This window comes from Lucilia sericata, unplaced genomic scaffold (assembly GCF_015586225.1).
Source record: "Lucilia sericata isolate MDLA Ls3-8-SP2 unplaced genomic scaffold, ASM1558622v1 Contig000486F_arrow, whole genome shotgun sequence".
Taxonomy (NCBI): Eukaryota; Metazoa; Arthropoda; class Insecta; order Diptera; family Calliphoridae; genus Lucilia; species Lucilia sericata.
The window spans coordinates 224,505-296,593 of NW_023994500.1; the positions used below are offsets into that span (position 1 = coordinate 224,505).

Genomic DNA, 72,089 nt, shown 5'->3' on the forward strand with positions numbered 1-72,089 from the left:
GGACAAGCATCGAGAATCTTTGTCGTGGGAGACCAAATACAAACTTATAGAGGAAACTTTACGTTGGCGCAAGGAAGAAAGCTCTCTGGACAGTGAACTCGGTACAATGCGCACCGAAATACATCGCATGCAAATACGACACCAACAACTAAAACGAGCCCAGGAGAAGCTAATCGGAGATCTCGATCATTGTGTTATGCATCGTGAACAGATATTTGTATCAGCCGCAATAAAACAAAACATAGACTCAAAGCCCACCAGAGTTAAACAGTCCAGTAATACTACACAATATAAAATCAATGATTTGCGCAATAAACTTAAGCAGATACAAAATGACATAACCACACTTTCCGATCAGCAGATTATTCAGGCCAAAAGAGAATACCAACAGATTCAAGACGAAATAAAAGATCTACGCTATGAAGTCGAGCAAGAAGAGTCTCAGGATAATTTGATACGTACCGAAATCGAACAGGCTCTTTTATTAAAATATCAAAATCTTGAAAATATTGTTCGTAAACAAAATCGTGCAAAGTCCTATCGACGTCTTAATGCTACAACTCAACCCTTGAAATTACCACGCAATGAATCGGCTATACAAGCTCAGATGCAAAAACAAAGTGAAATGAATGACCAGTTGTTGGATATTGTTCAGACACTATCTACTGAACATCCTGAGAAGCAAGCATTCTTTGCAAGACTTTTGCAAGTTTTGAAAGATTAAATAAAATAAATATGTATGTGTGTGTATTTTTTAAATATTTTTTACAAATAAATATATAATGCAAACAAAAAATTGGTCAGTAACTTTTTAATTTCGGGTCAAAGAAAAGTTTTCAAATATGTATGTACTTGACTTTTCCACTTACAGAAAAGAATGCTTGTGTTAGTCCTGGTCAGAAGTACATGACAAGTGGCTAGATACTTAGTAAAAAGAAGAATTTAATGATGTTACACTTCCAGGACAAGACATATTCAATCGAATTTTCGAATAGGGAGGTTAGAGTTGAATTCCATATACTGGAACCAGTGTTTATATCATCATAGACGAATGTAGTGACTTCTAAACTAAAATCTTAGTGATTTGGAAAGTAACGGAAATAATATTGGATCACACCGCATCGAGATCTGGGAGGTTACTCCGTATTTCGATTCGAAAATGATTTCTAAATACAATTTATTTAAGATTCAAATTCGAACATTTTTGTTATCGAATTGAGTTACAGAGTACCCTCAAAATTTAACCCAATACCTGCTCTAGAATACATCTTACTTTGATATTATTAGCCAAGTTCACGTTTTTTTTTAACTTGGCTGTAGTTTAGAATTCCATAGTCAATTCAGCTGTCAAATTTCGCCGTCAACATCACATCAGAGCCACTCTCGTTCAAGTCTCAACTCCCAAATATCTCCGTTAAACATTCAACTTATAAATAGATTGAGGTATTGGTAACAGTCTTATTCCGAATTACACAACATATCGAAAATATATTTGTGTTCTCCTTTAGAGGAAGTAGGCCTTTTATTTGACCCTGAACGGACTGACTCACACCTAGGATGGCATAAAATACTGCATTATAAGACAAGGTTTGTAGTTAGATCTAATTAAAAGAGACATGGCGGTAAGACCATCAATATATTAGGATGATTTTTGATCGATTTTGCAACACTAATCAACAACTAATCCTAGAACAGTAGGATTGATTACAAGATTAGATGTCTTCTCAATTAAGCTGCCCCAGTGATAGCCTTAGTGCTACCCAATGGCGAGGTATACCAACGGCCCAGAATAATGCACACCGAATCCCAACCAAATGCGTCAAGAGAACGAGGTTACTGTCCGTCAAACAGCATTTGTTGTTAAACATACAGTTCCTGTTGGCGCGCCATCTGCCGAGTCACCTCAACCATGAAGGATCCCCCTCCCAAACACATTGGGATGGACTTCTGACACTTTCTCTATTGCTCCCGTGAACGAATCGTTCTGGCACCTTAAATCGTTGCCCCGCTTGTCATAAAAGTCCTCACGACACGTTATATTTATTCAATTGTGCGGCTAAGTCTACAAAATATATAGAACTATGGTTAAGAAAGACAGAGGTAACGCAGTTTCTCTCACCCACAGACAGTAATACAAATAATTAAGTTCTACTTATTTTAATTTCCGGAAAGAACAATCGATCACAGTCAAATTGTTACAACAACATGATGTCTATGAAATTATGACAAAGACTTGATGCAAAGCAAGCCTTAGGATTCGAAATGAAGTATTAACTGGTCATTGCATAACTACCTAAATACAAAACCGAACTTTTCCTGATTATGTGAGGACGCAGAATACAAAAGCAACTTAGCAAGATATTAAGAGTGGTAATGTTTGTAATTTGTTACGCTTTATCAGGGTAGTTTGACTTATTGACTTTACTAGGGGTAGCATTGGATATTATTCTAAATCTGCTCTCCATTGAGAAATAAGTTGATAGTGTAACTGTTTGAAACAGCTGTAGTAAGACCAAAGCGGACAGCCACACAAGAATAATGTACGAGGTAGATCTAATAGGAATTGAAGGAAGTACGAAGGGTATTTCTAATCATTTGGTTACGACCTTGGACTTCGGATTGACGCCTTCATTAGTGTTTCCTAGTAGGGACGAGTGTTCTGAGTCCGAAGTATTGTTTGAGGGTTGTGCAGTCTTCATTGATGGACCCAAGACGTAATCTGGACCAGGTGCAGGAGTTTATTTGGTTAATAGCAACATTAAAGTATCCTATAGACTTACAAACGAATGAAGCATCTTTCAGACAGATATATTAACAAACTGGAAATCAGCGGATATTATTAAGACATACATTACTAGGTGGCCAGAAATAATTATGTTGATAATCAGGCAACTCTTAAAGCTTTGAAATGTAACACGTTACATTCTAGTTAACAAGGTCCCTAGAAATGTAAGGCTGATGTCAGAGCTTTGCTCTACAAACCATTCCTTCTGTTTTCCTATGTGTCATGTCAGGCTGAAAGCGAAGCTTGATGCGAGAAAACACAAACAAAAGTTTGTAGAGCAAAGCTTCGCATCTGACATCAGCCTTAGTCAGGTTATACGCAGTAAGGCAGTGTTAGATACCGGGACACTGTGATATACAGGGTAACAAGATCACAGATGAATTGGCCAAACAGTGTTAGGATCTGTTATTACTTTAGACTAATCATTGAAAAATTCAAAGACTGGACCTACCGACCCAGGCATAGTAGGCTGGATTGCAGGGTTTCTAAGGGTCTAGGTCCGAAGTTAAATGCAAAAGCAACCAGAATACTATTAGGGCTGGTAAAGTAATTGTAGTAATAGGGTCGGTAATGCGCAGGTTGTGTGAAAAGGAAGAGGAACTATAAACAGTAGTGCCTAGAGTACAGAGTCTGACACTGAAATGGCTAGGAAAAATATTCCACGGTGAACTGAGAAATGTAGCAGAGAGTGACTTAGACGACATTCTAGTTTTCATCAGAGGAATAGTTTAGTTATTCAGATAACGGACAATAAAGATTTCCCTTCCATTTCCATTTATTTCAACATATTTGGGGGATTTTCACTCTTCTCATATTTCTCTTCTTCTATACATTCTAGAGCGACTTAGGCGACATTCTAGGTTTCATCAGGGAAATAGTTTGGTTATTCAGGTAACGGACAATAAAGATTTCCCTTCCATTTCTACTTTCTTCGACCTATTGGGGGGGATTTTCATTTTTCTCATATTTCATTTCTTCTATACATCAGAGTGGATGTATCTTTATCCTTTTTACTTGAAAAGTTTTTTAAAGATGTGTACTCTTTAAAGTGTCCAACACGTTTACCACCTGAATTAGAACAAAACTATATAGATTTTTTTAAAAACATAATAATTTTTACAAAATTTGAAATTAATATAATAAATTCAAGAACTTCTCTTAATGAATTTTCAACATTTCAGTTGCCCATCAATCTAAAATCTTTTAACTGGAAAATCACTAGGACTTCTAAACTTCAAAAAGAAAACAATTGATAAAAAAGTGAAATTTTAAGTACATATAATATACATAAGTATATAATATATTTTTTATAGTTTTAATAGCATTTAATAATACATGGTTTTGTTTTTATTATTTTATAAATTTTATTTATTTCGTTTTTATTCTTTTTTTGTTGGTTTTTCTTTTATTATATAACATAATTTTGCATTTTGTTGTTGTTGTTTGTTTTGTAATTTACTCGAAAGAATTTTGCATAAAATTGTGGTATTTTTGTTTTGTTGACCACAAAATAAAATATAAACAAAATAATATTTATGTGGGTGTGTGTGTGTGGGTTTTGTTTAAAAAAATATATATAATATAAAAAAAACTAAAAAGAAATTAATTAAAATAAAATTAAGTATAAAATTTGTGATTTATTTTCATACTTTTTTTATGAGCAATGTGACGACGACGACGATAGTTTAAAATTAAAAATACATTTAAACAATAATTACAATTAAAATAATATTAAAAAAAATTAATACATTTATAAAAAAATGGTTGAATTTTTGTTAAACAATACTTAGGTAAAGTTACAAAAATAATTATATAAAAATTGTATTGAAATTAAAACAAAATTCAAGCTAAAAACGAAGATGATGGATTTCTAATGAAAATAGAACAAATGAATTTGTTTAAAAGTTATCAAGTTGCCTTTTTTTAACAAAGAAATTAAGTAAAATTAAATTAAATAAAAATAATTATAATAATTATATAATGCCACATTGAATTTGAAATTTTGCTATAATACAGGTTTTTATTTTGGTATTTTTCAAATGGTTTTAAGAACAAATTAAATAAATAAATAAATAAAACCCTTAATTGGTTTTAGATATTTAAATTTTGTTATAGATTTTATTGTTTAAAAAATTTTTGGTCTAAACTACATACAAATTTTAAATGAAAATTCCAGGTAAAGCGTTGTATTTTTCTTTTTTGTTTATTTATAAACTAAATGTTTTTATATTTATAAATTTGTGTATTTTATACATTACCATAAAGTGTAAAGATTTCTTAGCATTTTGTCTTTTTTTAGAGAAATTAAATTAAAATTTTTGCAAAATAGGTAACAACAAAAGTTATAATAGAATCCCTTTAATAAGTAGTTGCTTAAAATATAAAAGAAAGACAATAAAAAGCCTTTTTTTAAGAAAGCTTAATATTGCACTTTTCTTTTTGTGTAACAAAAAGGGATTTTATTAAAAATTCTGTTAGAATTTTGTTTAAATTTAATTAAAGAAGTGATCTTTTGTTAAATTTTGTAATAAATTTTAACCAAAAAGCTCTTCAATTTTATTGGAAATAAAGAAAACTGTAAGGATTATATTTTTGAGCATTTTTCTTATATTTTGTTGTATGGCAATACTTGGAATTTTCTATATATACAATCAAATCCCCGTAGAAGGCAGGGAGTGATTGTTGTGGCTTTAAAGGGCTTAAAAACTAATATCTCGTCTTAAATAACTATCTCTTTTTGGGGGTTGTTTATTTTGTTGTTTTTTTTTTTTTTTTGTTTTTATTATTATTTTAATTAAATATACATTATAATGTACTATATATATGTATTTCTTTTGTATGTATATATAAACTATATTTTAAATATTTATTTATTTATTATTTATATTGTATGTATAATATTTAACTTATTTTCATTATTTTGTGTTTTTCTCATTTGTGTATATATTTATGATATAATTTTTTATATAATATTTTTGTGTGTGTGTGTGTTGGGGTTTTCATTTATAGTTTTTCTTGCAAAGGACCTTAAATTTATAAATATAACAAACAATTCCTTTTTTAAAATTAATACATATATATGGCCCTTTTTCTGTTATTTTGAGAAAAATGTTACAATTTAATCTCATTTTAATTACTTAACTGGCGTTGACGTTATTATAAAGAGTATAAACATGTAACGTCTTTAAATTGTCTATATTACGATTGGCATCTTTTAATATGACGAGTTTATTTTATTTGTAATTATTGTAAAGAAGTGAAAACAAAAAGAAACTAAAAAATATATAAAGTAATAGTTAATTAAGTGCTTAAAGTTCTAAGTTTGACCATTAAAAATATTAAAAGATTTATAATACACTGCTATGACAGCTGAGCTTAAAAATATTTTGTAAATTTCTCTAGCACAGCAGTTATTTGTTTATAATAAATAAATCTCATATAAATAGTTTTCTTGTCAATTGTTACTTAAAACACTTAAGCACTTAAATAAATTCACTTTATAATAATATGTAAACAAGTGCCAAAAAGAAAACAAATTACCAAAAAATTAATAATTTTATAAAAATATATAATTTTTCCCTGGCAAAAAAAAAAAAAAAAAAAAAAAAACAAAATGTTTAAAATTTTTGTTACTGTATCTCTCTCTTTGTATTAAACTATTTTATATTGAGCCTAAAAGTATACTATATATATATTTAAATATGAAATACATGACAATTGAAATGGAAAAATATTACAAAAACAAATAAGTCTAAACAATGATGTTGGTAATACAAAGGTAGTATTGTAAAAACAATATGAAAAACCAAGAAATGAAATAAAATATGCACAGATATGTTTGATATTGTTTGTAAAAATAAAAAAATATTATAAAAGGTCCTAAAATAACAAATTAAAACTGAGAAATAAGTTTACCTACTCTTAAACACAGAGAAAAATACCTACACATACAAATATAAATTTTGTTTCTTTAAGAAATTTTTAAGTAAATAATTGAATATTTTAAGAAATATTTGAAAATAGAAAAAAATATATATATGGCTGTTGTATGATCAGCATTTACAATTACAACTACTAAAAATAAAAATTAGCAAATCAGATTACAAAAGAGAGCATACTACAATATAAATCAAGCTATAAAAAATAAAACATCTAACATACGAGTATGTAGTTTTAAAATATTTATGAAAAAAAATCCTATATTTATAATACAATTAAAAATAATAAAATGAAACTAAAATATTATTAAAAAAAATGGTAAAAGAATTAAAAAAACAAAAAATAAACACCTGTATGGTGGTTGAACCTTGTCTATTGGTAAAATAAGTAGAAAATAAAAAAAATTAAAAAAAAAAGATTGAATATCGAAAATAGAGCAGGACAAAAAAAAAAACAAAATAAAATAAAAAATTACAATTAAAATCTTACTCAAATCACTTGATATTTAATATTTACAATTACTGTTGTATGACGACAAACAGACACCATTCATCTTCATCATTATCAGATAAGATGCAAGTAAAAGAAGACATCCAACGGGACGACAGCAGCAACAATATTCAACTAAACTGGAGTAGGAAAAGGAAGGAGGAAAACACTTGGTTTGTATGCCTACAACTGGTGCTGATGATGTATATGATGTGGATGAGGAGGGAGCTGTTGGGGCAGCGTAGTCGACATGGATCCAGACTGCGCACTAGGATGACGACGCCGAAACAGGCTCAGATTATTTAACAGATGCTGTTCCAAATCAGATCCGGAGTTCTGAAGTTGTGGTGGTTGTTGCAGGTGCTGCTGGCTGGCCTGATGAGCGACGGCGGCGATATCTGTTGGCAGATGGGAAGTGGGCGGATCATTGTGGCTGCTTGGCGCCTGCTATTGTGCATGTGGCGCCTGATTTTGTGGCTGTAGGTGTGGCGGCAGTTGTACACCTGGTTGTTGGGCTTGTAGTGGTGGTTGTCCTCCAGGTGGTACGCCACTTTGAGCTGTCGGTGGTAGATGTGGAGGTTGGCCATACATTCCCGGTGGAGGTTGCGGCAGCATGTGATGTTGTGCTGCAAGTTTGGGTCCATCTTCTGCCTTTTCCTCTTCCCTCCTCTTAAGACAAGCTGCCTTTGGATTTAAATTTCGTTCTCTCACCTGCTGCTCTAACGTCATTATCACTTCTACTGCCATGTTCAGTATTCCCAATTTTGTTTGTGGCTTATCCGATTTTAGGTGTGTCATGCACATCCGTCCCAGTTCTTTTAGTGCTTCATTTATATCGCGAATGCGTATGCGTTCACGAGCATTATTGGCCTGGCGTCTTTCTTTTTCACGAATTGCCTTCACAGCGGGTTCGGCATCATCGTCATCATCCGCTGAAGAACAATAACGACGTGGTCGCTTCGCCCCTTTTCCAGATGGCGGCCCTTGTCCAAGTTGTTGTGAACTTTCCATTGAACTACTGGGCTTTGTATCGGTGGCATCGATCATGCTATTTAATGTGGACGTTGAAGGACCGTTACCGGCGCTACCTACACCAATGCCAACCGCGCTACTGATTGCAGTCGCCGCTGCATTTGCGTTGGGATCTTTTCGTTTCTTTCCCTTCGTGGGGCCAGTTGTTGTTGTCGATGTTGTACCAGATACCGCCGTTGAAGTGCGTTCCATTTTTATTTGCGGCGCAAGGCCACCCACCACGCCTCCCACACCTTGCACGGACGACGGACCCGCCGACATTACGTCGTGTGTTGTGTTGAGCACTGATGGGCCGGCACCACTCGCCACCATACCGTGTCCGGACGGGGAGGTTGGCACGAATGAGGACAGTCCATCGATGTTGTCCATGGCAGAGAGTGCTGCACCTACGCCGCCCAGCAGCTCGGGTTCACAATGATTGCGCAGCACATTGAGTGCATCGTCGAGACGCTCTTCCATGCGAGCACCTTGAAACACCGCCGCCATTGAATGAAGACCGGATGGCACCATTTCGGGCGCATAACTACCGCTAGCACCGCCTGCTACAGAACTACTGCTGCTGCTAGGTCCAGCACCGTTGAGAACCGAGTGACCCCAACCAGAACCAGATGGACCGGGACCGCCTTTGTCTACTAACATAGAAGGTCCCACAAGACCGCTTTGCGTGAGTGGGGGTGGAGAATTCACAGGAGTCGAGGGATTTGAACTAAAACTGCTGATGGACTGGTCTGCGGTAGATGATGCCATATACATGTGCTGACGCAAAGCACTGTTTGGTCCACTTGGTCCAGGAACTCCAACTACAGCTGAAGTGTTTGTTGCCTTTGGACCTATATTAACACCCACTCCACCAGGAACACCTACGCCGCCAACGCCGAATGCGTCGTTTTGTATAGCAGGACTATGCTGTGACGCATGGTGGCTGGCCAAAGGATGATGACCGGGATGACCGGGTCCTGAATTGGTCATTGGACCATGTGTTGCGTTGTGCGGTTGTGGAGAGTTGTATAGAGCGGGAGAATGGGCAGCTGGATTTCCGCCAATCTGTTGAATGGTGTTTGTGGGATTGCCACGAAATGAACTCATTGGAGGGAGTGAAGTTGTTGCTGGACTGTGCATATTGACATGACCCGGATCCATTTGCAAGCCCATACTTGAATTTGGACCCATATGATGACCGTCTGGGTCGTGATGTTGTGGTGGTCCTCCTAAATGATGAGAACTCATAGGAGCACTATTTTGATAAGCCGCCTGCCCACCATAACCTCCGCCTCCCGGGACTGGTGAACCATACCAACCGCCACTGCTACTGGGACCACCTCCATTGCCAATGCCCGTATCAAAATATTGATCGACAGGAGCACCACCTGAAAAACGTACCCCTCCAGCCGACGCTCCATCATGCATTGGATTAAAGTCATCGCCGCCGTACATGCCATTTTCCATGCCACCGAGTCCACCATAAGGAGACTGATAGCCACCATTGCGATCTGCAGGACCACCTGCATTAGCACCACCTCCTGTCGGTTGTTTGTTGGCTATTTTATTGAAACAATTTTGAAATACTTCATACAAATGCATAGGCTCATCATCGCTAGTTGCCATATTGCTTTCAAATGTTGTTACTGATAGTTGTTATTTGTATATAAAAATTCGCCTATAATTTCACACACACAAATGTCCGCTGCAGCAGTTATTTGGGGCGCTACTTCTATTTTAAAATCGTCTGTAAAAGAAAAAAAATTAATTAATATAGTAAATCTTTTTTAATAAAACTAATAAAAAATAATAACAAAGAATTGTACTTATGTTAAGGATGCATAAATATGTATATGCAGCCATATACATACATATTAAGATATTTACAATATGTTAATGCAACAACTTTTCATACTATTCCTTTTTATTAATAATAAAATTAAGAAAAAAATAATTTCAATAAGAATGTAGTTTTTAAATTACATAAAATTAAAAATAATAAGGAAATCTATAACTAAATGCAGAAATTGCACAAAAATGTAGTATAAACATAGTTATGTACTTAAATATGCCCTTTCTTTATGAGCATATTTTTTGCATGTTTTGTCTTCATAATGCTTTGAATATACATATTAAGAATTTTAAAATCACCAAATTGTGAGGAAAATGAATGGGAACCGTACTCTAATGTGAACGTCCTACTGATTTCTGACTAAACTTCATACCAGGATTGGTGCATTCTGCTTGCAGCTAAGATTTCGGGTTGCTCCGTTTGTTGCTCTCAACAATTACATTAAATGCCTCTGATCTCTCACGTGAAGCATGATATCTACACAATATCAGAAAGTATAGTAATACTCTTGTTCAACGACTTGAATGAAAGATGTCTAGAATGAATAATATAACGAATGTTTGAAAAGTCGAATAGTTTAGTGAACTTTTTAATGCCAAATGACACATGAATAGGACACTCTTAGCAAGCCTTAAGGCCCTTTATTAAAACCTACCAATAATTTAAGTTATGATTTTATAGTTTAAATAATTTGAAAGAAAGCGTTTCGGTAATCTAATAGTATTATGGGCAGTCGTTTCGTAAATGTAAAAAATATATGAGGCCACACTAAAAGATTCCTTTCTCTTGCAAAAAAGTGCAATTCCTCACTAACTAAATGAGGTCAAAATCTGATGGTGATGTGAATGTAAGAACTATACATCCTGTTTTTCTAAAACTAAGGAAAATCCCGAAAACGCTAACATGAAAATATTTTAGCCTTTATTAAGATTACTCTAATTGACTTATTATTTCCACGGTCTCCGCAAAAATGAACATCAATTGAAGCGATTACACAGTCGAAAGGGAGGCATTATTTTGTAAGGAGCCATTCTTTTTATGCAGTTACAATTTTCATCGACAACAATTAATGCAAACTGTTACAAAGGTTTATGTACTTCAACAGGTGTTTTCTCACTGGAACAATATATCATGATGCTTGATTGGAACCCAAAAACTCTGATCATAATATCTTGTTCTTCGATTTCACTCGATAATATTAAAATGTTGTAGGTATATGAATCTATTCCTGCCGGATCTACAAAGTTATTTTGGAAAAAAAAAATAGAAAATCTAATTCTAGGATCAGAGAGTAAATTAGATAACAAATTAGATAGATAACTCTTGCTTAGTTCTAACAATTAAATCCGCTCTATAACTGTTACAAAAAGCTAATTTATTACTATGTCTTAATGAAAATCATTCCAAGAGGCCTACTTATACCCCTCAAAGCATTTTTCCGATGTAGATGGGAGTACCTTCGAGGTATCACCTGCAAAATGTGTATATTAGATGTGAAGGACAGAAGATATTTGAAAACACACAACCTGAAACTTAACCATTTAGTAAAAAGGAGTGATAAAGTAGTATAGTATAGCGAAGACTTCACATCAATTTTTGTTGTTGTAACAGTTCGACTGTGGCCGATAGTTCTCTCCTGGAGAAAAAACTTTCGGTTGATACAGCTGTCGCTGGGTTGACAATCTTTAGCCGAGTATGACTCCGGTCGTTCCGGAGCGAAGATCCAATTGTCGTGGGAACGACAATATCAGTTCTTCACCGTGCTTAATCTGCAACTATGAACAGCGAAGTGGCAAGCAACATTCTTACCCACCTGGAGAAAGAAGTAAATTTAATCCTAAGCGTCTTCAAGCTTGATCAAGCTCAATTTCGTACCCTTCACCACCCAAAATTTTGGGGGTTACATTTAATAATCTATTTAACAACTCAGCTCATGCCACTTCAATCAAACGCAAATTGCGAAGCTGAAACAAGGTCTCCACTTGGGTTAAGGATAAAAAGCTTATTTTCCACATAAAAACGATCGGTTGTTAATTATGATGCTCCAGTGTTGTTAATCTCAGTCAGTGATACCCAATGAAGAAACATTTAGAACTCCCATAATGATGGCCTAATGACTGCTTTAGGCTGCTTACACCCTACTTTGGAACATCATCTACACGAGGAAAGGAAGGTTCTCCCAGTCAAGGAACACGATATCATGTTGACTAAATACCTATTTCTTCCTGAAATGTCATCAAAACTTTAACATCAAACAGTTGGATGCTCCTCCGATGCATGTCAAGAAGCATCATCGCATGAACAAATACACGAGGAGACCAAATGCAGTTATGTGCAGGATCCAATATATCGAATGTGGCAGTTTCGAATGACATTAATGGAAATGCCATCAATTCCGCTGTTGCAGGATACTGCATATAGGTATTTCGTACTTGTAGGTCGCAACTAAGATCAGGATAGAACATATTTAATACCTACTGGTCATGATAAACCGACCCGTCCCCAACGAATGTCCAGTATATGGTTAAGATCCCCATGTTACCCATCACATATTGAACTGCTTGCTTACCTAGCCCTACTTAACTTTTACTAGATTCTTTAACAAACGATCAAGACTAAAATACTTTTGTGATCAAGTAACCAGAAACATGATACTTAAATAATTGCCTTGTCACAGAGGTACGAAGCCCAAATCACTGGAATCCTACTGTTATCCGACTACTGCATATCCATCATACATATGAGTAAATTGACTTAATTCATTGAATTTTAAATAGCAAATGTTTTTATGTACCTATTGGTTATGTACTTTCATTTGCAAATGTAAATTTTAAAAATATAGTAGATAGGTATTCATCGGTTTTTCATTACGATGTCTGGTTGTCAATGCATAGTGATTGACAGTAAAAGGGTCAAAATGTTAAAAATAATTAAACAATTGGCGAATGTTTTTCATTTAATTTCTTTTCATACTTTTGATTATTCATAAGCAACAACAATAATAGCATCATTTGATACAACAATAAATAGTTTTAAGGCCAACAAAGGATGCAATTAACAACAACATAACATTTGATTTTTACATATTTTTATAACAATGTATTCAACAAAATCTAATAATCTAATAATGTAGGAAAATATTATAGCAAAATGAAAATGTTGTTAACAAAAGAAAAACCAGTAGAACCAGAAATGGGAGACAGGTAAAAAAAAGCTGCAACAACAACAAAAACTTGTTGCTAACAAAAAAATGAACACATTACAAACTAATAAAAAATGCACACGCAAGAAAAGTGAAAAGAAAACAAAATAATGAAAGGTAAAACAAGAAAAGTATTTAAAGCGATTAATTACAAAATATAATAATAAAAAAATTAAACTTAAAAATATTCTGATTTTTTTGCAGATTAAAAAAAAAACAACAATAAAAGTAACAACATATACATACATACACATGCTGCATACATACTCAATCGCAAAGGCACAATCAAACAAACAAACCAACAACAACAGCAATAAAATAAGCAAGGAATTAAGAAAAAGAAGTGAAAAAAGTAAAACAAAAAAAACTTACATTGAAGAGGGAAAGAGGTGCAGCAGCGCCCTCGTTTATTCAACTGCTCGTGTATGAAGTGCACTTCGCCTCCCTCACCCAAAACACTTGAGGTTTTGAGGGCGAAGTTCAGTAGAAGAACGAAAAGAAGGAGGAAGCCTGCCTTTTAGTATTATTATCAAAATATATTATTTCTTCCTTAATCAAGCCGTAAAGACGACACAGCCAACGTCAAAGTTTTGAATTTTTCTCCTGTTTTTCTTATACTTTCTTAAAATCCACTAAAATACACGTAGTTTTTCCTTGTAACACACCACTTTTAAACACAATTGTATTTCTTCTTCATAGATTTTTTTCTTTCTTTACTTTTTTGTTTTTTTTTTCTTTTTGTCGTTCGAAACGATGACGATCACGCACGACCAAGTAGTTGTTTTTCACTGTCTTATTTATTTTCGTTTTTTTCTTGTAATATTTGTTGCTTGAAGAGACTTTTTGTCGTCTCCCTATTATGGTACAATTTTGGCCAACAAGCTAAGCTTGTATTTTTCTTGGCTGACCACTATTAATATTTGAAAATTGTCAGCTTCTTCTGCTGGTTTTTCACTTTTTTCTTTTCAATCTTGAATTTTTTACTTGAGGTGGTTTGGCCAGCCAGTCAGCCCAGCACTGCTGCTTCTTGCTTTTACACTCACTACTCACTCAACAAAATACACCATAAAAAATAAAATACAACCAACCAACGAACCCAAATCGCTCACTACTACACACTACAATTCTGTTTTGGGCAAAGATTTTTTCTTCTTTTTTCTTTTGATTTTAAAACACTTTTAATTGCATTATTACGTAATGCATTTTATGCACAAACATTTTCCATAAGTTTTTCTTAATTTTCTTCACAATTTTATGCAAAAATATTATAATTATTGTATAGATTTTAACAAAATTGTTGCAATGAAAAATTCTCTTGTTTCGTGATATTGTAAACTATTGACATAAAATGCACAAGAGAAAATGGCGGCGTACATGTTTTCGTTCAGTTTATTTTCGAGTTCATTGTGTAAAATTCTTCGTTCTGTTTCGAGTTGTTTTCGTTAAAGTGAGTTGCCAATGCTAGATATTTTCGAAAATGTGGCAGCATTTACAAATGCAACACTGTAAGTATAATATAGTTGGCAGCACAAGTAATAATGTTTATCGATTTTGTTGAAATATAACATTTTTGTTTAAAATCACCTTACATTTTCAAAATATAGAAGAAAAGTCAATATAAATTATAAATATCTTACATTTTATTGTTATATTTTGCTGTAGTAAATATATACAACCTGTTTATGTCTGCCATTTAACAAAATCGCTTATTTACATGACATATTAAAATCTCTAATATTATTAACATATCATCAACACTTATTTTTGACACACGTTTTATTATTTTTAATTTTCTTAAGAATCTTTAAACAAAAATTTAAACAAATCTAAAATGTCTTTAAAATTATTAAAACAAAGTGTCGATATAATTGAAGAAGATCTTAAACAAACAAAGACTAAAAAAGGTATAAATACATTTTAACACGCAAATCAAATATTTGATAAACAAATTCATTTTTAAAGGTAAACAAACATCAAATACTAACAACAAAAAGCCAAAAACCTTAAACAATACCATTTCGGAGGAACATTTCCCCAAGAAGCACAAAAAGAACTTACAAGATGTCAAACACGAACTAAAGTCTTCCAATAAAAAAGCAGAGGAAAATATTAAAAGACTTTTGGCGTTGTCTATGAATACGGTTAAAGTTAAAGATGCAGAAAAGGTAATGAATGATTCGCCTAACTAGATGTTAATATTTAATTATACCTATTTTATTAATATTAATTTTTGTTCTCTAGATTGTCCAGCGAGCTCATAAAGGACGTTATGTAGAAAAAATTATACCTGAAGTTGAGCAGGAGTCTATATTCACCGAAGAAGACTTCCGTAAATTCGAAGAAGAATATTTTAATTCATAGTTTTTTAAATTAATTTATTAGATTTTAGTGCTGTGTTTGTGTTTCTATATTGTACAAATATATTTTTCTATTAGATAGTTAAAAAGGATAACTTATAAAAACCAGTGCTTACTTATTTTTGACAAACATGGGAGTTCAAATAATATTTGTTCTACCTCTAACCACGGTAACAGATATTTTGAGTCTGTTTAAGAATCTCCTTCGAGACTAAGGATAAAGCTACAGGGTTTGGTATTTAAAATGGGCAAGTGATCAGCAGGAAAAAAACTCTCATAAACTTTAAAATAACAGTAAAGTTGTGAAATAAACCAGTTTCGTAAACATTGAAATCTATTGAAACCAATTGAAGATCGTTCCATAATTGATCCTACCTCGATATAAGAATCCCGCTTAAAAATACCAAAAATATTTTTGTTCGGAGGAGTCCAATTTACATTAGAATCAGCAATAAAATCGATTCTGAATTTTGGTTAGTTAGGGCCGTTTGCGTTTCAGGTGACGATAAGTATGTATGTATAAGGTCCCCTCAGAAAATTACTTTTACGCCCAATGTGAAATGAACAAGTTTTATGGGATTAAAAATCTTTTAGGTAAATTTTCTATAATTGACCCTACTCTGCCAAAATGTCGGTGAAAGCCAATTTCAGAAATATACATTCCATTGTAATATGGAAAAATCTTTAACAATAAACAATATATTTTTACTTCAATATAATATCTTCTGATATATGACTATAATTATATGAGCTGATTTTTCAAACCGGAGTATGCCACTAGATTCTACTACCCATATAGGCGTTTTTTTACTTACAGTGCTACATCATTCAAAAACTGTCACACTTCAATATATGGCAACACTACATACATCCTGTGTAGATGAGAGAAACCGTTAAGTGTAGAAATTCTCTGTTTACATAAAAAAATAAATATAAACAAAAGTCAACCGGCTAATTGTATGACACTCTTTCAATAGTGGCCATCGTATTCACGTGGTCTCCACAGCATTTACAAAAGGACTTGCGCACCCTGCAAAGTGCCACAAACAACAACCACCACCTTAAAAACACTAAAAGTAGAACTCTGACTTTTTAAATAGATTCCAAGGGTCAGTCAGTCAGTCTTTAAAACAAAGTCGGTAATAGTTGAAATTGCGGTCGATGGCGAATTACCACGGAAGTGTATAAAAAACAAGAACAACAATTTTCCATTAATTTTATTTGTCAACAAATACAATTTTTTAAATTGTTTGCAACAAAATTAACATAAATATAAAATTAGGAAAATTTAGGTAATTGGACAAACGAAGTGTAAATAGAATTTCTATAAATAAATAACGAAAAAACTGAATAGACAAATTTTAATTGAGTGTAAATGAAAAGAGGGTGGTTGGTATGGGTGGGTGGGTGAAGACTTTTATAATGTGTAATTAAAGTAAAATTTTATCGATTTTTTTCAATATATTAGTTGCAAGTACATATTTGCTATGCCATTTCTTTTTGTTTTCAACAAATAGCAATTAAATGTTATTGAAAGTGAAACTTAAATAATTAAAAAATGCTGGGTTTTACACAGACATATTAAAATTAAACTAATCGATTTGATAGAAAAACAATTGTTAAGTAAAACTTGTTTCATCATTTTTACAAAATATGCGTGTTATAACAAAGTTAACTGTCGCTGATTGCTTGAAATAAATTTAAATATAGCTTTTTTATATAAAGCCATAGTAATAAATTATTTAAATTTCCTTAATTGGTTCAAATAAAGTAAATACGTGTATTTATTTATTTAGTTTTATTTTAATGGTAATGCGCATGTGTATAAAAACAAAAATTTGTTAATAAATCTTCGTTGATTTGTAAGTCAAGAAAAAAAATCAATTTACGAATCCTTGCAAATTTCTAACATCGTTCAAGGATAATAGAACTAGTATAATATTTATTACAAAAAAAAAACTAATAATAAAAACAAAATATTTTTAAAAAATAAACTAACAAATGAAAACAATACAACATCTTCAACAGTCTAAAGACAATAGAAAATTTTGATTAAAATCCAAGAGTTCTTAAATTAATTAATACAAATTTTTTTCATGACACCACAAAATATGTAGATTTTAATGAATATTATAAAATCTCTATAATTAATGACATCATATAATACTCATACTAAAAAATAAAAAATATTTTTCATTTGAGTTACATCTAGAGAAAAACTGTTAACTGTTGCCTTTAAAAATTGTGAAATTTATAATAATGGTTCCACCTAAAAGTCGTAATGTACTTTTTTATAGAAAAATTTAATATACTTTTAAAGTCTATTTAAGGTATTGTAAGTTTTTACATATATTTTTTAGGAAATATACGTTAATAAAGTATTTAAATTACATTTATATTTAACCGTGTTGATAATTAACAAAAATTTATTTAATTGTATTAATATTAAAATATGCAACAATTACATTTTTAGGCAAAAGTTAAACAAGATTGCACAGGCCAACAAAATTTGAAAAAAGTCAAAACCCTGAGATCAAAGTGTTTATTTCTAATTGATTGAGCTAGGCTAAACACGCATCTGTATCAGAATCGCATCAGAATTTATCATATTAAGTTTTTAAGCTATAGTGTAGCAAAGTTTGAAACCCGTTTTTGTCCATATTTTTGAGAAGAAGATACCTTTATTGAGGCGAAGATACCTTTATTTATAAAATCTATTATGTAATCTAAAAGTCCAATATGTCGACTTTAAAATAAGGATTTAACCTCTACTATATCTTCTTATTTTTGAGAGATATCTTAACTCAAATTTTGTAAAACGTATGTAAATAAAAAGGAGTCTTAGCGCTGTTATAACATCTCAAATATGGCCAAAAAAAGTTTTTTTTTTAATTTATGAACAATATCTCGATAACCGGATGTATTCTGAGGTCAGATTTGGTTACAGAACCGAAAGTATACTTTGTTCTCTGTATTCAAAATTAGTTGGCCTGTGCTAGCTTCAAATCCATTTCTGTGTGTATTAATATTTTTATGAAATATCAGCCTAAAAGTATACTTTATATTTATAATAATTCTATTTAAATATAATGGGGTTCAGCTTATAATATTTTTTCTTGGAAGAAATATATCTTGTTGCCACTGCCATTTTTGTAATCAAATTTAAAATTTAATCGATATTCCAAAAAAGCGGTAATGGTAATTTTGCTTATCTGGTAAAGGTATCTTAACGGTAACAGTAGTAAGCTGAAGAAGCGTTTTACAAGTTATGAAATTAGTCTTAACAAAACACAGTGGGCAGAATCATATTATTGGAATAATTGTTTAGTGATAATGGTATTTTTGTTTACTTCGGTAATGGTAATGTTATTTTGGCATCTTTTGGTAACAGCATTTAAGCGGTAACGGCGGTAGAGCTGAAAAAGGTATATTAGAGGTAGCTAACGTAAGGCAACTTTACACTAATCGCACAAGTAATATAATTTGCCAAAATTTAGTACCCAGAGGCATGTTAACTTGTTGAACCGCCTTCAGCTTGGTGTTATTGCTTTATTCTCTCGCGACTATAAAGTGATGGTTTCATTCGATTTCTCGGCTATTCATTTGACTTGCGGTTTGATCAGAGAATACTACCTATTTGGTATTAAGGGAATCGGTGTCTTGCAGGGCAAAGTTTCGGACTTTGTCTTGTGCTGCTTTTGGGATAAGTCATTTCGAGGAAAGACAAGACTAAATATTAGGAATGATTTGATTTTTATAATCAGTACCACGAGAACCGATGGAAATCGGAGAATGTTGGTTTAAAGACTGATTATGTTTCGGCGTTATTGCCTAGACAGCAGATACCACCGTGGGACAAAATATTAGGAATGATTTGATATCAAATGAGTGAGATACAGGAAGAGTTAGGGTATACAGACCTCGCCACATCTGTATAATCATTTGAAAGTGTTGTATTATATGGTGATAGATCTACGGTATATGATTCGTTTGTAATATCTGTATGTTCAGGTCCGTTCATGTCAGACTTACTACTGTGTGTTCTTTGTAAGTATAAACTTGTCTTTAATATATTGGACGGATTCTTACTTCGGTCTACCGTTTACATTTCTAGTTGCTGTTTGTTAATTAACAGAGGCCATTCTACTATATGCGAGGTTGTTAAACGCATCTTAAAGGTGTTTGTACATGCCCCGTAGGGAATAGAAAGGGGCGGTTGCATACCCTTATCTCATTCAATTACAAGAAGAACTGAAGATATGCAATTTATCAAAGCAAGCTAAATATATATATATATATATATATATATATATATATATATATACACTATCGGACAAAATAAAGTGCAAAAGTACTCATGCTATATTCTTTCATCGAAAAATCGGTTAAATGATTATTGAATATGGAAATTTTTTTCAAAATCATTTAGTTAATATACAACGCTACAATAATAACAATAAAACTAAATTATTGTAATTACAATTTTTCTGTAAAACTTCTAAAATAAAAGTAAATTCAATTTTTTTGTCGGACAAAATAAAGTGTAAATTTTATATATCATTATTTAAATTTCTTGTATATCAAAATTTTTTATCTATTTTGGTTCTGCTTTTAATATCTGGATCTACTTAAGCCATTTTGGTAATTTTGTTCACCATTGTTATTCGCAATCGCCTTTCCTTCCCCTTGCTTTTCGCATATGATTATTTTCAAAAGAAATCCGTTTTTGATCACTATTTCATCGGAATTTTTTGATCAATTGTGGTCCAAAATTAATCTATTGGATTTAGGGCGGTGCTCTGAGCAACTTATTTAAATTTTTAGTGTTCTTTCCTACAGTAATGCTATTTTTTAACTTTATCAAGCGCTTAAGCTTATTATCTTTCCGAGATATAAAGTTGCCCAAGTCCATTTCGAAGGCACTGATCTTAAGATTTGACTGTAATATGCTCACATAGTGTTCACTAGAGCTTTTTGAATAAATTTCCCCTAGGTTCCCCACAGCTAACATTAAAAATTAAACACATACGAAGAATCAACTGACCCATACGTTCAATCTTTCACCAACACATTTAAAAGCATGGAAATTTTTTTTCGGTTTTAGTATTTAATTTTGTATTTTTTACCTCAAATTTGCGTAGATAGTCAGATGAGTCCTAATTTGTACCGAAAATTTTAAAATGTCGACAATGAGTGTGAGTTAAACCCTTCAATATACAATATTTTAAAAACAATACCCCAGGTTTTAAACATTATGGTGGGGGGCTATCGGTATTGGTACATTATTCAACCTTAGGAGCGGGAATCTTAGTGAAGATGGAGTAAACAATAACAATTGAGCAATTCACGAGCGTATTTAATAATTTTTTTTTTAATAAATGCCGTAAAAATGGATTTGGGACACTTAATGCCTCAACAGATTTATGACTTCAAACACACGACAAAGGTTAAAAACATTGCTGTAAGAAAAAAAACACTGAAAAATTGGAATGACCTACTCAGACCATCGCCCTAAATCCAATAGATTAATTTTTGACCACAATTGATAAAAAAATTCTGCTGAAATAGCGAACAAAAACGGATTTCATTTGAAAATAATCGTATGGGGGAAAGCAAGGGGAAGGGAAGGCGATTGCGAATAATAATGGTAAAAAAATTAAAAAAATGGCTTAAGTAGATCCAGATATTCAAATCAGAACCAAAATAGATAAAAAATTGTGATATACAAAAAATTTAAATAATGATATATAAAATTTACACTTTATTTTGTTCGACAAAAAGGTGAATTTACTTTAATTTTGGATGTTATACAGAAAAATTTTAGGTGGAATGATTTTGTTTTATTGTAATTTTTGTAGCATTGGATATATATATAGATATATATATATATATATATATATATATATATATATATATATATATATATATATATATATATATATATATATATATATTTAAAATTTCATATTAATAATTGTGACCAACTCATTATTTCCATTACAACTGTTCAAGCTACTTTAACATGTTTCGAAGAATATTTATTGAAGTAGTCTGTCTCCATGGTAACTTCATGAGACAAGTTCTATATAATGCAATATACATTAATGTTTAATTAATTGTTGATAAAAATAATTTGTTTGTTAATTTGGTCACAATTAATTAACTCATTAGATATTAAAAGATTTTTTCCACAAAACCTTAATATGAAAGCATGAATTGCATGGCAACTCTAAATGTGAAAGAGTAGAAATTCGTAAACAAATTAAAATAAATTTTAAATATCGATGACCAAACTACTATTTACCTTTTACGAATCAATACTTTTATTATCATTATAGTTATCTACCATCATAATGTTTGAAATTGCATATATATATATATCGTCACCTGAATTGCAAAAGAGCGATACAACACGTTTTAAAATTTTACAAAAATTACGTTATCTTACGTGTATTATATCTCAACATTGTAATTAAACATGTTTCTTTTTAATTCCTATTTCCAAAAAAACTGGAAATTTAGGTCTTAATACCGAAATTTGAAATATTCATATACGATTTAATAGCAGAATTTTTAAGATAAGATTAAATTTATTTTTAGATTAACTAATCTGATTATTAATTGGCATTTGATTGCCATCTCAAAAATCCGCTCTTAATGTAATAAAAACATCCTGATGAATACGTATGTATGTATGTACTCTTATGAATCATCCAAGAATGTTATAAAATCTTGATGTAATGAGAAAGTGAGGCATTAACAAGTAAGGGAGGATTTCTTACTATTCAGTTAAACTAGGCTTAATTTGCTGTTATATTAAACACGAAACAAATTTAGGCCGACTTTAACTGATGATTGTGTTTTTTTTTTTCAATTAAGAGAAGTTAACTTTGTTAGTATTGCTAATTTTTCAGTCAAAAACATAAACAATGAACTGCTGTTATTTTTGCAAATATTACTTTTGTAATATGAAAAATGTTAGAAAATATTAAAATAAACATTTAAAACAATAATAAAGTAATATATAAGTACATATGTTAATATATATAGATATTTGTAAATGTTTTTAAGGAAATGAATTACTCGTTTACTTAAATGACAATTTATTCTGAAATAAACCAATAATGATGTACCAATCTTTGTTATTTTCAAATAATCTTCATTCAATAGAATATAATGATAGGCGTTTTTGTAAAATAATATGTATTCAGATTCTAAGGTGGTGACACAGGTCACCTTTCATGGTATCTGTTTTCAGGGAATATGTGCATCATATTATTGTATCATTTTACAGAAATACAATCAGACAATTTTAAAAACACACCCTTAGTTTAAAGAAATATGCAAATTTATATAGAAATATTTTTTTACAAGTATATTTGTAAGTATTTATTTAATTTTATATAAATAAATTCGTGTCCTAACAGGAGTAGATATGTAAAATACTTTACACACTTGACTACTAACATTGCATATTTATATTTCGCGAACAAATTGTATGACTTGCGAAAATTACAATTCTACTATATGATGGCACCACAGCTCAAACCCACCGACCACTGGGGAATATTATGTACTCGTTTTGTTATTCCTCTTTACAAACCCCCCTGAGAAATAAAATTGACTCATTTTATGAAAAAAAAAAAAATAACAACAACTGAAAAAGAAGAAAGCAACACCAAACAAAAGTACACGAGTATAAAATGGTAAAGTGAAAGAATTTCATTTGTTTGCGATTTTACCAGCTCGCCAATGCTTAAAAGTTGTTTATTAGGTACTGACACGGCACAAATAAATATACAAACGAAATTGTTTGTTAAAAAAACACATTATGAGTTTGTTCAAAAAGGATCTCAGACTCGTACTCCTTTTAATGCAGTTCAACTGCCAAAGGTAAAAAAACGGGTGAAAAAATATTACAATAATTTCCTTATTTATGTGGAGAATGACAGAATATTAAAGGAATTTTATGTTATAATTAGTTATAAAGATATTTTATTCAAATTTCTTGCATGTTTCAAATAAAAACTTTCTTTGCCTTTAGATATATGTATGTACATACTTACGCCATATGCTTACAAAGAAGGAGTTCAATAATGTTTCTTTCTAAATTGAAAATGCATCGTAACTTATTTGGGATTTTACTTGGCCTATTATCGTTATATTAACACCATAATATTTTGCATAGCTTTTTTTAATTGGACCAGCACTTAGGGGATGACCCCTACTTATGGAACTAGGAAAATAGGTTATGGGAAGGAGGATAGTGGGAGTGGTGTTTGTGGACATTTGATTTAAATCCTCATACTTCGAAAGTGGCAGGAAATTCTTCTGCAGGAAGTTTATTCCACATACGAACAGTGCGGCTGAAGAATGAATTTTCCCTGCAGTGTGTTGTGCGGTCCACTGGTCAATCTACCACAAATGGGTGTGAAGTATGTCTTACACCGTTTCAAAAAATCGAGACACTTGAATGCTTCTTTCGACACTTGAAAAATGTATTTAGTCCAGCGGACATCGCACTGTATTTTCGTGCCCAGAACATCAAGAGTTTCCGATTTCTTAATATTTACACCACACATATATATAGATGGAACACCAAAATCTGCCAAGCGTTTGTGTTAAAAAACATCATTAAGTCCTGCGGGTGTCAAAATCGACTCTGTTAACACGACCCCATTCAGAGATTTTTATTAAGTCGTGATTAAGCGATTCATTTATATTGCGCCTCATTGCCCCAATCTCTATAATTGAATGAATAACAATGGCAAATATTGCTATTATCAGCAAAAGAGTAGATAGAGTTGGTCATTTATGAAGATAAGAAATAGTATAGGGGAAAGAACGGAGCCTTGCGGTACCCCTGAATTAATCTTGAATTCGTTTGATGAAATCCCATCTATAACAACACTGAGAAAGCTCGAAATAAATCGGGAGAAGTTGCGACACCAAATGCAATTAGTTTTGATACAAGTGCACCATGCCACACTCTATCAAACGCCTTGGAAATATCTCGAGCCACCACTTTACTTTCGCCAAAAGGGTGCATGCAATGACACGATTTCTCCGAAAGGAAGACTAGTATGTCTCCCGTAGAACGACCTATACAAAAGCTATACTGGCGGTCGTTAAATAAATTGTTGGTCTCTAAATACTTAACAAGATGGAAATTTACCATACTTTCCATAACTTTAGAAAGTGCTAAACAAATTGCTGTTGGGCGGTAATTATCAGGGTTATTAGCCTCTTCCTTTTTAGGAATTGGCGTTACATTAGCAATCTTCCAGCATGCAGGAAATTTACCGGCATAGATATAAGATATTCCATTCAGAAGATTCCATTTCGTAGTAGTTTCGTCTATACGCATATCCAAAATGAGATAATGTCAGAAAGACAACCCTGCCTTGACAAATTATTCCTACATTGTCTGACCAACAAAAATATTATGGTATAAGATTTAATGAATGAAGCGCTGCCTGGATCTTCCAATATTGTCTTGAATATAAAAGATTCATACGAAAGACGATTCTTAACACAAGTTCTTCGCAGAAGACACCAAAAACAATGGGCAGTTCACTTTTAACCACCCGTATAAATCTTGGTGATATATTCATTCACTATGTTACCACTGCATCGCTTCTAGAAGCCACCTTCAATCAAAGTCCTTATATGGACTAGTATAGTCACTCTGTATTGGGTGTTCATTTTCCATGCTATTTTAGAATCCATGAATTTCGCAAGTTTTTTAATAGCGGCAGTTTGAAGCTTGGACTCCTGGTCTTTGCTGTGTGCAGTTCTGTTTTGTTTAGATTTTTCTCCTAGATCACTTTCTATGATCCAGTTGTTGAGTTACAAGAGCAAATTGAACAGGCTTTATTAATCACATCATATCAACCATCGTCTTTTTTTGATTTTTATAGAATGAACTCTTGTTGGATTACAGAAGTAGTAACGTTAATAAAGGCACCCTCTGTTACTGGAAAGGCTCCCATAGTATATTATTTTAGATTGCAATGATCTTTCTAAGTATATCTCTTACCAACTCCTGTATGTGAGTCGGTTAAAATTGAAATACAGAATGTCTAATTAGACGGAAATCTTTCGCAATCTCATGTCCTTTGTTGCCGATTTTAGGAATAGAAACTACCCTAATATTTCTGTTTGTCATTTCTACCTCAATATTTCTCGTGGGATGCTAAACTTTTATCCTTTTTGTAGCACCTATTAACAACAATTCATTCATTTAATACACTGACATAAAAAAATTCAAAATGAAGTACAAAATACCTGCAGCAATATGCTTGCTATGGAAAAAATCTTACACTGCAATAACAGAATTAGACTGAAATTATTTTAAGCCTTAAAAACCACAAGAATATAATTACAAAATGAAATTCGCTGTTAAGCAAAACTGAAAGCCACAAAACCTTTTTAAATAATACTTTCAAACAGAACTCGCGGCATAATGGAATATTAAACATACTTCAAGGGAAAAAAATCAAAATAAAACATTTAATATTTTATTAATAATGACATTAAACTGCGTTCACTTTAAACTAAAGCTTATATGTTTCAAGTTAATCAAAAAGGCCTTTTTTGTCAAATATTTCATAAAGTATTAACACACCTTTAGTTTTTTATTGGGGCAATGGGTATTTCGGAGTTGTTAGATGCAAACTTTAAAATGCATCAAACATAATGACCAGCTTATGAATGAACCTATGTTATCATTAATTATAATGTAGAGTACATAACGCACCAACAGACGGATGTAAATAAGCTTTGATGTACTTTCAACAGAAATAAATGAAACAATTTTGAGTGCAATCTGGTGCTGGATTAAATATAAACATATTTTTTTGCGTTAATAAAGATGAATAAACAAATAGAGGAAAATGCTGAATTTTCCCCAGGCTCTTAGTTAGGCAATGATATAATTTTATTAATATTAATTAAATACTTCAATTTAAATTATACTTAAATTAATTTGTTTTTACAGACTTTGACCGTTATGCGAGTTCCCGATATATCTGCCACAGCTGGTTACGCTGCAACTGTATTCAATCCACTTAATAACCAACGAGAAAATCACAGCACAAATTCCCTGCTTTTAACAGCACTTGGATCAGGGCACAATAAATTCGACAATACACCGATAACGGGAACACCCAATAATTTTTTTAGGGAGACAACATCAACCACTCCAACTGCTAATACAGTAGTTGCCTCAGCAGCAAACGCAACGACTGCAGCAACGACAACGATAACAAATTATGCCTCTTCGGCAGATGAATTTATACAGAAAGCTTTGAATTCCACACCTACAGAATATTCTCCACCAATATTGAATCATTTAAATGATAATAACATTGTACCACACTACTGTTGCGGAGCACTACCCAAAACACTTGTAAATCCATTCGAAGATTGTTACGACAAAGACGCCAACAATACTGGAAACACTTACAAAAGTTTCAAGGAAATATTTAACACGAATAAAAGCTTTTATGAGGATTGTGTAAGAGATTTTGAAAATATTAATGTTAGTTCCAATGAATCTCTTAACAACTTAATAAAACACTAAAAGATTTTCATTTTATTTTCATTTAATTTTCTTTCATAGTTATTAAAAAATGGTTCGGATGATCATGTGACTGATACCGATTTGGATCCCATTGAATTAATTAATTCGCGCGAAACTCCTAATAGCAATAACGATTGTGGTGGAAAACACATTTGTACGAATCCATTTGATGTGGCTTTTAGTCAATACAATGCTGCACATTGTAAAAAGATTGAAAAGGAGAATTTAGAACAAATTGATAATAAATCAGAAGATCTATTAGAAACGGAAAAAGTTGAGAGTGGTTTTGAACCAGACGATAATGATTATGATGATCATTCCATGATCGATTTGTGCAGTGATACTAAATCAATTTATGACAGTGATGAAAAAGGTGGGTATTGATAAGGAATCATTCATTAATTTCTATTTGAGCTTGTTAGAAGTAATGTTTGCTCTAACCTAAAATGTCATCATCTTCATAACTACAGTCCGAACATACGAACTGAACCCTAACCTAGGGACCTAAACTTAATATCCGATATAATTCCAAACATTTTTAGTTTAAAAGTTTCGAAATTATTTCATTTCATAATTTTAAACTATTTTTCCTTACAAATTCTAAAATATAACTGATTCTATAGTCCAGACTATAGACTATTCTATAGTCCAGACTATACACTATGCTATAGTCCAGATTATAGACTATTCTATAGTCCAGACTATAGACTATTCTATAGTCCAGACTATATAGACTATTCTATAGACCATTCTATAGTCCAGACTATATAGACTATTATACATATAATCCAGACTATATAGACTATCCTATAGTCCAGACTATATAGACTGTTCTATAGTCCAGACTATAGAATATTCTATAGACCAGACTGTAGACTATTCTATAGTCCAGACTATAGACTATTCTATAGTCCAGATTATGGATTATTCTATAGACCAGATTATGGACTATTCTATAATCCAGACTATAAACTATTCTATAATCCAGACCTTAGATTATTTTATAGTCCAGACTATATTATTATTTCATTTTATATTAAAAGTATCGAACAATTATTCGGCTAATATCCGCTTACTGGTTAAAATCCTAATTAAGGTCCAGTTCCTAAGTTATTCGAAACCAAATTTAATAATTTCTAGGCTTTTGAAGTAACCATTCAACTGAAAGTTCTAACTGATTCATCAGTTTTCTTAATCAGTGTTCAAAAGAATATGACATTCTATATAGACTTAAACTAAATACCCACAAAAAATAACTTAATTTCAGAGGATGACTTTTTGACATCAGCTTCATCATCTAGCGGCTCCTTACACACACCAAAGCACTCATTTTTTCCCAGAGGTATAATTAATCCTAACTATCCGGGTTTTCAACATTTAGCTCACACCCTCTCAGAACATTTTATTACTAGTTCACCCTCCGATTCCTACGAGAGCGATATGTCCGAGTATGAAATGGAACTAAGCGCCGACAGTTTCGAAAGTCTCAACGAGGAAAAATCCCAAATACAATTGAACACCTACAACAATAACACTCCCGAAAAGATTATGAATCCTAGTGAACAGCGGAATAATTTGGATTTCATAGAAAATGCCGAGGCAGAAGATGATATTTATCTAATGGAATGCAGTAAGGGTCATAGACCCTCTCTCGATGAAGATACCAATCGCAATAGTAACCCTAACCATCAGCCATTTAATATTGCCGATTTGCAAGATCATTTGAAAAATACGCTCACTCTGTTGGAGAAGCAAGAGTGTGCCCTACAAAACCACAATAATATGCCACCAGTTTCTATTACACCGGATATTTTAATTAAGAATTATAATCTGCACGTGCAACCGTTAAATAAAAAAGAAAATCGACCTGATCTACTAAGAGGCGTAAGTCCTCATCTTGTTCCCGAAAGAAAATATCATGAAGCTAAGAATGCAAATTTGAAATTGGATAAGCCACACGGGGTTAATTGTTATGGCATGCGTAGTAATGAAATTAAAGATGAAATGTCTTTCGGTTTAACACCCGTCGATATAATTGGCGATTTTGGTCAAGAAGTGGAAAGAGAATTTGGTTTATTGGTTAGTGGCTATAGACGTTTAGTTGATACTCAAGATATGATGCCATTACCTATGGAGGAAGGAGAAAAGGTAAACAAAATTAAGGTAAATGACATACAAAATGTACTGTTTTTTACTTTCCTTTCTGTCCTAGATTTCCGATGCAGTTTTATCGGTAGCCAAAGATCAAATCGATACTAATAAATATTTGGAGGCCTTGAATAAACAACAAACCGAGAATGAAGATGCCGATAAAATATCCCCTGAGTTAGCTGATGATAATGCTGTTGATTTACCATTGTCCGCAAATAATTCTCCTCAAAACACCCTTACTAAAGTTCATATGCAAACCAATTCAAGTCCTCAACCATCTCCCAAGTCCGATACACGCTCGAAACCCAAATATCAAAAATCTTCCTATGACGACCGACAACTACCCCCCGTAGCAATTGAGTACAAACGTTGCCAACAGACATCTCGCTCTAATAAGAAATCCCAATCAAATCACATTGAGAAATCGGCTAAAGTAGTTAAAAGTAACCATTCGAAACCGAGTATTGCAAGTCGCTTATTTCATCCTAAACGTAATAGTAATAAATCCGATGGTATTTCGAGTCGAAAGCGGGAGGAAGCTGAATTGAATCAATATCAACAATTGATCAGTGACAAAGAACAAATTCTAAGCAATAGTAAATATGCAAAATTATCATCATGGGCTCAGTATCTTAAGAATTCGGTTAATGAACGTGGTTCACGCGGTAGTACAGATTTAATATCACCAAGTGCATTGGGTAAGTACGAAATGGAACTGGGTTTATTGTGAAATATTGAAGCTAAACAATTTGTATGTATGTTTTCATATAGAACTCTTTGACGCTTATAAAATTGGCACGGAAGTTGACATGGAACAATTGCAGCAACATTTAAAAATGGCCAAGGAAATTGAAAAGAAGGTAAGGAAGATATTGAAACTAAGATAATATTCATACTTGATTGAATTAGAAAATCATTTTAAAAATTAATAATGTCAGAATTCGAGATTTTTAAACTTAAGATTCCAATATTTCCGAAAGAATTATCTTGCTCATGCAATTACTACATTCTCCTTGGGTTTAATATTGCAGAACAATGGAGAAAGAACTCAACTTTTTTAGAAACTCCTTTCGTCAAATAAAATTCTCCCTAAATCTTTCATTCTCGTTAGTCTTCCAGATTAAAATGTTGCAAATTAGAGAAAGTAGCTCATTTCTAACAGTTTTTCTATCGTGGAGACATGTTTTTATTTGGATAGAATTTAGGTCTATGATATGATGTTATAATCTTCGAATGTGCTCAACATAATCCTATTTCAATATGTGGTGGGTACCCAGACCACATGCTGGGCATATGTATATAAGGGACATCACGGTATATGCGGGACCAGTAGCTGTAGAACTGTTACACCATAGCAGAACAAATCTTGTCTTCCCCGGCAGGTTTTTCTCTTCATGGAGTCTCAATAAAGCTGCTGTTTACGAATTATGATCCAAGGGATCCTGCACATAACTTCGTATACACGAAAGTCTATCCTGACATTCCCCGGGGGAGCATTCAACTGTTTGATGTTGATATTGGGATATCTCTTCCGGTGAAATCTCAGAAGGAACTGTTTAGTCAGCATGACATAATGTTCCTTGCTGGGGAGGACCATTGAGTTGAGTGACATCTCAGATGGCACTGTTGAGTCAGCATGACATTATGTTCCCTCACTGGGAGGACCGTTATTTCCTCGTGTAGGTGATCTGCTACAATCAGTAGCGAAGCATTTTAGCAGCTTTGTTTATTTCTCTACCGGGTATCAGAAGACCACACAGGAGCTGCATAATTGACCACTGTCTAACCAATTGTTTTGTAGTTAGATAAAAACGTTTGTCCATATTCCAAGTACTGCTGGTTAGCGATTTGAGGAGACATACAGGCTATCAAAGGTAACCCCTCTAAAAATTGGGTGGTTCTCAGCCGGTGAACTACCTTCGTCCAGGTATTGCTAAAAACATTACTGGTAATAATTTCAGGTTAATTACTTGCACACCATGTGGGGAGTAGAAGTTAAACAGTAGGGGGATATGACACCGCCCTGTGGTACTCCTTGTTTCACTCTATAGGTCTCTTGTCTCTAAACCCCAACGAACGGATGACGACCACAATCTATCTCTTCAAGTTGTTGATCATGTTGGATTTCAGAAAGTCCTGAAAGAGTGTGGAGTGTGACTGACTGTTTAGAAAGCTTTCGAAAAGTTTAGTGCCACTGAGAGTGTCCTTTCACAATGCCTGTGCTGATTAAAGCTCCGTGAGATCTAAGTAGTTGGCGGTAGCCCTTGCCCCGGTTATTGGAGAGGTCCCTTCGCGGGAAGAGAATATTGGTTCAAGGACTGATACACGGTAAAGTCTATAATTCGGGATAAAATCGGTGTTGCGGTCTTACCCATCCGTAATCTAGAGTGAGTGTGTCGGATGAATGAGAATTGGGCTGGGTTGAATGGTAATAGATGTATGGTATCTAATACAAGTGGTACCATTGTATTTTCCTTCTTTGTGAAAGGCCGGAAATGGGCATAAGCAAAAAGTTTCCTCTCTACAACAATACTACAGTTACTAGAGGCTTACATTAACATGATCTTTGTAGACTTGGAGTAGGTAAGATGGTTTCAAAATCATACATGATCATCTATTTCGTCTTTGGAAATGGCACAATAATATTGATCATTTTAAAAATATTGGTCATCTGGACTACATTGTTAATATATTAAATTACCAACACTGGTGGTGGTGAAGAGTATAAAAAAGCTTAAATTTTAAAATAATGGTAAATTAGCAATATTGGTTAAATTGAAAAGTACCTTATTAGCAATTATTTCGGAAATATATTTGTTTTCATTTGTAAAGATTTGCCCAACCTCATTATTTTAGCAAAAGCACGACAACACTTCTCAGAATCAACCATGCAGATCGTACATCACTCACTTCACACCGGAGTTTATTAAAGCTTTCTGTTTAAGTTGTAATTTCATTTTTTTTCCATTATTATTTATTTTTTCGAAAATAATAAAAAAACAAAATATAGTTTTGTTGCAATCTCTTTGCACGTCGTACCAAGCCAAAAAAACTAAACAATCAGCCAGGGAGGCAGCCAACCAACCAACCCAACAGCCAGTATGTCTGTCAGTCAACTAGTTGCTAGTTGTTTAGTTGTAATTTTAAGTTCAGGCGATAAACTACATAGTGACTAACGGAAAAACGAGTGTTTTAAACTTAACTGAATGAAGAAGAGGCAAGGTTAACAAAAAGTACTCTACTTCTCTTGCAGTTCGCGGTTTAAACCTTTGCTTTCAAATAAATGATCATAAGCTGAATCATAGTAAACGAAGAGTAAATTTCAATTCGTTACACAATTACCCAAAATTGAAATAATTAAAAAAACGTCATTATTTTGTTAACAACAAAAATAAAACAAATCTATAAGATACAAAATATGAAAAAGCATGTCGTGTTGTTGTCCATCCTCTAAGATACTCTGAGATACAAATAACGTATGAAATTAAAAAAAACCTTTAAACCAGCTAAATAATTTTCGTATTAAATCTATTCGTTCGTGTTAAAGTGTGTTGTTGTTTTTTTGTATCTTGTGGCTGTATATTTATAATTAAAAAAAAGTTTTGTTTTTTTAATATATGGTCGTAAAAATAAGCTTATATGCCAAATAGACCGACCAAACTAAATAATATTTCTGCAATCGCTATTGGCCATGGCCACTGAAGATACATTTGATGATTTTGACGAATCTTTAAAATTCCATGCGCGAACGCGTCGTCATTATAAGAAGGATTCTAGATTTGTATTCGATTTATATACACTGTGCTACGATGAAAACGAAAGTGTTGATACAGTGGAACTATTCACATCGATTGTCAACAATACGGCGGGCAATTGGAAAGAAGAGGTATCTAAAAATATACTTAAACATACTTTCATTAATGTAAACCTAATTTATTAACAGTGTCAGAAAAAAACTATTAAAAATTAGCAACTGGTATGATCGACATGACTCAAAGTGTACTGTTTAAAACTTTTAAGTTCAAACAACCTTAATCTGTTTTAGTTTCGAAGATTAAGGCAATTTTATTTATAAAAACAAAACTGAAAGTAACTAAACTAAAACAAAAACTTGTTTTTATTTAAAAATAAGAAAATAATTTATGTATATGAATGAAGTATTTAAAATTTATACACACAACACTCATTTAACTTAATTTTGCATTAAAAGCCGTATTATCATGACTACGTCACTACGACCTTGATGCAAAATGTACATTTTTCAAAAGGGTTAATGTTCTGTTAATATTTCCATGTCATAATATGTAAAACATTAACGAAATGCTCTAGAGGGTAGCAGTGTTTCCCAATTACATATATATTTTAAAATTGTTTTAATTTTTCAAATTTAAAATTTAGTATGAGTCAGAGACGACTTGTGCAAAACATGTATTTGTTTACTTTAGAACTCAGTGATTCTCAAATATTTTAGGTATACCCTACACTGTATACTAGAGGTACTTTTTCTGATTCGATCAAATCTTATGTTCTGGAGAAGATTGTCTCTTCTACGAAGTATGTTAGATATTATTTCATTTATTACCACGGATCAGAATTTACCTCAGCTCCTAGATATTTATTGAAAATAATCTGACTCTCTGAAAGGTACTTTATATGAGCGCTTGGTTCAAATATGGACCTATAAACATAAAATTAGTTGAATTGATTTGAATTGATTTGAAGTCTATAGTCGGCTAAACTGCTGGACTGATTTTCTTGAAATTTTTACACTGTCTTCCTGTATGTCTGGAACGAACTAGGCTACTTTTTATTTCGAAATTTTAAGTGGGCGAGGTGCCACGGCTACATCCAAAATATTAGTTAAAAGAACATATGAATTAAACACAACAATTCGTTTATCTGGGAAACTATTAGGGCTTTTTACACGAAGTACTTTAACATATAAACAATTGGCGGGAAAAATGAACGGAATAGTATTAGTACGTATAGGGAAACCATAGAATCAGGCTGTACGGAATACAAGGTGACATCGCTAGCCCAGCTGATTATTGTTTAAAATTTTTTATACATAGGCTTGTATACAGGCTTAAACCGCACGTTTGTCAAACTCTGCTCTGAAATGCTGGTACCTTGCTAAGTATACCGTGCATAGAATCTTTAAAAATCGTAGAATGGGTATGTTATTTATAATGTTTTTAGGATAGGATAACATTTTGGACATTCATGCCTAATAACTGGTAAAAGAAGATCTCTAATAGCTAACCTCTGGTGCCACTATACGGGTACTTTGTAATGTCTAGTTAAGTCTATGTACGCCGTCACTTCATGGATCGTACATGCACACTTGTGGGACCAAAATATGGAAAAAGAAAATCGAAAACAACTACAACTTAAGAAGGATCATACTTATCTTTACGTGTCCACTCATGGGACCAAAATATAGAACAAGAAAATCAAATAACAACAACAACGAAAGAAGGTTCATCATCCGAAGACGACCTTCTGGCCTCTAGGCAAGAGACCTTTCTCACTAAGATAGATAGTGTGAGCAACTGTCTTAGCAATCCATTACCCTCAAAACCATTGTCAAAAACACCAAAAGAAAAACGACAATAAAGGCAGAGCCAAATAAACATTTAAGCGAGATATGCCAAAGCAAAGTTCATTCTGGACAATATTGTCAAGGATGCTGCAAATGTTAACCCCATGAATGCGATGAGGAAAATCGCGTTAAGTATGAAGCTGTTTTAGATGAGTAGCAGAAGTTTATTGAAACCGTACCCAGCACAATTAGGCAGTAGCTGCGTATGAAAGGTCCAAGCGTAACCGATCTCAGACCGAGACAGGTGAACCGTTTAAGTAGAGAAAGGTTAAAAATAGCAAAACCAGCGACTGTTAAGCACTCCACTAACTTCAAAACCATTGTCAAAAACATCTTTCTTATCTGAAGCCAAATCTGGCGATCAATTGAGGAAAAAACGACAAACAAGGAAGAGTCAAAAAGACATCCTTAAAGCGAGATATGCCAAGGCAAAGAATGCTGCTAATGGCACACTGTTTTAGACGAGTAGCAGAAGTTTATGGCCGTACCCAGCACATCCAAGGCAGCAGCTGCAGATGAAAGGTCCAAGCGGAACCAATCTCAGAACGAGGCTGGTGAACCGTTTAAGACAAAGAATGTTGAAAATAGCAAAACCACTCAAGGGCATCCACAGCCACATTAGAAGTTGATTCGAGAGAAAATCGTATTTTTGACCCACCCTATTGAACATGTCTATGTCTGCGCTCTTGTCGAGCGTAGTTAGGACTTTAGTAAATAAAAGCAATTTCGAATAACACACGCGATTGAAGGTATCTTGTGTGTTATTAATATAATCGACACTTTGTCGCAGCGTCTTTTATCGTAGTCTAATTTTGAAAGATGGTTTTGTTCCTAGTTCTTAAAAGATCCTTTAATTTTTTGCCACGCTTTTCTTTTAATTGATTTAGTTGATTGATGTTACTTGCAATTAATACCAAATTAAATCAATTGAAAATATCATAATAATCTCTCTATAATATGAATCACACATATTTTTCTATCCACATGTGTAGATACAAGTACTTGCAATGATTTAAAATATTCAAACCATTTGTTATCGCTGTTGTATTTATTTGATCATTATTATCGATATTTCTTTTATTTTTATAAAAAAAAACAGGAACAAGTACTTAGAGATTAATACATATTTGCCGATTTTTACCTAGATATTCAATAACATCTTTTGTTACACGAACAAAATAAAATCCCAACCCTAAAATAATAAATACAGTTTAACACATGACACCATACGCACACACATATGTATATGCAGGCACAAATCATTCACGGAGGACTTGCCCACATTCTATAGATACCAGTGTATGCATTCATATTTAAAAAACTTCTTGGAATATGTTTAAATTGCGGGAGGTAGAACAAAAAGTAGTAACTTCTTATATACACACAGACAGTTGGTTTCTACTCTACTTCTTAAGAAATATTTATTATTAACAATCGAATAGAGTAAGAATAAGGAAAAAACTGAAAACATCTGTTCTATACTGGTTTCTTTAATCTTATTAATAAACAGGGATGAAGGGTACTAAAATGTATCAACAATATTGATAAAGGTACTTTTTTGTCATTAATTGTACCAGTTAATCGTAGCTACGGTGGAATGCACTCAGATTCGCAGAAACACGTTTACCGGAGTCTCTGATGAAAATCGAACCCATGACCTCCGGACAGACAGACAATAAGAACTAAAATTTTAGGGCATAATATAAGAAAATATTATCACCTACCTTCCGGCGGATCATTTGAAATTGAATTGTGTCGCAGTATTATTAGTGGAACTATCTATATAATCTATTCTTTAAGGTTAGGTTGCTGAATACCCAGGTGCTTAACTATTTTAACCTTTGCTTGTCCTAGGAGAAAGTCAATCGTAACTACATAGACTTCCAAACGACAGTCAGAAAGCTAGTCCAAAGGAGTCAATACATCACTTAAGTTTTTTAAGTGTTTACTATCTATATTATTTAAGGACAATTTCAGGTAACGACTATCCTCACTCACAAAGATCACATTGTTATCAAAAGACGAATTAGGTCCAAACATTGCTGTTAAAATCCTCTCTCTATACTTTTAAAGGATTCACATCTGTGAGGGAATCGATTGCAGACTTATAGACATGTAAATGATGTTGCAGGAGAATCGTTACAACTCCCGCTCTTTCGTTGACGAGAAACTCTTGGTACTTTCTCCAATCTATCTAATGGCTGATGAAGTTGCTCTTAACTCTGCAGTTAGACTAAATATCGTCGGTGCATGGATTAGATGAATTTCGGATCATCAACAAATACTGCGAATTTACTTTCGGGATAGACCCGAAAGTTAAATGTAAATATTGATCATGGTACTTACCTCACATACATACATACATAAGTATGTGTATAAGTATGCAGGCAGAGAACTCTCTGCCGATACCTGTACTCAAAGTACTTTTTTAAAATGTATCAAAATACATTTGTACCGCTATTTTCATCCCTGTTTAGGAATGTACCCACACACACACAGATTGAAACCCCCTGAAACTAATCAGGGTTGAATAGAGAAGTTTTTAATTGTTGTTGTTTTTAAATGCATATTAAACCGTTGTAAATGTTTACAATACATACATACATATGTATTGTTGTTGCTCTCAATGATCTACGCAATGTAAGGAAGAATTTGTAAAATGTTTGTGATGCCTTTTTTGAAATGAAATCAGTATTAAACAGTTAGTAGGATCTGTAACAACTCAGTTGCGCTAGTTTTTTAGGTTAAAGTTTGTTAGTTTTTATTTTTCGCAAATAATAATAAAAGAAACAAAATGTTTGAAAAAATTGTATTTGAAGTGAGAACCAAGTTCTTGGCAAAATTTAATCGTAAATCATACAAATACAGATCATGCGCCCTAAATGATCTTGATTTTGTTGATGGCATGTTTCCGCGTGTGTACAGTCAGAATAAATTCTCGAACATTGAATTGACTTTATTTACAAAGGATGTATCGTGCATAGAACCGGAGTTTCTAATAAATATTGTTGATAAGTTTCTAAGAGTAACCGATCCCAGTGTAGAGGATAATAAAAGATATAGTGTAAGAAATTAGTGAAGAAATAACATTTTATTAAAATCTTAAATTTTATATATAGTATTAGGGAAACAATTTGTATGTAAAGTGGTTTTAATTGAGTTTATTGTAATATTATAGAGACGCAGTGATCGTGAGGAAATTCGACGACGTTTGGCCATGGGTGCTGAGGAGAATTGCAATGAACAGCAACAGCATACACAACCAGAACGTAACTTATGGAAACCCAGTATACAATCACGCTTGCAAAGTGGTAAATTAAAATAACAATCAGTATTTCAGTCAAAACATTTCAAACGGTTTTTCCTCATTTTTAGATTTTACTCGGATTACAGAAATATCATCTGATACCGAAAGTCATAGTTCCGATTCGGAAACATGTCCGAAACTATCCAAATCTAAATCACAAGTTGGCGTATTTCCATTTAATGGCAGCCAAATATCAATAACCGATAATCAACAATTGCATCCATATCATGGACGACCCCTTTCAGTCAGCTGTTCGAATGCCTCAAATTTGAACAATAACAATACAACAACAAAAACACTAACCACACAACAGCAACAATTGCAACAACAACTAAGCGAAACATTTAGCAATGAAGACAGAGAATGTGATTTCTTTACAAAACAAGCTAAACTACAGATTGAGGCCCGTATGGCTTTGTCACAGGCCAAAGAAATGGCCCACATGCAAATGGAGGTAAGAACCAAAACAGTAAATTAATGGTTAATAAAAGTATTTAAACAATATTTTGTTTGCTATTTAATTAACAGATTGAGCGTCAAAATCAACGAGTCTCTCCCATAACAGCCATAATACGTGATTCTTTAGATAAAGTTGGTGTACAAATAAAACCGGACAAACGTCGTTTATCGCGACAATTATTAACCGATATGAATATAGCACAATTACAGATTTTAGTCAATAATCTTCATACACGCATTGAAGAGTTAAACGAATCACTTGTTAATTATCTAATGGAACGTGATGATTTACATGACAGTCAAGATACCATGCTCGTAGATATTGAGGAACTCACTCGTTATATGTAAGTATATTTTTGGTTTTTTTTTTTATTTAAAAGATATGAAACGAAGTGTTAAACTATTTCAATATTTATCTATATTTGTTTATTTATGGTCCGATTTCGATCAACTATTCAGAAAGTTGTATAAATCTAATTTAGAAAAATTGAGTTTCGTTCTGTAAAAAATTGAATAGTCGGAGTTGACTACTTTGTCCTAACAGAAAAAAGGGATAAAGATATAGTATCTGAAGCATTGTTGCCAATTTAGCGTTTTAGTAAGCGGTTAGCGGAAAATTTGGAGATTTTTAACCAGGGTTTGGGGATTTCTGGCGTTTTTGCCCAACTTTGTAATAAACGTTGAATATTTTTCTAGTCTATAGTGTAGTCTATAGACTAGTCTATAGTGTAGTCTCTAGTCTAGTTTATAGCCTAGTCTATATTCTAGTCTATAGTCGAGTCGATTTATAGTTTCGTCTTTAATGTAGTATATGGTCTAGACTATTTTTAAGTAGTTTAGTCTGTAGTCTAGTCTATAGCCTACTATATATTATAAATCTGGCGATTTCTAGCGGGTTTTGACATGGTGAAGAAATATTGGCAACACTGATCGGGAGACTTTATTCAATAGTCGCTATCTCTCATTTTCATTAAAATGAGAAATTAAACACAAATTCATCAAAATAAATATATTTTTTTATCCTAAAAACTTAATTAATTACGATAGAGACCGTTGAATACAATCCCTCAATATATGTAGTTTGCCTAACATATATTATTTATAATTTTATAATAATGCATTTTTATCTTCTATTTAATAAATTTCAGAGGAGCAAAAGAACATATCGCCCAGCAAGAGCGGATATCATCATCTGTAAACAAATGTTCAAAGTAGATTATTATAGATTCACACACAAAAATCCTTGGAAAACAAACAAATATTTATTCAAAAAGCAAATGAGAAAACAAAAGAGAAACCAAAAAAAACAAAATGGCAATGTTTATTAATTTATAATTTATTTACAATATTATTAATTAACACTAACTATTATGAGTATTTACATACATACAACAACAAAGGAATAAAAATAAATCTAAAAAAGTAAAACTATTTGAAAAATTTAACACTTGCATAAAACATAAATACAAAATAATAAAACAAATTAAAAATTACATACATATACGAGTACTATTACATATATACATACCACTACACAGTTATAAACACTTACATAACATACATACATATATTATATAATACATAACATAAATACTTATATTAATATATATATATATATTTATGATAATTATGAATTATACCCCCCACTACTATTTCAAAAATAATAATAATAATTAATAGAGTGTTCTAAACTGCATCTCTCTTAAATAAAATTTAAAACGAGTTAAATTTCAAATTAACAAAAATTCATAGCTTTGTTTGTTATTTGAGTTCTTTAAGAATTGGGTAAGTAAGACACTAAATTGTTTGGAAGTTTAAATCTACCGGCAGTCAGATTCTTGAGACGAAACCATATCTGGTAATTTTTTTTTGCTATATATTGTATAAAACTTAGTTTATTTCCAAAAAATCTTTCCTGAAATTTCTAAAAATAAGAAGTTGAAAAGATTTAGAGTTGGTATAGGTTCCGATCCTAAAAAATTATACGGCTTGATATGTTTTATGAGAAGAAAGTTATATATTAAAGAGGCATTAATCCCAAAATGTAGACAACTTCAACAACAATCTCTGGAATGTAGACAACTTGTTTCAAAGGGAGCTGTATTTTGGCCAGTAGTAGCGCTAGTCCGAACACCTTATGTATTATGATAATCCTCATACCTTACGAGAAGGCTTACCATTATTTTGCTAGCGATATTAAACTCATCAAGATGTTTGATGCTGTTTTTCCGATCCTGCGGGCTTCATCACATTATCTGACATACAGAGGGATCCTGATTTATTGACTGAGTATTTCGGACTACTAGGTGCTGTGCTAGTGGTGTGGTTACGCGGGCTTTAAAAGGATAAGGAATGCTCTGGAATGTGTCATTAGTTGATGGGGATTATATTTTAAATAATACAATCTTTCATGACATCTAAAGGGTGGTCACCTTCCCTTATACCGGAAGATTGATTTCACCTGATGTTGGAGTTGTCTCCCCTTCTATTGACTTTAGACTAGTGATTGCTTTTTCATTGTCGGGCTTTGTATCGGTATTGATCCCGCGCTGACTGTCATTCCGTAACGGGACTACTATGGCAAGAGATTAGATAGCTCGAGAACTTTAGCAAAGTGCTTGTACATGGACCACACAGCCATGTACAAAAATTGCCACCTGAGACCGTCCCAAGTCTACCCTGTGGTTGAAAAAGACCACCGTGTAATCTTACTATTTATCACCAGTTAATAATACGGTATTAACCTGCTATTATATGATCTATGAGCTCAATGCTTCAGGCCAGTCTGTAAATAATGTTAGACGTATCTCTTCTTGACACCTGCATGTATTAAACATACATATGATAACTATATCGACATTAAGATACCATCATACAAAGAAGTAGTCTAATCGGGACGGTAGGCGGACTATATGCTATCTGCATCAAGGTCTCACAAGCAAAGATTTACTATATCTTAATTGCCATCAATCCCAGGCAATTCCGAAGACAATTTGTCGCAGTTCTGCCTGCATGATGGATGAATGTCGAAGTGCTTTACGTGAACACCTGCCACTAGCTGAGCTTCTTACACGCCGGTGGCAATTTAAGTATACGGATGTCCGGTCCAGTACACTTCGCTCAAGTACTCGAGCTATCTAATCTCTTCCCGTTGGGGAATAACAGGTGTCATGAGACAAGCTCAAGTTTATGCATCATTTTAAAGCATTACAGATACAGGTTCAAAAATGCGATAATTTAAGGCTCCGATATGGTTGCAAATAACTTTTATAGTTTTCATGTTATAACAGTCGTTTATACATCTTTTTATTGCATTATAGTTGCCATTTGCTTTGGTATATAATTTATTCCATAATATATTTTAAGAAAATTGCCAATTGGATAGATCGGTAGAATTATTTTCACAGCTTTAAAAACGCGGTAGTTTGAGGTTCCGATATGGTTGCAAATAACATTGACAGTTTTCATGCTATGACAGTAATATATGCATCATTTTAAAGCATTATGATTGCACTTTAATATGGTATATAATTTGTTGCATAATGTGTGTTTTTACAAATTGGTCAATTTGATAGATCGGTAGAATTATTGTTCTATGTTTAATAAACGCTGTAATCTAAGGTACCGATATGGTTGCAATTAACCTTGGCAGTTTTCGTGCTAGGACAGTCATTTATGCACCATTTTAAAGCATTAAAATTGCCATTTGGTATATAATTTATTGCGTAATGTATTTTTAGAAAATGGCCAATTGGATAGATCGGTAGAATTATTTTCCCAGGTTTAAAAAGGCGGTAATTTGAGGTTCCAATTGGTTGCGAATAACTTTGACAGTTTTCATGCTATGACAATCAATTATGCATCATTTTAATGCATTACGATTGTACTTTGACTTGGTATATCATTTGTGGCAAAATGTGTTCTTCTAAAAAATTGTAAATTTGATGGATCGGTAGAATTGTTGTTCTATGTTTAAAAACGCTGTGATTTGAGGTTCCGATATTGTTGCAAATAACTTTGATAGTTTTCATGCCAGGACAATCGTTTATGCATCATTTTAAAACATTTCAGTTGCACTTTGTTTTGGTGTATAATTTGTGGCATAATGAATTTTTACAAAAATTGGATAGATAGGTATATCTATTGGTACAGGTTTAGAAATGCGGTAATTTAAGGCTCCGATATGGTTGCAAATATCTTTTATAGTTTTCATGTTATAGCAGTCGTTTATATATCTTTTTATTGCGTTATAGTTGCCATTTGTTTTGGTATATAATTTATTGCATAATATATTTTTAGAAAATGGCGAATTGGATAGATCGGTAGAATTATTTTCACAGGTTTAAAAACGCGGTAATTTGAGGTTCCGATATGGTTGTGAATAACTTTGACAGTTTTCATGCTATGACAGTCATTTATGCATCATTTTAAAGCATTATGATTGCACTTTAATTTGGTATATCATTTGTGGCATAATGTGTTCGTCTAAAAAATGGTCAATTTGAAGGATCGGTAGAATTATTGTTCTGTGTTTGAAAACGCGGTAATTTGAGGTTCCGATATAGTTGCAAATAACTTTGACAGTTTTCATGCTAGGACAATAGTTTATGCATCATTTTAAAGCATTACAGTTGCACTTTATTTTGGTGTATAATGTGGCATAATGAATTTTTACAAAAAGTGGATAGATCGGTATATTTATTGGTACAGGTTTAAAAATGCGGCAATTCAAGGCCCCGATATGGTTGCAAATAACTTTTATAGTTTTCATGTTATAACAGTCGTTTATATATCCTTTTATTGCATTATAGTTGCCATTTGTTTTGGTATATAATTTATTGCATAATATATTTTTAGAAAATGGCCAATTGGATAGATCGGTAGAATTATTTTCACAGCTTTAAAAAGGCGGTAATTTGAGGTTCCGATATGGTTGTGAATAACTTTGACAGTTTTCATGCTATGACAGTCATTTATGCATCATTTTAAAGCATTATGATTGCACTTTAATTTGGTATATCATTTGTGGCATAATGTGTTCGTCTAAAAAATGGTCAATTTGATGGATCGGTAGAATTATTGTTCTATGTTTAAAAACGCGGTAATTTGAGGTTCCGATATGGTGGCAAATAACTTTGACAGTTTTCATGCTAGGGTAATAGTTTATGCATCATTTTAAAGCATTACAGTTGCACTTTATTTTGGTGTATAATTTGTGGCATAATGAATTTTTACAAAAATTTAATAGATCGGTATATTTATTGGTACAGATTCAAAAATGCGGTAATTTAAAGCTCCGATATGGTTGCAAATAACTTTTATAGTTTCCATGTTATAACAGTCGTTTATATATCTTTTTATTGCATTATAGTTGCCATTTGCTTTGGTATATAATTTATTCCATAATACATTTTTAGAAAATGGCCAATTGGATAGATCGGTAGAATTATTTTCACAGCTTTAAAAAGGCGGTAATTTGAGGTTCCGATATGGTTGTGAATAACTTTGACAGTTTTCATGCTATGACAGTCATTTATGCATCATTTTAAAGCATTATGATTGCACTTTAATTTGGTATATCATTTGTGGCATAATGTGTTCGTCTAAAAAATGGTCAATTTGATGGATCGGTAGAATTATTGTTCTATGTTTAAAAACGCGGTAATTTGAGGTTCCGATATGGTGGCAAATAACTTTGACAGTTTTCATGCTAGGGCAATAGTTTATGCATCATTTTAAAGCATTGCAGTTGCACTTTATTTTGGCGTATAATTTGTGGCATAATGAATTTTTACAAAAATTGGATAGATCAGTATATTTATTGGTACAGGTGTAAAAATGCTTTAATTCAAGGCTTCGATATGGTTGCAAATAACTTTTATAGTTTTCATGTTATAACAGTCGTTTATATATATTTTTATTGCATTATAGTTGCCATTTGTTTTGGTATATAATTTATTGCATAATATATTTTTAGAAAATGGCCAATTGGATAGATCGGTAGAATTATTTTCACAGCTTTAAAAAGGCGGTAATTTGAGGTTCCGATATGGTTGCAAATAACATTGACAGTTTTCATGCTATGACAGTCATTTATGCATCATTTTAAAGCATTATGATTGCACTTTAATATGGTATATAATTTGTAGCATAATGTGTGTTTTTACTAATTGGTCAATTTGATAGATCGGTAGAATTGTTGTTCTATGTTTAATAAACGCTGTAATCTGAGGTTCCGATATGGTTACAATTAACTTTGGCAGTTTTCGTGCTAGGACAGTCGTTTATGCACCATTTTAAAGCATTAAAATTGCCATTTGTTTTGGTATATAATTTATTGCATAATGTATTTTTAGAAAATGGCCAATTGGATAGATCGGTAGAATTATTTTCCCAGGTTTAAAAAGGCGGTAATTTGAGGTTCCGATATGGTTGTGAATAACTTTGACAATTTTCATGCTATGATAGTCATATATGCATAATTTTAGAGCATTATGATTGCACTTTAATTTGGTATATCATTTGTGGCAAAATGTGTTCTTCTAAAAAATTGTAAACTTGATGATAAAAACGCTGTGTGTGATTGACAGTTTTCATGCTAGGGCAATCGTTTATGCATCATTTTAAAGCATTACAGTTGCACTTTGTTTTGGTGTATAATTTGTGGCATAATGAATTTTTACAAAAATTGGATAGATCGGTATATTTATTTGTACAGGTTTAGAAATGCGGTAATTTAAGGCTCCAATATGGTTGCAAATATCTTTTATAGTTTTCATGTTATAGCAGTCGTTTATATATCTTTTTATTGCATTATAGTTGCCATTTGCTTTGGTATATAATTTACTGCATAATATATTTTTAGAAAATGGCCAATTGGATAGATCGGTAGAATTATTTTCACAGCTTTAAAAAGGCGGTAATTTGAGGTTCCGATATGGTTGCAAATAACATTGACAGTTTTCATGCTATGACAGTCATTTATGCATCATTTTAAAGCATTATGATTGCACTTTAATATGGTATATAATTTGTAGCATAATGTGTGTTTTTACTAATTGGTCAATTTGATAGATCGGTAGAATTATTGTTCTATGTTTAATAAACGCTGTAATCTGAGGTTCCGATATGGTTGCAATTAACTTTGGCAGTTTTCGTGCTAGGACATTTTAAAGCATTAAAATTGCCTCTTGTTTTGGTATATAATATATTGCATAATGTATTTTTAGAAAATGGCCAATTGGATAGATCGGTAGAATTATATTCCCAGGTTTAAAAAGGCGGTAATTTGAGGTTCCGATATGGTTGTGAATAACTTTGACAATTTTCATGCTATGACAGTAATTTATGCATAATTTTAGAGCATTATGATTGCACTTTAATTTGGTATACCATTTGTGGCAAAATGTGTTCTTCTAAAAAATTGTAAACTTGATGATAAAAACGCTGTGTGTGATTGACAGTTTTCATGCCAGGACAATCGTTTATGCATCATTTTAAAGCATTACAGTTGCACTTTGTTTTGGTGTATAATTTGTGGCATAATGAATTTTTACAAAAATTGGATAGATCGGTATATTTACTTGTACAGGTTTAGAAATGCGGTAATTTAAGGCTCCGATATGGTTGCAAATATCTTTTATAGTTTTCATGTTATAGCAGTCGTTTATATATCTTTTTATTGCATTATAGTTGCCATTTGCTTTGGTATATAATTTACTGCATAATATATTTTTAGAAAATGGCCAATTGGATAGATCGGTAGAATTATTTTTACAGCTTTAAAAACGCGGTAATTTGAGGTTCCGATATGGCTGCAAATAACAGTTTTCACGCTATGACAGTCATTTATGCACCATTTTAAAGCATTAAAATTGCCATTTGTTTTGGTATATAATTTATTGCATAATGTATTTTTAGAAAATGGCCAATTGGATAAATCGGTAGAATTATTTTCCCAGGTTTAAAAACGCGGTAATTTGAGGTTCCGATATGGTTGTGAATAACTTTGACAGTTTTCATGCTATGACAGTCATTTATGCATCATTTTAGAGCATTATGATTGCACTTTTATTTGGTACTAGAGTTCGCCCAGCGGTCGAAATTCGACCAGAACCAATGCTGGAAAAATTGCATAAATATGCTAAAATAAAACCCTATTTTTGTAGTTCAAATCTGTGGTAAAAAATTAACTTTATTGATATTATCAAAGTGTATAATTTGCTTTGATTAATGTTTTCTCTTAGAAAATGTGATGGGTTTTTTGTAAAAGTCCCATCAGAATTTTAAAACCTCAATTGTCAAAATTAGTTATATAACTTGTTTTACAAAAGTATTTCAACTATTTTAAAAATAAAAAATAACGAACATTTCTTCTATCGACTTATTATCCCCTACATATGTACGCTACGTTCACAGTGCCGGAATACTCTACTGTACACACCATTAAAGAAATGTTAGCTGTTCAAAATACAGAGTGAAAATGTTCTAAATAATTTGTCAAAACAATAAAAATATTAAAAATAAATAATGTCTTATCTAATTATAAATAAATTTTATTGGGATGTCATTAGTAGTCCATCCATCAGGTATATGCTGTATAAATTCTCCCTTATAACACTGGACAAAGACTTCAGCAGACCTACATTTATAAAATTTCAATGTCTTCTAATAGAATTTAATAGTACAGGTTCAAAAATGCGGTAATTCAAGGCTCCGATATGATTGCAAATAACTTTTATAGTTTTCATGTTATAACAGTCGTTTATATATCTTTTTATTGCATTATAGTTTCCATTTGCTTTGGTATATAACTTATTCCATAATGTATTTTTGGAAAATGGCCAATTGAATAGATCGGTAGAATTATTTTCACAGCTTTAAAAACGCGGTAGTTTGAGGTTCCGATATGGCTGCAAATAACATTGACAGTTTTCACGCTATGACAGTCATTTATGCATCATTTTAAAGCATTAAAATTGCCATTTGTTTTGGTATATAATTTATTGCATAATGTATTTTTAGAAAACGGCCAATTGGATAAATCGGTAGAATTATTTTCCCAGGTTTAAAAACGCGGTAATTTGAGGTTCCGATATGGTTGTGAATAACTTTGACAGTTTTCATGCTATGACAGTCATTTATGCATCATTTTAAAGCATTATGATTGCACTTTAATTTGGTATATCATTTGTGGTACAATGTGTTCGTCTAAAAAATGGTCAATTTGAAGGATCGGTAGAATTATTGTTCTATGTTTAAAAACGCGGTAATTTGAGGTTCCGATATGGTTGCAAATAACTTTGACAGTTTTCATGCTAGGGCAATAGTTTATGCATCATTTTAAAGCATTACAGTTGCACTTTATTTTGGTGTATAATTTGTGGCATAATGAATTTTTACAAAAGTTGGATAGATCGGTATATTTATTGGTACAGGTTTAAAAATGCGGTAATTCAAGGCTCCGATATGGTTGCAAATAACTTTTATAGTTTTCATGTTATAACAGTCGTTTATATATCTTTTTATTGCATTATAGTTGCCATTTGCTTTGGTATATAATTTATTCCATAATATATTTTTGGAAAATGGCCAATTGGATAGATCTGTAGAATTATTTTCACAGCTTTAAAAACGCGGTAGTTTGAGGTTCCGATATGGCTGCAAATAACATTGACAGTTTTCACGCTATGACAGTCATTTATGCATCATTTTAAAGCATTATGATTGCACTTTAATATGGTATATCATTTGTAGCATAATGTGTGTTTTTACAAATTGGTCAATTTGATAGATCGGTAGAATTATTGTTCTATGTTTAATAAACGCAGTAATCTGAGGTTCCGATATGGTTGCAATTAACTTTGGCAGTTTTCGTGCTAGGACAGTCGTTTATTGCACCATTTTAAAGCATTAAAATTGCCACTTGTTTTGGTATATAATTTATTGCATAATGTATTTTTAGAAAATGGCCAATTGGATAGATCGGTAGAATTATTTTCCCAGGTTTAAGAAGGCGGTAATTTGAGGTTCCGATATGGTTGTAAATAACTTTGGTACAGGTTTAAAAATGCGGTAATTTAAGGCCCCGATATGGTTGCAAATAACTTTTATAGTTTTCATGTTATAACAGTCGTTTATACATCTTTTTATTGCATTTTAGTTGCCATTTGTTTTGGTATATAATTTATTGCATAATGTATTTTTAGAAGATGGCCAATTGGATAGATCGATAGAATTATTTTCCCAGGTTTAAAAAGGCGGTAGTTTGAGGTTCCGATATGGTTGTGAATTACTTTGACAGTTTTCATGCTATGACAGTCATTTATGCATCAGAATTATTGTTCTATGTTTAAAAACGCGGTAATTTGATGTTCCGATATGGTTGCAAATAACTTTGACAGTTTTCGTGCTAGGGCATTAGTTTACGCTTCATTTTAAAGCATTACAGTTGCACTTTATTTTGGTGTATAATTTGTGGCATAATGAATTTTTACAAAAGTTGGATAGATCGGTATATTTATTGGTACAGCTTCAAATATGCGGTAATTTAAGGCTCCGATATGGTTGCAAATAACTTTTATAGTTTTCATGTCATAGCAGTCGTATATATATCTTTTTATTGCATTATAGTTGCCATTTGTTTTGGTATATATGTAATTTATTGCATAATGTATTTTTAGAAAATGGACAATTGGATAGATCGGTAGAATTATTTTCCCAGGTTTAAAAAGGCGATAATTTGAGGTTCCGATATGGCTGTAAATAACATTGACAGTTTTCACGCTATGACAGTCATTTTAAAGCATTATGATTGCACTTTAATTTGGTATATCATTTGTGGCATAATGTGTTCGTCTAAAAAATGGTCAATTTGAAGGATCGGTAGAATTATTGTTCTATGTTTAAAAACGCGGTAATTTGAGATTCCGATATGGTTGCAAATAACTTTGACAGTTTTCATGCTAGGGCAATAGTTTATGCATCATTTTAAAGCATTACAGTTGCACTTTATTTTAGTCGTTTATATATCTTTTTATTGCATTATAGTTGCCATTTGCTTTGGTATATAATTTATTCCATAATATATTTTCAGAAAATGGCCAATTAGATAGATCGGTAGAATTATTTTCACAGCTTTAAAAACGCGGTAATTTGAGGTTCCGATATGGTTGCAAATAACATTGACAGTTTGCATGCTATGACAGTCATTTATGCATCATTTTAATGCATTATGATTGCACTTTAATAATGTATATCATTTGTAGCATAATGTCTACTTTTACAAATTGGTCAATTTGATAGATCGGTAGAATTATTGTTCTATGTTTAATAAACGCAGTAATCTGAGGTTTTGATATGGTTACAATTAACTTTGGCAGTTTTCGTGCTAGGACAGTCGTTTTTGCACCATTTTAAAGCATTAAAATTGCCATTTGCTTTGGTATATAATTTATTGCATAATGTATTTTTAGAAAATGGCCAATTGGATAGATCGGTAGAATTATTTTCCCAGGTTTAAAAAGGCGGTAATTTGAGGTTCCGATATGGTTGTGAATAACTTTGACAGTTTTCATGCTTTGACAGTCATTTATGCATCATTTTAGAGCATTATGATTGCACTTTAATTTGGTATATCATTTGTGGCATAATGTGTTCGTCTAAAAAATGGTCAATTTGATGGATCGGTAGAATTATTGTTCTATGTTTAAAAACGCAGATAATTTGAGGTTCCGATATGGTTGCAAGTAACAATGACAGTTTGCATGCTATGACAGTCATTTATGCATAATTTTAAAGCATTATGATTGCACTTTAATATGGTATATCATTTGTAGCATAATGTCTACTTTTACAAATTGGTCAATTTGATAGATCGGTAGAATTATTGTTCTATGTTTAATAAACGCAGTAATCTGAGGTTCAGATATGGTTGCAATTAACTTTGGCAGTTTTCGTGCTAGGACAGTCGTTTATCCACAAGTTTAAAGCATTAAAATTGCCATTTGTTTTGGTAAATAATTTATTGCATAATGTATTTTTAGAAAATGGTATATCATTTGTGGTACAATGTGTTCGTCTAAAAAACGGTCAATTTGAAGGATCGGTAGAATTATTGTTCTATGCTTAAAAACGCGGTAATCTGAGGTTCCGATATGGCTGCAATTAACTTTGGCAGTTTTCGTGCTAGGACAGTCGTTTATGCACCATTTTAAAGCATTAAAATTGCCATTTGTTTTGGTATATAATTTATTGCATAATGTATTTTTAGAAAACGGCCAATTGGATAAATCGGTAGAATTATTTTCTCAGGTTTAAAAACGCGGTAATTTGAGGTTCCGATATGGTTGTGAATAACTTTGACAGTTTTCATGCTATGACAGGCATTTATGCATCATTTTAAAGCATTATGATTGCACTTTAATTTGGTATATCATTTGTGGTACAATGTGTTCGTCTAAAAAATGGTCAATTTGAAGGATCGGTAGAATTATTGTTCTATGTTTAAAAACGCGGTAATTTGAGGTTCTGATATGGTTGCAAATAACTTTGACAGTTTTCATGCTAGGGCAATAGTTTATGCATCATTTTAAAGCATTACAGTTGCACTTTATTTTGGTGTATAATTTGTGGCATAATGAATTTTTACAAAAGTTGGATAGATCGGTATATTTATTGGTACAGGTTTAAAAATGCGGTAATTCAAGGCTCCGATATGGTTGCAAATAACTTTTATAGTTTTCATGTTATAACAGTCGTTTATATATCTTTTTATTGCATTATAGTTTCCATTTGCTTTGGTATATAACTTATTCCATAATGTATTTTTGGAAAATGGCCAATTGAATAGATCGGTAGAATTATTTTCACAGCTTTAAAAACGCGGTAGTTTGAGGTTCCGATATGGCTGCAAATAACATTGACAGTTTTCACGCTATGACAGTCATTTATGCTTCATTTTAAAGCATTAAAATTGCCATTTGTTTTGGTATATAATTTATTGCATAATGTATTTTTAGAAAACGGCCAATTGGATAAATCGGTAGAATTATTTTCCCAGGTTTAAAAACGCGGTAATTTGAGGTTCCGATATGGTTGTGAATAACTTTGACAGTTTTCATGCTATGACAGTCATTTATGCATCATTTTAAAGCATTATGATTGCACTTTAATTTGGTATATCATTTGTGGTACAATGTGTTCGTCTAAAAAATGGTCAATTTGAAGGATCGGTAGAATTATTGTTCTATGTTTAAAAACGCGGTAATTTGAGGTTCCGATATGGTTGCAAATAACTTTGACAGTTTTCATGCTAGGGCAATAGTTTATGCATCATTTTAAAGCATTACAGTTGCACTTTATTTTGGTGTATAATTTGTGGCATAATGAATTTTTACAAAAGTTGGATAGATCGGTATATTTATTGGTACAGGTTTAAAAATGCGGTAATTCAAGGCTCCGATATGGTTGCAAATAACTTTTATAGTTTTCATGTTATAACAGTCGTTTATATATCTTTTTATTGCATTATAGTTGCCATTTGTTTTGGTATATAATTTATTGCATAATATATTTTTAGAAAATTGCCAATTGGATAGATCGGTAGAATTATTTTCACAGCTTTAAAAAGGCGGTAATTTGAGGTTCCGATATGGTTGCAAATAACATTGACAGTTTTCATGCTATGACAGTCATTTATGCATCATTTTAAAGCATTATGATTGCACTTTAATATGGTATATAATTTGTAGCATAATGTGTGTTTTTACAAATTGGTCAATTTGATAGATCGGTAGAATTATTGTTCTATGTTTAATAAACGCGGTAATCTGAGGTTCCGATATGGTTGCAATTAACTTTGGCAGTTTTCGTGCTAGGACAGTCGTTTATGCACCATTTTAAAGCATTAAAATTGCCATTTGTTTTGGTATATAATTTATTGCATAATGTATTTTAAGAAAATGGCCAATTGGATAGATCGGTAGAATTATTTTCCCAGGTTTAAAAAGGCGGTAATTTGAGGTTCCGATATGGTTGTGAATAACTTTGACAGTTTTCATGCTATGACAGTCATTTATGCATCAGTTTAGAGCATTATGATTGCACTTTAATTTGGTATATCATTTGTGGCATAATGTGTTCGTCTAAAAAATGGTCAATTTGATGGATCGGTAGAATTATTGTTCTATGTTTAAAAACGCGGTAATTTGAGGTTCCGATATGGTTGCAAATAACTTTGACAGTTTTCATGCTAGGGCAATAGTTTATGCATCATTTTAAAGCATTACAGTTGCACTTTATTTTGGTGTATAATTTGTGGCATAATGAATTTTTACAAAAGTTGGATAGATCGGTATATTTATTGGTACAGGTTTAAAAATGCGGTAATTCAAGGCTCCGATATGGTTGCAAATAACTTTTATAGTTTTCATGTTATAACAGTCGTTTATATATCTTTTTATTGCATTATAGTTGCCATTTGTTTTGGTATATAATTTATTGCATAATATATTTTTAGAAAATTGCCAATTGGATAGATCGGTAGAATTATTTTCACAGCTTTAAAAAGGCGGTAATTTGAGGTTCCGATATGGTTGCAAATAACATTGACAGTTTTCATGCTATGACAGTCATTTATGCTTCATTTTAAAGCATTATGATTGCACTTTAATATGGTATATAATTTGTAGCATAATGTGTGTTTTTACTAATTGGTGAATTTGATAGATCGGTAGAATTATTGTTCTATGTTTAATAAACGCGGTAATCTGAGGTTCCGATATGGCTGCAATTAACTTTGGCAGTTTTCGTGCTAGGACAGTCGTTTATGCACCATTTTAAAGCATTAAAATTGCCATTTGTTTTGGTATATAATTTATTGCATAATGTATTTTTAGAAAACGGCCAATTGGATAAATCGGTAGAATTATTTTCCCAGGTTTAAAAACGCGGTAATTTGAGGTTCCGATATGGTTGTGAATAACTTTGACAGTTTTCATGCTATGACAGTCATTTATGCATCATTTTAAAGCATTATGATTGCACTTTAATTTGGTATATCATTTGTGGTACAATGTGTTCGTCTAAAAAATGGTCAATTTGAAGGATCGGTAGAATTATTGTTCTATGTTTAAAAACGCGGTAATTTGAGGTTCCGATATGGTTGCAAATAACTTTGACAGTTTTCATGCTAGGGCAATAGTTTATGCATCATTTTAAAGCATTACAGTTGCACTTTATTTTGGTGTATAATTTGTGGCATAATGAATTTTTACAAAAGTTGGATAGATCGGTATATTTATTGGTACAGGTTTAAAAATGCGGTAATTCAAGGCTCCGATATGGTTGCAAATAACTTTTATAGTTTTCATGTTATAACAGTCGTTTATATATCTTTTTATTGCATTATAGTTTCCATTTGCTTTGGTATATAACTTATTCCATAATGTATTTTTGGAAAATGGCCAATTGAATAGATCGGTAGAATTATTTTCACAGCTTTAAAAACGCGGTAGTTTGAGGTTCCGATATGGCTGCAAATAACATTGACAGTTTTCACGCTATGACAGTCATTTATGCATCATTTTAAAGCATTAAAATTGCCATTTGTTTTGGTATATAATTTATTGCATAATGTATTTTTAGAAAACGGCCAATTGGATAAATCGGTAGAATTATTTTCCCAGGTTTAAAAACGCGGTAATTTGAGGTTCCGATATGGTTGTGAATAACTTTGACAGTTTTCATGCTATGACAGTCATTTATGCATCATTTTAAAGCATTATGATTGCACTTTAATTTGGTATATCATTTGTGGTACAATGTGTTCGTCTAAAAAATGGTCAATTTGAAGGATCGGTAGAATTATTGTTCTATGTTTAAAAACGCGGTAATTTGAGGTTCCGATATGGTTGCAAATAACTTTGACAGTTTTCATGCTAGGGCAATAGTTTATGCATCATTTTAAAGCATTACAGTTGCACTTTATTTTGGTGTATAATTTGTGGCATAATGAATTTTTACAAAAGTTGGATAGATCGGTATATTTATTGGTACAGGTTTAAAAATGCGGTAATTCAAGGCTCCGATATGGTTGCAAATAACTTTTATAGTTTTCATGTTATAACAGTCGTTTATATATCTTTTTATTGCATTATAGTTTCCATTTGCTTTGGTATATAACTTATTCCATAATGTATTTTTGGAAAATGGCCAATTGAATAGATCGGTAGAATTATTTTCACAGCTTTAAAAACGCGGTAGTTTGAGGTTCCGATATGGCTGCAAATAACATTGACAGTTTTCACGCTATGACAGTCATTTATGCATCATTTTAAAGCATTAAAATTGCCATTTGTTTTGGTATATAATTTATTGCATAATGTATTTTTAGAAAACGGCCAATTGGATAAATCGGTAGAATTATTTTCCCAGGTTTAAAAACGCGGTAATTTGAGGTTCCGATATGGTTGTGAATAACTTTGACAGTTTTCATGCTATGACAGTCATTTATGCATCATTTTAAAGCATTATGATTGCACTTTAATTTGGTATATCATTTGTGGTACAATGTGTTCGTCTAAAAAATGGTCAATTTGAAGGATCGGTAGAATTATTGTTCTATGTTTAAAAACGCGGTAATTTGAGGTTCCGATATGGTTGCAAATAACTTTGACAGTTTTCATGCTAGGGCAATAGTTTATGCATCATTTTAAAGCATTACAGTTGCACTTTATTTTGGTGTATAATTTGTGGCATAATGAATTTTTACAAAAGTTGGATAGATCGGTATATTTATTGGTACAGGTTTAAAAATGCGGTAATTCAAGGCTCCGATATGGTTGCAAATAACTTTTATAGTTTTCATGTTATAACAGTCGTTTATATATCTTTTTATTGCATTATAGTTTCCATTTGCTTTGGTATATAACTTATTCCATAATGTATTTTTGGAAAATGGCCAATTGAATAGATCGGTAGAATTATTTTCACAGCTTTAAAAACGCGGTAGTTTGAGGTTCCGATATGGCTGCAAATAACATTGACAGTTTTCACGCTATGACAGTCATTTATGCATCATTTTAAAGCATTAAAATTGCCATTTGTTTTGGTATATAATTTATTGCATAATGTATTTTTAGAAAACGGCCAATTGGATAAATCGGTAGAATTATTTTCCCAGGTTTAAAAACGCGGTAATTTGAGGTTCCGATATGGTTGTGAATAACTTTGACAGTTTTCATGCTATGACAGTCATTTATGCATCATTTTAAAGCATTATGATTGCACTTTAATTTGGTATATCATTTGTGGTACAATGTGTTCGTCTAAAAAATGGTCAATTTGAAGGATCGGTAGAATTATTGTTCTATGTTTAAAAACGCGGTAATTTGAGGTTCCGATATGGTTGCAAATAACTTTGACAGTTTTCATGCTAGGGCAATAGTTTATGCATCATTTTAAAGCATTACAGTTGCACTTTATTTTGGTGTATAATTTGTGGCATAATGAATTTTTACAAAAGTTGGATAGATCGGTATATTTATTGGTACAGGTTTAAAAATGCGGTAATTCAAGGCTCCGATATGGTTGCAAATAACTTTTATAGTTTTCATGTTATAACAGTCGTTTATATATCTTTTTATTGCATTATAGTTGCCATTTGTTTTGGTATATAATTTATTGCATAATATATTTTAGAAAATTGCCAATTGGATAGATCGGTAGAATTATTTTCACAGCTTTAAAAAGGCGGTAATTTGAGGTTCCGATATGGTTGCAAATAACATTGACAGTTTTCATGCTATGACAGTCATTTATGCATCATTTTAAAGCATTATGATTGCACTTTAATATGGTATATAATTTGTAGCATAATGTGTGTTTTTACAAATTGGTCAATTTGATAGATCGGTAGAATTATTGTTCTATGTTTAATAAACGCAGTAATCTGAGGTTCCGATATGGTTGCAATTAACTTTGGCAGTTTTCGTGCTAGGACAGTCGTTTATGCACCATTTTAAAGCATTAAAATTGCCATTTGTTTTGGTATATAATTTATTGCATAATGTATTTTAAGAAAATGGCCAATTGGATAGATCGGTAGAATTATTTTCCCAGGTTTAAAAAGGCGGTAATTTGAGGTTCCGATATGGTTGTGAATAACTTTGACAGTTTTCATGCTATGACAGTCATTTATGCATCAGTTTAGAGCATTATGATTGCACTTTAATTTGGTATATCATTTGTGGCATAATGTGTTCGTCTAAAAAATGGTCAATTTGATGGATCGGTAGAATTATTGTTCTATGTTTAAAAACGCGGTAATTTGAGGTTCCGATATGGTTGCAAATAACTTTGACAGTTTTCATGCTAGGGCAATAGTTTATGCATCATTTTAAAGCATTACAGTTGCACTTTAGTTTTGTGTATAATTTGTGGCATAATGAATTTTTACAAAAGTTGGATAGATCGGTATATTTATTGGTACAGGTTTAAAAATGCGGTAATTCAAGGCTCCGATATGGTTGCAAATAACTTTTATAGTTTTCATGTTATAACAGTCGTTTATATATCTTTTTATTGCATTATAGTTGCCATTTGTTTTGGTATATAATTTATTGCATAATATATTTTTAGAAAATTGCCAATTGGATAGATCGGTAGAATTATTTTCACAGCTTTAAAAAGGCGGTAATTTGAGGTTCCGATATGGTTGCAAATAACATTGACAGTTTTCATGCTATGACAGTCATTTATGCTTCATTTTAAAGCATTATGATTGCACTTTAATATGGTATATAATTTGTAGCATAATGTGTGTTTTTACTAATTGGTGAATTTGATAGATCGGTAGAATTATTGTTCTATGTTTAATAAACGCGGTAATCTGAGGTTCCGATATGGCTGCAATTAACTTTGGCAGTTTTCGTGCTAGGACAGTCGTTTATGCACCATTTTAAAGCATTAAAATTGCCATTTGTTTTGGTATATAATTTATTGCATAATGTATTTTTAGAAAACGGCCAATTGGATAAATCGGTAGAATTATTTTCCCAGGTTTAAAAACGCGGTAATTTGAGGTTCCGATATGGTTGTGAATAACTTTGACAGTTTTCATGCTATGACAGTCATTTATGCATCATTTTAAAGCATTATGATTGCACTTTAATTTGGTATATCATTTGTGGTACAATGTGTTCGTCTAAAAAATGGTCAATTTGAAGGATCGGTAGAATTATTGTTCTATGTTTAAAAACGCGGTAATTTGAGGTTCCGATATGGTTGCAAATAACTTTGACAGTTTTCATGCTAGGGCAATAGTTTATGCATCATTTTAAAGCATTACAGTTGCACTTTATTTTGGTGTATAATTTGTGGCATAATGAATTTTTACAAAAGTTGGATAGATCGGTATATTTATTGGTACAGGTTTAAAAATGCGGTAATTCAAGGCTCCGATATGGTTGCAAATAACTTTTATAGTTTTCATGTTATAACAGTCGTTTATATATCTTTTTATTGCATTATAGTTTCCATTTGCTTTGGTATATAACTTATTCCATAATGTATTTTTGGAAAATGGCCAATTGAATAGATCGGTAGAATTATTTTCACAGCTTTAAAAACGCGGTAGTTTGAGGTTCCGATATGGCTGCAAATAACATTGACAGTTTTCACGCTATGACAGTCATTTATGCATCATTTTAAAGCATTAAAATTGCCATTTGTTTTGGTATATAATTTATTGCATAATGTATTTTTAGAAAACGGCCAATTGGATAAATCGGTAGAATTATTTTCCCAGGTTTAAAAACGCGGTAATTTGAGGTTCCGATATGGTTGTGAATAACTTTGACAGTTTTCATGCTATGACAGTCATTTATGCATCATTTTAAAGCATTATGATTGCACTTTAATTTGGTATATCATTTGTGGTACAATGTGTTCGTCTAAAAAATGGTCAATTTGAAGGATCGGTAGAATTATTGTTCTATGTTTAAAAACGCGGTAATTTGAGGTTCCGATATGGTTGCAAATAACTTTGACAGTTTTCATGCTAGGGCAATAGTTTATGCATCATTTTAAAGCATTACAGTTGCACTTTATTTTGGTGTATAATTTGTGGCATAATGAATTTTTACAAAAGTTGGATAGATCGGTATATTTATTGGTACAGGTTTAAAAATGCGGTAATTCAAGGCTCCGATATGGTTGCAAATAACTTTTATAGTTTTCATGTTATAACAGTCGTTTATATATCTTTTTATTGCATTATAGTTTCCATTTGCTTTGGTATATAACTTATTCCATAATGTATTTTTGGAAAATGGCCAATTGAATAGATCGGTAGAATTATTTTCACAGCTTTAAAAACGCGGTAGTTTGAGGTTCCGATATGGCTGCAAATAACATTGACAGTTTTCACGCTATGACAGTCATTTATGCATCATTTTAAAGCATTAAAATTGCCATTTGTTTTGGTATATAATTTATTGCATAATGTATTTTTAGAAAACGGCCAATTGGATAAATCGGTAGAATTATTTTCCCAGGTTTAAAAACGCGGTAATTTGAGGTTCCGATATGGTTGTGAATAACTTTGACAGTTTTCATGCTATGACAGTCATTTATGCATCATTTTAAAGCATTATGATTGCACTTTAATTTGGTATATCATTTGTGGTACAATGTGTTCGTCTAAAAAATGGTCAATTTGAAGGATCGGTAGAATTATTGTTCTATGTTTAAAAACGCGGTAATTTGAGGTTCCGATATGGTTGCAAATAACTTTGACAGTTTTCATGCTAGGGCAATAGTTTATGCATCATTTTAAAGCATTACAGTTGCACTTTATTTTGGTGTATAATTTGTGGCATAATGAATTTTTACAAAAGTTGGATAGATCGGTATATTTATTGGTACAGGTTTAAAAATGCGGTAATTCAAGGCTCCGATATGGTTGCAAATAACTTTTATAGTTTTCATGTTATAACAGTCGTTTATATATCTTTTTATTGCATTATAGTTGCCATTTGTTTTGGTATATAATTTATTGCATAATATATTTTTAGAAAATTGCCAATTGGATAGATCGGTAGAATTATTTTCACAGCTTTAAAAAGGCGGTAATTTGAGGTTCCGATATGGTTGCAAATAACATTGACAGTTTTCATGCTATGACAGTCATTTATGCATCATTTTAAAGCATTATGATTGCACTTTAATATGGTATATAATTTGTAGCATAATGTGTGTTTTTACAAATTGGTCAATTTGATAGATCGGTAGAATTATTGTTCTATGTTTAATAAACGCAGTAATCTGAGGTTCCGATATGGTTGCAAATAACATTGACAGTTTTCATGCTATGACAGTCATTTATGCATCATTTTAAAGCATTATGATTGCACTTTAATTTGGTATATCATTTGTGGCATAATGTGTTCGTCTAAAAAATGGTCAATTTGATGGATCGGTAGAATTATTGTTCTATGTTTAAAAACGCGGTAATTTGAGGTTCCGATATGGTTGCAAATAACTTTGACAGTTTTCATGCTAGGGCAATAGTTTATGCATCATTTTAAAGCATTACAGTTGCACTTTGTTTTGGTGTATAATTTGTGGCATAATGAATTTTACAAAAGTTGGATAGATCGGTATATTTATTGGTACAGGTTTAAAAATGCGGTAATTCAAGGCTCCGATATGGTTGCAAATAACTTTATAGTTTTCATGTTATAACAGTCGTTTATATATCTTTTTATTGCATTATAGTTGCCATTTGTTTTGGTATATAATTTATTGCATAATATATTTTTAGAAAATTGCCAATTGGATAGATCGGTAGAATTATTTTCACAGCTTTAAAAAGGCGGTAATTTGAGGTTCCGATATGGTTGCAAATAACATTGACAGTTTTCATGCTATGACAGTCATTTATGCTTCATTTTAAAGCATTATGATTGCACTTTAATATGGTATATAATTTGTAGCATAATGTGTGTTTTTACTAATTGGTGAATTTGATAGATCGGTAGAATTATTGTTCTATGTTTAATAAACGCGGTAATCTGAGGTTCCGATATGGCTGCAATTAACTTTGGCAGTTTTCGTGCTAGGACAGTCGTTTATGCACCATTTTAAAGCATTAAAATTGCCATTTGTTTTGGTATATAATTTATTGCATAATGTATTTTTAGAAAACGGCCAATTGGATAAATCGGTAGAATTATTTTCCCAGGTTTAAAAACGCGGTAATTTGAGGTTCCGATATGGTTGTGAATAACTTTGACAGTTTTCATGCTATGACAGTCATTTATGCATCATTTTAAAGCATTATGATTGCACTTTAATTTGGTATATCATTTGTGGTACAATGTGTTCGTCTAAAAAATGGTCAATTTGAAGGATCGGTAGAATTATTGTTCTATGTTTAAAAACGCGGTAATTTGAGGTTCCGATATGGTTGCAAATAACTTTGACAGTTTTCATGCTAGGGCAATAGTTTATGCATCATTTTAAAGCATTACAGTTGCACTTTATTTTGGTGTATAATTTGTGGCATAATGAATTTTTACAAAAGTTGGATAGATCGGTATATTTATTGGTACAGGTTTAAAAATGCGGTAATTCAAGGCTCCGATATGGTTGCAAATAACTTTTATAGTTTTCATGTTATAACAGTCGTTTATATATCTTTTTATTGCATTATAGTTGCCATTTGCTTTTGGTATATAATTTATTGCATAATATATTTTTAGAAAATTGCCAATTGGATAGATCGGTAGAATTATTTTCACAGCTTTAAAAACGCGGTAATTTGAGGTTCCGATATGGTTGCAAATAACATTGACAGTTTTCATGCTATGACAGTCATTTATGCATCATTTTAAAGCATTATGATTGCACTTTAATATGGTATATAATTTGTAGCATAATGTGTGTTTTTACAAATTGGTCAATTTGATAGATCGGTAGAATTATTGTTCTATGTTTAATAAACGCAGTAATCTGAGGTTCCGATATGGTTGCAATTAACTTTGGCAGTTTTCGTGCTAGGACAGTCGTTTATGCACCATTTTAAAGCATTAAAATTGCCATTTGTTTTGGTATATAATTTATTGCATAATGTATTTTAAGAAAATGGCCAATTGGATAGATCGGTAGAATTATTTTCCCAGGTTTAAAAAGGCGGTAATTTGAGGTTCCGATATGGTTGTGAATAACTTTGACAGTTTTCATGCTATGACAGTCATTTATGCATCAGTTTAGAGCATTATGATTGCACTTTAATTTGGTATATCATTTGTGGCATAATGTGTTCGTCTAAAAAATGGTCAATTTGATGGATCGGTAGAATTATTGTTCTATGTTTAAAAACGCGGTAATTTGAGGTTCCGATATGGTTGCAAATAACTTTGACAGTTTTCATGCTAGGGCAATAGTTTATGCATCATTTTAAAGCATTACAGTTGCACTTTATTTTGTGTATAATTTGTGGCATAATGAATTTTTACAAAAGTTGGATAGATCGGTATATTTATTGGTACAGGTTTAAAAATGCGGTAATTCAAGGCTCCGATATGGTTGCAAATAACTTTTATAGTTTTCATGTTATAACAGTCGTTTATATATCTTTTTATTGCATTATAGTTGCCATTTGTTTTGGTATATAATTTATTGCATAATATATTTTTAGAAAATTGCCAATTGGATAGATCGGTAGAATTATTTTCACAGCTTTAAAAAGGCGGTAATTTGAGGTTCCGATATGGTTGCAAATAACATTGACAGTTTTCATGCTATGACAGTCATTTATGCTTCATTTTAAAGCATTATGATTGCACTTTAATATGGTATATAATTTGTAGCATAATGTGTGTTTTTACTAATTGGTGAATTTGATAGATCGGTAGAATTATTGTTCTATGTTTAATAAACGCGGTAATCTGAGGTTCCGATATGGCTGCAATTAACTTTGGCAGTTTTCGTGCTAGGACAGTCGTTTATGCACCATTTTAAAGCATTAAAATTGCCATTTGTTTTGGTATATAATTTATTGCATAATGTATTTTTAGAAAACGGCCAATTGGATAAATCGGTAGAATTATTTTCCCAGGTTTAAAAACGCGGTAATTTGAGGTTCCGATATGGTTGTGAATAACTTTGACAGTTTTCATGCTATGACAGTCATTTATGCATCATTTTAAAGCATTATGATTGCACTTTAATTTGGTATATCATTTGTGGTACAATGTGTTCGTCTAAAAAATGGTCAATTTGAAGGATCGGTAGAATTATTGTTCTATGTTTAAAAACGCGGTAATTTGAGGTTCCGATATGGTTGCAAATAACTTTGACAGTTTTCATGCTAGGGCAATAGTTTATGCATCATTTTAAAGCATTACAGTTGCACTTTATTTTGGTGTATAATTTGTGGCATAATGAATTTTTACAAAAGTTGGATAGATCGGTATATTTATTGGTACAGGTTTAAAAATGCGGTAATTCAAGGCTCCGATATGGTTGCAAATAACTTTTATAGTTTTCATGTTATAACAGTCGTTTATATATCTTTTTATTGCATTATAGTTTCCATTTGCTTTGGTATATAACTTATTCCATAATGTATTTTTGGAAAATGGCCAATTGAATAGATCGGTAGAATTATTTTCACAGCTTTAAAAACGCGGTAATCTGAGGTTCCGATATGGCTGCAATAACATTGACAGTTTTCCGTGCTATGACAGTCATTTATGCATCATTTTAAAGCATTAAAATTGCCATTTGTTTTGGTATATAATTTATTGCATAATGTATTTTTAGAAAACGGCCAATTGGATAAATCGGTAGAATTATTTTCCCAGGTTTAAAAACGCGGTAATTTGAGGTTCCGATATGGTTGTGAATAACTTTGACAGTTTTCATGCTATGTCAGTCATTTATGCATCATTTTAAAGCATTATGATTGCACTTTAATTTGGTATATCATTTGTGGTACAATGTGTTCGTCTAAAAAATGGTCAATTTGAAGGATCGGTAGAATTATTGTTCTATGTTTAAAAACGCGGTAATTTGAGGTTCCGATATGGTTGCAAATAACTTTGACAGTTTTCATGCTAGGGCAATAGTTTATGCATCATTTTAAAGCATTACAGTTGCACTTTATTTTGGTGTATAATTTGTGGCATAATGAATTTTTACAAAAGTTGGATAGATCGGTATATTTATTGGTACAGGTTTAAAAATGCGGTAATTCAAGGCTCCGATATGGTTGCAAATAACTTTTATAGTTTTCATGTTATAACAGTCGTTTATATATCTTTTTATTGCATTATAGTTTCCATTTGCTTTGGTATATAACTTATTCCATAATGTATTTTTGGAAAATGGCCAATTGAATAGATCGGTAGAATTATTTTCACAGCTTTAAAAAGGCGGTAGTTTGAGGTTCCGATATGGCTGCAAATAACATTGACAGTTTTCACGCTATGACAGTCATTTATGCATCATTTTAAAGCATTAAAATTGCCATTTGTTTTGGTATATAATTTATTGCATAATGTATTTTTAGAAAACGGCCAATTGGATAAATCGGTAGAATTATTTTCCCAGGTTTAAAAACGCGGTAATTTGAGGTTCCGATATGGTTGTGAATAACTTTGACAGTTTTCATGCTATGACAGTCATTTATGCATCAGTTTAGAGCATTATGATTGCACTTTAATTTGGTATATCATTTGTGGTACAATGTGTTCGTCTAAAAAATGGTCAATTTGAAGGATCGGTAGAATTATTGTTCTATGTTTAAAAACGCGGTAATTTGAGGTTCCGATATGGTTGCAAATAACTTTGACAGTTTTCATGCTAGGGCAATAGTTTATGCATCATTTTAAAGCATTACAGTTGCACTTTGTTTTTGTGTATAATTTGTGGCATTAATGAATTTTTACAAAAGTTGGATAGATCGGTATATTTATTGGTACAGGTTTAAAAATGCGGTAATTCAAGGCTCCGATATGGTTGCAAATAACTTTTATAGTTTTCATGTTATAACAGTCGTTTGTATATCTTTTTATTGCATTATAGTTGCCATTTGTTTTGGTATATAATTTATTGCATAATATATTTTTAGAAAATTGCCAATTGGATAGATCGGTAGAATTATTTTCACAGCTTTAAAAAGGCGGTAATTTGAGGTTCCGATATGGTTGCAAATAACATTGACAGTTTTCATGCTATGACAGTCATTTATGCTTCATTTTAAAGCATTATGATTGCACTTTAATATGGTATATAATTTGTAGCATAATGTGTGTTTTTACTAATTGGTGAATTTGATAGATCGGTAGAATTATTGTTCTATGTTTAACAAACGCGGTAATCTGAGGTTCCGATATGGCTGCAATTAACTTTGGCAGTTTTCGTGCTAGGACAGTCGTTTATGCACCATTTTAAAGCATTAAAATTGCCATTTGTTTTGGTATATAATTTATTGCATAATGTATTTTTAGAAAACGGCCAATTGGATAAATCGGAAGAATTATTTTCCCAGGTTTAAAAACGCGGTAATTTGAGGTTCCGATATGGTTGTGAATAACTTTGACAGTTTTCATGCTATGTCAGTCATTTATGCATCATTTTAAAGCATTATGATTGCACTTTAATTTGGTATATCATTTGTGGTACAATGTGTTCGTCTAAAAAATGGTCAATTTGAAGGATCGGTAGAATTATTGTTCTATGTTTAAAAACGCGGTAATTTGAGGTTCCGATATGGTTGCAAATAACTTTGACAGTTTTCATGCTAGGGCAATAGTTTATGCATCATTTTAAAGCATTACAGTTGCACTTTATTTTGGTGTATAATTTGTGGCATAATGAATTTTTACAAAAGTTGGATAGATCGGTATATTTATTGGTACAGGTTTAAAAATGCGGCAATTTGAGGTTCCGATATGGTTGCAAATAATTTTTATAGTTTTCATGTTATAACAGTCATTTATATATCTTTTTATTGCATTATAGTTTCCATTTGCTTTGGTATATAACTTATTCCATAATGTATTTTTGGAAAATGGCCAATTGAATAGATCGGTAGAATTATTTTCACAGCTTTAAAAACGCGGTAGTTTGAGGTTCCGATATGGCTGCAAATAACATTGACAGTTTTCACGCTATGACAGTCATTTATGCATCATTTTAAAGCATTAAAATTGCCATTTGTTTTGGTATATAATTTATTGCATAATGTATTTTTAGAAAACGGCCAATTGGATAAATCGGTAGAATTATTTTCCCAGGTTTAAAAACGCGGTAATTTGAGGTTCCGATATGGTTGTGAATAACTTTGACAGTTTTCATGCTATGACAGTCATTTATGCATCAGTTTAGAGCATTATGATTGCACTTTAATTTGGTATATCATTTGTGGTACAATGTGTTCGTCTAAAAAATGGTTAATTTATTGCATAATATATTTTTAGAAAATTGCCAATTGGCGGTAATTTGAGGTTCCGATATGGTTGCAAATAACATTGACAGTTTTCATGCTATGACAGTCATTTATGCTTCATTTTAAAGCATTATGATTGCACTTTAATATGGTATATAATTTGTAGCATAATGTGTGTTTTTACTAATTGGTGAATTTGATAGATCGGTAGAATTATTGTTCTATGTTTAACAAACGCGGTAATCTGAGGTTCCGATATGGCTGCAATTAACTTTGGCAGTTTTCGTGCTAGGACAGTCGTTTATGCACCATTTTAAAGCATTAAAATTGCCATTTGTTTTGGTATATAATTTATTGCATAATGTATTTTTAGAAAACGGCCAATTGGATAAATCGGTAGAATTATTTTCCCAGGTTTAAAAACGCGGTAATTTGAGGTTCCGATATGGTTGTGAATAACTTTGACAGTTTTCATGCTATGACAGTCATTTATGCATCATTTTAAAGCATTATGATTGCACTTTAATTTGGTATATCATTTGTGGTACAATGTGTTCGTCTAAAAAATGGTCAATTTGAAGGATCGGTAGAATTATTGTTCTATGTTTAAAAACGCGGTAATTTGAGGTTCCGATATGGTTGCAAATAACTTTGACAGTTTTCATGCTAGGGCAATAGTTTATGCATCATTTTAAAGCATTACAGTTGCACTTTATTTTGGTGTATAATTTGTGGCATAATGAATTTTTACAAAAGTTGGATAGATCGGTATATTTATTAGTACAGGTTTAAAAATGCGGTAATTCAAGGCTCCGATATGGTTGCAAATAACTTTTATAGTTTTCATGTTATAACAGTCGTTTATATATCTTTTTATTGCATTATAGTTTCCATTTGCTTTGGTATATAACTTATTCCATAATGTATTTTTGGATAATGGCCAATTGAATAGATCGGTAGAATTATTTTCACAGCTTTAAAAACGCGGTAATTTGAGGTTCCGATATGGTTGTGAATAACTTTGACAGTTTTCATGCTATGACAGTCATTTATGCATCATTTTAAAGCATTAAAATTGCCATTTGTTTTGGTATAAGTTAACTTCCTTTGTTATGTGAAATTAAAAAAAATGATTTTTAAGTGGACACCGACTTGTCCACTATAAATGAAACACGTTAATTTTTGGTTTACAATTTTATTCAACGACCGCTTTGGTCAACCTCCCAAGTAAGACTAACTCTAACAATATTTTTTAAATACTTAAATCTAAATAATTCTGCTGATCCAACTTATTCCATTCCCACGTTGTGAAATCTTCCAGACGAAATATGATCCTGCATACTAGCTTGCGCGTGTGCACCGTCAGCACAACCTTGTGTAGATTTTTCCCGCTCATGTATACTTGATTGTGTTAACTCCTCCCTTGCCAAAAATCTGCGTCCCGCAGATTGGGGTTTGCATGCCACGTTGCTCGTGCTCTGCAGCGGAGGGAGACGCACTTGAGAGTATAAAGCTTTCCAGCATAGGTAGCCTAGGAATGATAGGAGCAAAAAAATAGTGCAATCCGCTACTATAGAGTAGTGGTATTTTATGTCTAGATTTTCTAAATTTTTTATGTTTTGTAAACTCATATTGTGAAGATATCCTATGTCAAGCTGCCGCCTTTCTTCTAGGATGGTTGTGACGATCTGGGGTAGGATTTGTATAGATGTCTCGCTTCGGCTGGTGTACGTAACGTTTTTTATTTTCACTTCTTCGTTGTTAAGTCGCACTGCGTAGGTTCCCGAAAGGAATTTAGTAATGTTACCACTCTGGAGATTACCTCTAAAATTGGTAATGAATATGGTGTCTTCCATAACAAGTTCGACAACCTCTTCTTCACAGGATCTGTAGGAACATTTTGCTTCACCTCCTTTGATGAGAATTGAAACACAATCATCTTCAGGGAGTTTTCTCAAGCTCGTTTCCTCACACACGGTATTGTTGTTGATTCGCATGCATGGTTTGGTGATGCCATATGTCTCTTTCTCATTAACCAGCAACGTGTTAAACGGTAAGTCTATAACCTTTCCTTCCTGAATGGATGGTTTGACAATAAGGTAGTTGTACTCAACTTCTCTTACCTTGGGCAGTGAAAGGACATAGAGAATCATTGAACCGTTTGTGCATACCCTTGGATCGGCGTACTCGATGGCATCCAATTCATTAGAATAAGGGAGTGTTGCAATTTCGTCAATTATGCGGTGAATTTCTTCTCTGTCGAGTACATTAGAGTTGACTATGCCACCTTTGGCCATTTGCGCGGCTCTCATAACCTCGTTTACCTCTTCTTTGATGACCATTATTTGGCGTAGGATTTGATTAATGAATTTTTCGACGTTCGTTGCATTGACCTCGTTGTGAAATCGCGCCACCATTGCATTAACCTTAGATATTGTTTCCTGTGACGCTTTAAAGAGTCGATCGTTGATCACGTATTGGTGATTATTATTTTCAATGATGCTTTGTTCAGACCTCAACACATTATCCCAATCTGCTGCATCCGGATTGCCAGCCAACCACTTCCAAGCTGAACCGATCCAATTGATAGAGCGTTTCTGCTTCTTGTATTTACCCCTAAGCGTATCTAATTGGGAAAAAATTGTATTAACATGGAAATCAATTACCATCCGTTCTTTCTCATCCACAGCAATTTTTTCCAGCATTGCCACGGTTTGGCCTAATAGGCGCTCGTATTCCTCTAAGTTGATAACATGAACTAGGTTAAACCTTCCATCAACCAGCCAACCTTTGCCGTATTTGAATGTAACCAACTGCGAGTGGTATTCGAAGATTTGTAGACTGTTCACGGTCGTGAACCACGTGAGACTGGAATGATAAATGTCGTTTTGTCTAGCTCTACGATTAGTTTGTTAGAGTGTTAGTATGATTGTATTGTTAAAGTGTTAGTACGATTAGTACAATTAAATTTCTACTTCACATTTAATTAAATTCCCACTTCACATTTTCACTTATATAAAATTTTAACGTTAATAGATTCTTATTCTATGTTAGTTTTCCCCTTTATCGTAATTAATTTCATCTTTCATTTCCGTTTCCATCTCATAAATTTTATTATATTCATCTTTAAGGCTGAAGGCCACATTCTCGTTAGTAGATTCTTATTCTAAGTTAGTTTTCTCTTTATCTTGACTAATTTTATCTTTCATTTCCGTTTTCATTTTATAAATTTTATCGTATTCATCTCTAAGGCTGAAGGCCACATTCCCTCTTTTTTCTTTTTTTGAACTAGGTGTGATTATCCGCCATATGCAAGAAGTGCAAATGATAATCTCTTAAGCCATGGACTTCCTTTGCATTATGCAATTGGCATTGATCACCCTTGCTCTAAAGTAAATTTTCACCATTGCAATGATCTTCATTCAAGTTATTTTAATTACTTTCAATATACTTTCGCTTAAGCTTCCATAAAAAAATATCTCATCTCGTATTCATCTTTTGCCCCAATTGAAGGCTTCAATTCAGTTCAAGGTTTTCTCAGTAGTACGATTTCCTTATTCTTATGGCACCCATGGGGAATTGAACCCCTCCGCAAATATGCAGTTTCCACTATAGGTTTTGGGACCATTTACTTATATTTTTTGTGTGGACCGTAGATTCCGAGTTATCCCTTTTAGCATCAAGCGTTAATGGTTTAATTGCAAGAAACTTACTCGTGGTACGGAGATCTACCACGACTTATGACAGTGAGGACATCACTATCACAAATCGTTGTCCCAAAAAAAAAGAAAATCGCATTAAGAGATACCATTAAGTTCAAAAAATGGGTATTGTACCCAATTTCCCATTTCCTCCACTTCTCCTTAAAAAAGGTAGAAGTTTTATCTCCATTTCTCTCCTTTCATCATTCACATGTCTATGGGGATTTGAACCCCTGCGTAAATACGCATACCGCTAAAATTTAAGGACCCCATAGGTATCCTTTAAGATTTAATGTGGGTCTTGTGAATCCTTTTTCCAGTGCTCGTTTGCACTGTGACCCGATTGTTTCTATCAACAACCGCTTTCTCATAAAGCGGTCGATGCTTTGCCCTGATCTGCTTATTCCTAACATGAACGGTATCACCCGCCTTATAATCCTTCGATAAGACACGACGCCTAGAATTATGTCTCTCCAAGGTTGCCTCTTGCTTTTTCTTTATCGATTTTTTCACCTCCCTGTTCAACTTTCGCCTAAAGTTCTGCAACCTTTGGTAATTAATTCTCTCAGCTCTATTAAAAAAAATATCAACCGGTTTCCTATTCGTTACAGAGTGGATGGTGTTATTGTATCGATCGTTAGCGAGCATTATAAGTTCCCTAATACCTAAATCCCTATGTTCGACCTTTAAACATCGATAAATTTCCAGTAAGGTCGAATGGAATCGTTCCACTTGTCCGTTCACCTCACTACGACCTACTGGAGTCAAATATACCTTGACACCAAATTGTCGAATCACGTTCATCACTATTGGGCTGATAAAACCTCGCTCATTGTCAGTCACTAAAATACGTGGTGTCGAGAAGTAATTAAGGATTTCTATAATTCTCTCCCTCATTTGCAAGGCTGAACGATTCCTAAGAGGAAAAAGTTTCCCAAATTTTGAAAATTTATCCAAGACACTAATAAAATACTCATTTTGGAGTACAAAAATATCCATGTGCAATATTTCACAGGGATAAGAAGGAATCGGAGTTGCCTGAAGCTTAGGTATCGGCGGATTCCGATCATATTTGTTAGCCTTGCATATTTCACAGTTCCTCGTATACCTTCCTACAAGACTGTTCATCCTAGGGAAATAGTATTTTTCCAAGAGCTGTAGTTTATTCTCGTCCTTATTCCTATGTGCCCTTCTGTGCTCCTCTTCTATCAAGGAACAGACCCTATTTGGACAAGTTACATCTTCTACAAGTCTCTGAGTGATCCGTAGCTTATAATGTGAAAAGTGTTCCAAATAAACCTCCTGTAATAGCCACAAATACTGTTCAGGAATTTTAATCCCATTTAAGACATCAGGTCTAAGTTTTTCCCTCAGGATTCGTGTAAGATTTTCCCTGCTAATTTCCTCCAAAGATATGATGTATCGGTTGTAGCCAGGATGAGGATTAATATGTGTAATCATATCTGATTGAAATTGTCGTATTATAATCTGATTACGAAAAACGTTAATAGGAGCTTCGACATGTGGAATCAAATCTGTGCCATCCTGTTCGGCACTGTGTACGGTTCCCTCGCTAGCTGTTATAGTAGCCGAGTCTCCGTTCCCTATCGTACCCTCACTAGCTGTTATGGTATCTGAGTCCTCACTTCCTACCCTACCTTCACTTGCAGTGTCAGTGGAGGACTCATCCGCAAGATGGACACATAAATCTTTAGATGCAGTTCTCGAAGTCTGCTCAGCTTTCACTGAGTCGGTTGAGTCTGCTTTTAAGCGAGATAAGGCGTCGGCTACTACATTGGATTTCCCTGGTTTATATACAAGTTCGAAGTTATATTCCTCTATCCTAGCCTTCCACCTTTTCAATTTCGCATTATAATTCCTGTTGCTCATGGCAAACGTCAGAGGTTGGTGATCGGTAAAAATGCGTATTTTCTTAGCTCCATACAGATAGGAGCGAAGATTGTCCAATGCCCAAACTATGGCGAGCATCTCTTTCTCGTTCGTGGCATATGCCTCTTCTGTTTTGTTCAAAGAGCGAGAAATAAAGGTTATTGGTTTGTCCTTTCCCATTTCCCCTTGAGACAGTACTGCACCTAAAGCACTGTTAGAAGCGTCTGTCGTAAGATTAAATGGTTTGTCAAAGTCCGGGAAGGCTAATACTTCCGACGACGTGAGCAACTCCTTAAGCTCGTT

General features: G+C 32.4%; 4 protein-coding genes across 10 annotated transcripts in view; 3 read left to right on the forward strand and 1 right to left on the reverse strand.

The window, feature by feature from the left end:
* The window catches only part of LOC119605440 (coiled-coil domain-containing protein 40), a 6,104-nt gene extending 5,322 nt beyond the window's left edge, over positions 1 to 782 (forward strand). The window contains exon 6 of the mRNA XM_037958555.1: positions 1 to 782. This exon is cut by the window's left edge and continues 83 nt beyond it. Within this exon, the coding sequence (XP_037814483.1) occupies positions 1 to 724 (724 nt within the window). The 3' untranslated portion in view covers positions 725 to 782.
* Positions 783 to 5,390: 4,608 nt separating this feature from the next.
* LOC119605428 (protein daughterless) lies at positions 5,391 to 14,686 on the reverse strand. Of its 2 annotated transcripts, XR_005231587.1 has the most exons (3): positions 13,651 to 14,686; positions 7,241 to 9,971; positions 5,391 to 7,096 (listed from the first exon to the last, which is right to left on the reverse strand). XR_005231587.1 is itself a non-coding variant. In XM_037958527.1 (2 exons), exon 2 carries the CDS (start codon positions 9,848 to 9,850, stop codon positions 7,661 to 7,663), a length of 2,190 nt encoding a protein of 729 aa, XP_037814455.1. In that variant the 5' UTR covers positions 9,851 to 9,971; positions 13,651 to 14,686; the 3' UTR covers positions 5,391 to 7,660. The 2 variants fall into 2 exon arrangements, 1 of the variants encoding a protein (XP_037814455.1); XM_037958527.1 differs by having other exon boundaries at positions 5,391 to 9,971.
* Positions 14,687 to 15,008: 322 nt separating this feature from the next.
* LOC119605429 (active regulator of SIRT1-like) lies at positions 15,009 to 15,740 on the forward strand. Its single transcript, XM_037958528.1, has 3 exons — positions 15,009 to 15,182; positions 15,241 to 15,443; positions 15,520 to 15,740. Exons 1-3 carry the CDS (start codon positions 15,110 to 15,112, stop codon positions 15,637 to 15,639), a joined length of 396 nt encoding a protein of 131 aa, XP_037814456.1. The 5' UTR covers positions 15,009 to 15,109; the 3' UTR covers positions 15,640 to 15,740.
* Positions 15,741 to 16,729: 989 nt separating this feature from the next.
* Positions 16,730 to 40,036, forward strand: LOC119605434 (schwannomin-interacting protein 1 homolog). Of its 6 annotated transcripts, XM_037958544.1 has the most exons (11): positions 16,749 to 16,927; positions 26,635 to 27,177; positions 27,259 to 27,592; positions 28,487 to 28,561; positions 28,616 to 29,367; positions 29,432 to 30,068; positions 30,142 to 30,230; positions 38,151 to 38,283; positions 38,348 to 38,733; positions 38,808 to 39,082; positions 39,887 to 40,036. In XM_037958544.1, exons 2-11 carry the CDS (start codon positions 26,647 to 26,649, stop codon positions 39,951 to 39,953), a joined length of 3,279 nt encoding a protein of 1,092 aa, XP_037814472.1. In that variant the 5' UTR covers positions 16,749 to 16,927; positions 26,635 to 26,646; the 3' UTR covers positions 39,954 to 40,036. The 6 variants fall into 6 exon arrangements, with proteins under 6 accessions (XP_037814473.1, XP_037814472.1, XP_037814468.1 ...); XM_037958545.1 differs by lacking the exon at positions 28,487 to 28,561 and having other exon boundaries at positions 16,730 to 16,927; positions 28,601 to 29,367; XM_037958540.1 differs by having other exon boundaries at positions 28,487 to 29,367.
* The last annotated feature ends 32,053 nt before the right edge of the window (positions 40,037 to 72,089 follow it).

What these genes read in the sequence shown, in the direction of transcription:
- LOC119605429 (XM_037958528.1), top strand. Translation starts at nt 15,110, where the DNA reads ATGTCTTTAAAATTATTAAAACAAAGTGTCGATATAATTGAAGAAGAT. An exon ending in ACAAACAAAGACTAAAAAAG is followed by an intron (nt 15,183 to 15,240) that starts GTATAAATACAT and finishes TCATTTTTAAAG; the next exon opens with GTAAACAAACATCAAATACT. An exon ending in AAGTTAAAGATGCAGAAAAG is followed by an intron (nt 15,444 to 15,519) that starts GTAATGAATGAT and finishes TTTGTTCTCTAG; the next exon opens with ATTGTCCAGCGAGCTCATAA.
- LOC119605428 (XM_037958527.1), bottom strand. Translation starts at nt 9,850, where the DNA reads ATGGCAACTAGCGATGATGAGCCTATGCATTTGTATGAAGTATTTCAA.
- LOC119605434 (XM_037958540.1), top strand. Translation starts at nt 26,647, where the DNA reads ATGCGAGTTCCCGATATATCTGCCACAGCTGGTTACGCTGCAACTGTA. An exon ending in GAGATTTTGAAAATATTAAT is followed by an intron (nt 27,178 to 27,258) that starts GTTAGTTCCAAT and finishes TTTCTTTCATAG; the next exon opens with TTATTAAAAAATGGTTCGGA. An exon ending in TTATGACAGTGATGAAAAAG is followed by an intron (nt 27,593 to 28,486) that starts GTGGGTATTGAT and finishes ACTTAATTTCAG; the next exon opens with AGGATGACTTTTTGACATCA.